Below are 71,772 nucleotides of genomic sequence, written 5' to 3'. Positions count from 1 at the left end.
AGATACCTCAGATGTTGGTTATTGGTGTCAACTCAGGCCCTGTGTTCAGACATCTTTAAAATATCCACCTTTTCTCTTGTCCCCGGAGCAGAATTTACTGAGCCAACTGCTGCAGATCCCCAGGGAAAGGTTAGCACAGAGTCAGCAAAATAGACTGTAAAGGTCAAGCACAAAACAGGCTGCAGATAAATAACGGTCCCCGGCTGTGTCTCGGGGTTACTTACAAAGCAGGCAGTGGGCTGGGTTTGGCCAACAGGCCTTAGTTTGCGAGCCCTTGGACCAGGAGAAGGTTTATTCTATACACTTGCTGCAGTGTTTTGAGGTCCTTTCTCATGGAGATTTGGCCTCTCCTTCAGCTACTAGATCTACTACTACAATCTGGTTCAGCTCCAGAAACCAGATAAGGAATTGTGACTTTTTTTTATCCTCACTTGAGGATATTTTTATTGATTAGAGAGAGAGAGAAACATCAATGTGCGACATTGATTGGTGGTCTCCCGTATGCATCCCAACCAGGGATCGAACCTGTGACCTAGGCATATGCCCTGACCGGGAACTGAGCCCGCAACCTTTTTGGTGCACGGGATGACTCTCAACCAACTGAGCCACCCAGCAGGGCAAGGAATTGTGACTTTTTATTGGTCAGCTGCTGTTAGTCATGTACTTACTCACCCTTGATTTCTTTGGACCTAATTAGATAACTATCATTGGCTGCCCCGGAACACTGCTCTGTAAGTCATCTCCACAGCTCTCTGAAGGTCAGGCCCGTGCACCTTTCCAACCTTGCTCACTGTGGTAATTCCACCCGCCTTAACCCGGGCAGTTCAGCACCTCTACCAGGCCTTTGCTATGTCTATCCGAGAGCTCAGTTCTGTAAAAGTAGCTCCTCTCCCGAGCCCTGCAAACAAGGATGGCTCCTCTGAGCTCCACCATGATGTCCTCTCACCGGGGCATTTCCTACTGCTTCTGAAAGTGGCCTCCCTTCTGGACTTTCCATGGGACATATTTGGCTGGTGGCTTTCCCAGCCTTACTCATGTCCACTCTAGTGTGTGCACATGTCTGGGGCTCCTGATCCCTTCTTCCCCTTCCTGCCCTGGTGGGTCTGGCATCTCCACTCCTCTGAGTGTGGGAATCACTCTGTCCCCACTTCTAAGAGACAGCCTACAGGAGGTCAGCTCCATGCCCCAGGGTCTTTTGCCAGGATGTTAGGTCTTGGAACTGAGGAGAGTATTCTTATATAATAAATTTTTTATCCAACTGTATAGTCTTTCTGAGCCAACACCCTCAGGATACACCTGCATATAGACCCTCCTGTTTCCTGACAGTGCATGTTGGTGAGAGCCGGGTTCCTGCAGCTCTCACCCTCTCCCTCCCCTGCAGCCCAGTACCTCCCCAGCCACTGCACAAGGTGACTGACACTGACCTTAGTCTGGTGGCCTGGGGGAAAGCAAGGGCAGGTCCTGGGAGGACAGATGCTGTCCTGCATGCCCCTCCTTGGCTGTTTCCATTCTACGTTGCCACTGGTAATTTTACCAGCTGGCAGATAGTCTATTTTCCAAAATATCAAAGCATCATTTTAAAGCCGTTGTCTTTATAGGCCTCCTCTTCATAGGAGCTCCTTAGAGTGGGTGGCATGGAAGAAAGATTCAGAATCAGAGATGTGTATAAAGGGATTTGCCAGGGAGGGGCCCCAATAACACATCTGTGAACCAGGCAGGAGACCGGAGTGGGCAGAGTGGGAGTTACCGCCACAGGGTTGCCAGCCCCTCTCAGGGCAGTTGGGATCAGTCACTGTCTATGGGATGCCCCACAGATGGACCCCAAGGAGGGGCACGGCCTTGAGCAAGAGTGCCTCCTCAGACACTGTAACCCCGGGAAGGTAGTGAAAGGACACCAGTCACCACTCCCGCAGCTGGAAGGGGAGTCTCCATCCTGAAAGGCAATGTCCAGTGGCAACTCCACCGTCCGCTCCAGGTAGTTCACTCCTCAGAGGGAGCCGCGGGGGGAGGGGTGTTTCTCCCCTGAAAACGCCCCGTCTGGACCTCGTGCCTGGACCTGGTGCCTAGAACCACTGTACCCACGCTGCTGTGAGGGGGCTGCTGAGGACGCTGGGGACACAGGCAGGGCAGGGCGCCTGTGCCTGTGATGTCCCTGAGCTGCCGCATCAGCCTGGCTGCACCTGGAGGGAGGCCTGTTCACATCCCTGGGACTGGTGTCCTGCTTCTGACAGAGGCTTGTGTTGCAACCACTATGCCCAGTTTCAAGAGTGAATTTATGAAAAGTTCAAGTGACGGGTGGAGGAAATAGAGGAAAGCAGTAAGATTGATTGAATTTTTTCTGACCATGTCTTGCTTTTCAAAAATAAAAAGACTATACTGAAATGGGAAGGAATATTGCAGTATTGTTGAAATATTTAGTGTTCTTTTCTATTTGCATGTTCGCCCCGACCTTGCCCTCACTCTGCCACAGACATTCATTTCCTTCAGGGATATTTAGGTTTACTACACAAAAAGAAGAGTGATTGAACAGTAGGTCTGACATCCAGAGAAAGATTTTCAAATCTGAGGCCAAGGATTTTCAATATTTTTTTCTTAAGTTTCCATTAAGAGCCAGACCTGGGCGATGTGATGTTCAAGGTTTGCATTAGTCAGGGGTGGAGAGCGAAGGACATGATCTAAAGCAAATGCTACCCTTCAGGTCTTTGTGACGAGAGATGTGAGAATGGGAGAGAGGGCAGAGAGCAGGGACGAACGTGTCCACCCTTTCCCCAGAGGCACTCAGGGACGTGAGGAAGGTTGGTAGGCAGCTGTAAGAGAAAACTGGAATCCAAGAGGCATTGCCCCTTGGTAATCCCAGGGCGCTGCTCATCTGGCCGGGCAACGTGCCCAGATGAAGTGGCACCATGTTGGGGGAGGGTCATGGCATATGAATGAGCCCTGAGGTAGTGTTTCTGCCTCCCTACATGTGTCCTCGAAGGGGCCTTAAGTTCCCACATGCTCTGAGAGCAGATACAGCTGGGCTCAGAGAAGTTGGGGCTGCAGCCCCCAAAGCTCAACCAGTCAAGGACACCCGTTCCTGGGACCAAGGACTCCAGTGGGACGTGTGGACACAACACCCCAGGAAGCCAGATGGGAGTTCAAGGACACCAGCTCTACCATCCTGTCTCCCCTTCCTCTAAGAGGCCTCAAAAATGTAGGTGCCTCGGTGTCATACCGGAGAGAGAAAGGGAGGAGAGAGAATAAGAAAGGTGATGCTCTTTCTCAAAAGACCCTCGACCATCAAAATGATCCAACTCAAATCTAAAGAGACAGTGATATTTTACATTCACATGGTAACATTTGAGTACTGTGGACAAGGCCAACACCTGCTCACACCCCTCAGGCCCTGTGAGCATCCTATGGGCAGGTCCTGGGGCCCTGTGAGCACCAGGGAGCAGGCAAGAAGCACTAGGAAACTCACAGCCCCAGGAGCAGCCCTCACAAGGGCAGTGGGTTGTCAGTGTGTTGTTGTTGTTCTTAATATACCTACTGGGGATCAAGCCCACAACCCAGGCATGTGTCCTGACCGGGAATCGAACCGCAATCTCCTGGATCCTAGGTGGATGCTCAACCGCTGAGCCACGCCGGCCGGGCAGGAGTCAGTGTGTTAATAGCCTGGCCCTCCTTCAGGTGGGTGCTTCTCAGCTGTATCCTACATAGGTGCCTGAGCTCCAGCACCCACTGCAGTTAAAGTGCTTGTAACACAAATTTAGCTCAGCTTCCCGGGCTCACCTCTCAAGTAACCACTTGCACTCATGTTTTTGTTTCTGAGTTTTCTTCTAGGGAGCCTGAACTAAGATCTTGCCTTTACCTAGTGAGATGGGAGCCTGTGAGGACATAAGATAGGCTATTAAAATCAGAAGCTATATTGGCTTTGCACACCCAAGGTAATGAGAGTGAGTTTTCGCAGCATTGTAATAGTGGCCCACTTAAAGCAACTTTTTATATTCTGGAAGCATCAATCATTTAGGCAACAAATATCAATTCAGTTAAAATTAGGTGCAAGGACTTCTACAGGCCAACTTGGGATGCTCGGTGGTACCATGAGGTTGGAATACACAAAAGTCTCAGGACCACTGAAACAGGAGCCCCGGTCTCCTTCCCCACCGCTGCCTTCTGAAATGATTGGTTCGAGCTCATCTCCTCTGACTTTTCCTCTTCAGCTCTGATAAAGGTGCCACCAAGGTGTCCAATCTCAAAACACCAACGCAAAGTAGAGAAGAAAAGTACAAGTATTGGAGGTCATCAGTTCATAATGGAATCTCGCAGTACGCAATCATCTATCAAAGATCCACCTTGTAACAAATTCTCTCAGCCTAAAATAGCCGCGAGCATTAACTGTAAACTGGATATGACCCAGCAGGCACTCTGCTGGGGACTCACAGCGGAGAGAGAGGCTGTCTCGCTGGGCCTTAGAGTCTAGGAAGAGGAGCCCTCAGTCACTATTTCCAGGGACAGACTCCGTGGCTGAGACAGGAAGCATTTCTCTTTCATGCTCGGGGTAAGTAGCTATGGTTTGCTAGCCTTGGCCGGAGGCCAGGGCTTGAGTCCAGGTCTGTTCTGTGTGTCACACATGCTCCTTGGGCCCGTGACTCAGTGAGGCGTTTTCACTGTGGGAAAATAGTGCAGCATCCAGAGGGCATGAAGAAACCAGCAGTGCCCAGGTGGCTCAGGACCCGCACACGGGCACTCTGCCCACAGTGTCTGGGAAGAAGCATGTGCATGCCAGTCCTAGAGTCCCTGAGATAGGCCCGTGAGCTCCACACCAAGGGTGCAGGAAAGAAAGGGTATCTGGGTGCAAGAGCCCCATCTACTCCGAGGAGCGAAGGGGGGAAAAACAGTCCAGACAGAGACAGCAGTGGCATGCAACTAGCCTCAAATGCTCAGTCAATTACTTAGTAAAAACAACACTCAGTCATCCTTCAACCTCCTGCAAACCCATGGCCACCACATCAGCAGATCCAAGAAGGCTTCTTAATATTAGCTTTGAAAGGCCACCTGGAATTCATAGAGGCAGAATTATGGGCGCATCCATCCTGCTAACTTAACTTAACAAGGGGCATTTGCATATCGGAGACCTTGATGGCCACTGGGGTACAACAAGAAATGTGTATTTGGGTTGTGGTCCCCAGTTCCTGGCACACTGCTCCTAGAACCCTTGGGGCTTCCTGAGTGCTAACAGTGTCTTTTCTTTGCTAATGAGATGGCTGGGGTTCAGGGCCCATAGGTAGTTTCCGCAGGGTGTCTGGTTGCCAGAAATACCAAGACATGATTAGGTTGGAGCTTTCAGCCCAACCCGACCTCCCATCGGGGAGGGGAGTGCGAGGGAGAGCGACTGAATCCAAGGGCCAGTTGCTTCATCTGCCATGCCCATGTAATAAAGCTTCCATAAGAAAGTAAATAAATAAAAAGGTTTTTAAAAAACTGCAGGCCAGGCTTTGGCGAGCCCCGGGTTGGTGAACACTGGAAGTGCTGGGCAGGCTCCGCGGGGCGCCCACCTGCCCGGCAGCTCCCTTCCCTCTGCCGCTCTGGGATTCGTATCCTTTACAATGAACCACTAATAGCAGGGAAAGCACTTTCCTGAGCCTATGAGCCATTCTAGCAAATTATCAAGCCTGAGGAGGGGCTATGGGAACCCCTATTTACGGCCAGTTGGTCAGTGCAGGTGACAGCCTGGGACAGGTGACTCGCATCTGAAGTGAGGCAGTCTGGTGGGGCTGAGCCTTTGGCCTGCGGGGTCTGTAACAGCTCTGCCAGTTAGTGTCAGAATGGAACGGAATCCCTGGGTGCCCAGCTGTGCCTGCGGACAGGGGGAGAATTGCGTGCGTGGTGCGAGGAAAACCCCCACGTTTGGCGTGAGAGCGCTGTGAGCAAGAGAGGCTCGGAGCTCCTTTATGAGGCCAGGCATGTGAACAGGGGCAGCGAGGCAGAGGGTCCCCAGGATGAGACAGCGCGTGGTGGCCGACCTTCTGTTTTCCGCCAAAGGGAACGCTGCAGCCAAGCAGCAGGCGGGACATGACCGCGGAGGCGTGAAGCCAGGGCTGGGCACCTGAACACGTACGTTCGGTGAAGGGGAGGCTTTGCTGGAATTACCTTAGGGCCTGAAATTTCAGCCTCCCTGAGGTGACTGTGCAGAATCCAGGAGCCCAGGCAGGGACGCGCTGTTGCTCCAGGGCCGGTGCCACTGGACCACGACCCTGCCAGCAGCTCTGACACACGGAGCGAGGGGGGCTGGGCGAGGCGCCCCCCGGCCCGGGGCCCTAGGGCTCTCCATGCATGTGATTTCTTAACCGGTCTCATGTCAAAAGGCCATGGTGCTGATTCCTACCTCTTGTTCTCAAATCCTGGGACTTTTAATCAGCATATAATATGATTAATAATTTTTTTAATTTCCCGAACTAGCAAGGGTTTTAAGAGGACAAGGATTGATCTTGCCTGTGACATATTACTAATCTTAGTTTACAACATAAAATGAGAATGTACGTAAAATATTCGTGATTACGGAGCAGGAAAACTGGAGCACGGTTCTCATTCTCAAGTGTGGAATTTCCCTCAATGTGCATAGGACCAAACAAAGTAAAATAGGGCACAAATGCAGGGCAGAGTGTGCCGAGGGTGCATCCCCTCCCCAGTTAAAGTGAGGGGAGAGGAATAGAAACAGTCATGAACTGAGGGGACATCGCTCCCCAGGGGTGTGAGCAGGATGCCGTCTAAGGCTGGAGCCCCACAGGCATGAACACCCTGCTGGGCTTGTATGACCTTCATGCTTCACTCTATGGCCAAGGGGAGACGTGAAGATTTGAACCATGGAGCATCCAAGTGAGGCTTCTAGCATCTGGGAGGAATGAATTTATAAGGAGGGATGATTGGCCGCTAGGATTCTCCAGGCCAGAAAGTGCCCTGCCCCATGGGCCCTCCACCCCAGCCTGGCCGGTGAACGCCGGCCCCAGGAGTCATGTTACCTGCCCTGGGTGTATCACATCCATTGACAAATGGTAGAACTGGAGACCCAGAAACCAGTGTGGGGTCAGCAAGGCCTGGCCCCTGAAGGGACCAGAGCACAAGTCCCCATGGACCATGAGGGAAGGACCGGCTGCTCTGTCAGCTCCAGTGCGATGTCAGTAGCAACTGGAAGGGAAGAAATAGCTCGGGCTTCACCCAGGCCCACCTGCAAGCAGGATGTGGGAGCCTTGTCTATACTGCTCCTCGTGAGTGCTCCCTACCCCCAAAAGGGACTTAAGGTAGCTCATCAACAGGAGGACAGCATTTCCATTTCCAGGGAGAATCAAGTATAATAAATGACATGAACACAGCCAGAGGTGAGCAAGCAGCAGTGTGAGACAGGAGGAGAGGCCGGGTGAAGCCTCAGAAGCCTTGGGACACAGTGACAACTCAGGATCCCAGGGCCTCGAACCCCAGGCCATCCCCCAAAATCTGAGTACAGCTTCACTCAGTAGGTGGGGCTGGAACCAGGAATTACTCAGCTGTGGGACCTTAATGTAGAATTTGAACTTCTGAAATGATTTAGAAGTGTGTTTACATGCACTTTTATTTTCTAATCAGAGAATTGGAAGCTCACTGATACATTATTAAACCTGCCACCCCGTAACGCCGTTGTTAATGTCCTGGGAAGATATGGGAAATGGAGCCACGGCCAGGTGATACCAGACCTGAAGCTGGTTATAGCTCCTACGTACTCACGAAGGCTCAGTGTCTGGGCTGAGGTGTCATGGATGCTCTCGTCTTAGTCCTGGAGGCAGCACTATGCCCCTGCACCTCACAGATGAGGGAGCAGAGCTTGGGAAGAGCTTTCCCAGGTAATGCAACTGTTCAGTAGCAACATCAATTCCCAGCCCCTGGGCTCTAAGGCAGCCAGTGTAACTACTGGACCACCCAGCTCGGCCGCTTCGCGGGAGGGACCTGCCCCGATGTGCACACAGGGGTCCCGGGAAGTCCACTGCTTCTTATGCTGAAATCGAAAGGCAAGACAGCTGCTGCCAAGGGGCCTTTCTTCCGTGTCCTGGCCTGTGCTGTACCTGCACAGTTCTGTGAGAGAATGGGCTTTATTTGGTAATTTTACAGCCGCTGGAATATCATTGACGTTTCTTAAAAACTTTCTTCAAGGAAAGCGCATTCCTGGAGCAGCTGTTCAGGAAACGTCCACTCCGCAGCTCCGAGCTCACGGGCAGTGGCTCTGGGCTTGCTGCTTGGGTCTTCTGCTTTTTCCTGTTCTTTGTGTTATTACTTCAATGCTGGGTGTATTTATTTCCCACTGTCATGAGTAAAGCATCTACTCACTTCATCTTATGAAACATGTAAAACTCAGAAACCAAACTAGTTTTTAAAAATGGAAAGATAAATATAAACACTTTTTAATAAAAAAAAAAACTTGTATGTAAAGCCCCACACCAAAAGAAGGCAGTCAAAGTACGCAGAGGCGTGTACCAGATGCGCACGATTAGAAAACCGCATTCTGCAATACCCCACTCCAGGAGGTACATGGCATATCCATGTCATGATAAATTCTGCAACACAATGAAATTCAGAATCCATCCCACCTTTCAAAAGAAGAGTAAATTATGTTTATAGGGATGTTCCCTTAGAATAACAACATAGATATGTTTTAAGCTTCAGGCACGGTCAAAGGCCCTCAGGATACACCCTTGGCAGAGCAGAGCCCTCTGCCCTGTAGAGGTTCCTGCCAGCTCTGGGGGAAGTTGAGGGGAACAGGTGATAAACAGTAAACACGAGGCATTTGTAAATTACATGGCATTTCCATTGATGTGTAAGAGCCACCCGAACCTGGTGGCTTAGAGAACCAATGTTACTATCACCCTGACTCCGTGGGTGGCCTGGACTCCGGCAGGTCCCCTCTCCCACCGCCTCCACCGGCACCAGGTGTCCGGCCTCGCGGGGATCGGCCGTCCGAGACGCCTCTCACGGCTGCGGTCCCGGGGCTCAGCCGTCGCTGGCCCGCCAGTTGCCTGTGGGGGAATTAAGAGTGACCCCACCTCACAGGCCCTCCTGCCTCACTGTCTACCCCACAGAATGTGGGAGATGCTGACAGTGTCCCGTGTTTCGGGTGGACCCCTGGAAGCCTTTGAGCTCCAAGTGCTGCGAGTGGCCCCTGGGAGGGGGAGGCGCTGTGGCCCCAGGTCAGTGCTCCTCAGTCCTGGGACTCAGCTACTTCCTCCCAGCCAGGCACTGAGTTTGGACTGATTCTAGTCTGATAAAAGCAGGCTCTTTGGGCCCTCGCCACGGCCTCCCCCGGCTGCCTGTGAAAAACCAGCTAAGCTGTCCCCTACGTGCCGTCCCCACACCAGGAGGTTCTTCGTGATCCTAAAGTCTCTCCCTGAGAGGAGTTTACACCCTAAAACTCATAGAATCATTATTTGTAGGCTGGGAGATTTCATATGAATTATGCACGTTCTTAATCACTTTCCTGTGTTTGCCTGGTTCCCTATGAGTCGGCGGCATTCTCAGGTTTGAAAGAGAAAAGCATGTTTTGACGTCACGCGAGTGCGTGAAGCCTGAGAGCAGGCAGGGAGCCTGGGCCACAGCGGCACCCGGGCTCCTGTGGGAGAACCTGGGCTCGGGGTGGGGAGAAAGTCGCCAGACGCCGCCTTGTCACTATTCGCACAGCCTCCCGGACGTAACTGTTGGGGAGCAGCCAGAGGAGGCTTTCCTGCCCCGAGCTTCTCCCAGAACAGAAGCCGGCCCGTATTTTTCTGGGGAGCACATTTGTACGGAACACTCACTGTTGGCGTTTGTAAGCTGACAGTCCCTGTTGCACAAGTCTAGCGGAAAACGCACGTTTCTGTTTGCCACTCGAACTCTGCCAAGTGGGAGTAAACACACGGGTCCTGGTGGAGCGCGGGGCCCTGGATTCGCGGCCCGCGCCTTCCGGAGGCCGCAGCCCACGCGCGGGCCTCACGCTGACGTCTGGCCTCCGGCTGAGGCGAGGGGCCAAATCCCCTTTGATCCTTCCCTTTGGCACGTGAGGCCACAGCGCAGGGAGACTCCCCGGTGCTCTTCGGGAGGATGCGGTTTCAAATGCCCCAGTCCCCGCACAGATGAGAAGCAGGCCTCTGAAAATGGAGCAGCTGGCCCCGTAAGCCCAGGTCCCGGGGCGGGGGCTACGGCACAGCACCTGTCGCCAGCGGGCAGGTGCCCGCCCCAGCTGCGGGGCCTCTTCTTGTGTCGCGGGGAGTATCAGTGGGACACGTGAGGACAGAGGGTAAATGGATTGTAGCAGCTCTGCCGCCGCGGCAGAAGGAAACCAGCGCAGTCTAACAGGATCAAGTCACGGGTGCTGAGAGATGTAAGAGGAAAACGTTCATTTTCCTGGGTCCGCCGGACTCTTGGTCGGCTCGTGACTGGGTTTCCATGGCAACAGTGTTCACTGTGAGTGCGGAGCAGTCTCCGGACCACATCCCCTTGGAGGCTGCGAGCCCACGCCTCCCACTGTCCTGTGTCCTGTGGCGTCTCTGACCACGGCCGAGGAATGTGCCCTGAAAGGAAATAGCTGGGCCTTTACGCACTGGGCAGCCGCGTCCCCCCGGCGAGGAGCCAGGGGCAGGCAGCCGGGGCGCCGGGCAGCGGGCAGGGCTGGCGCTGGGCAGTTCAGTGGGATACCCAGGTGCTCAGCCAGCCTTAGGATCTGGAGCGATACTGTTATCCTCTCCGCCACTGCTGGGGTTTCAGTCAGATTACCTTCCTAATGGAAAGGTTTTACTGAAGACTTGCTTTTAAAACAGAATCTTGGAGCCACTTCTGAGCGTGTTGCAGATAAGCCCACACAGTGCAGTGCAGAGAGGCTGGAGCCTCTGTGAGGGGCACCGGGGCGCCAGTCCGTGTCTGGTCTGCTGCCTGAAGGCAGAGTGGCCTGGGCTCGGGCTCAGCGAGAGCCAGGGGCACGGCCCTGCAGGAAACGATCCCACAGCAGCCTCCGCCGCAACGCTAACACAAAACACAGAAGACACCTCAGCGTCCCGAAGGGCAGGAGCTTTGAGCTGTGCCCGGGACCCTCCCCAGCGCCCACGCCTCCAGGGCCCCGTTGTCCGAGCAGTGTCTCCTGACCGTGCTCGGCAGCCCGGCCCTTCTTGCAGCCCTACTTCTGTTACTGCTGTTGTTTCGTTAATAGTAACAATATCAGGGTCCTATACTTTTAATTAAGTTGTTCCCTCCTCCTTGTGTATCTTTAGTTCCATATAGAAGAACCTGATCTTTTATTACATTTTTAAGCCTGGATTTTAGTTTACTTTGGCAAAGTCAAACTCAAGCCAAACTCCACAGGTCACTCCTCCAGAACACTGGGGTGCGGTAACCGCCGCAGGGGCGGAGTGACCGGGCCGCACCCCACCCCCTCTGACAGAACCCGCGGCCAGCCCGGGCTCTGGAGATAACGGAGCGGGGGCTGGAGGCGCAGGGAGTGTTCGGTCCACATCTGCTCTCTGAAGGTCAGGCTGTGCGCACCGGAGGCGAGGGCAGCTGTCGTTTCTGGGCTGTCCTCGCCGGTTTGCGCGAGCGTGTTCCAGGAAGCGGGTTCGTCCTTTGGCCCAGTGACTGTTTATCCTGTCACCTGGGGGTCAGGTTTTCTGTTGCAGGGAGTCCTAGCAGTTCCTGACATTTACATTAAATAGGCCTCCAATATTGACTAAAGGCGTAACGTGGGAAAGTGAATTTCAACCCAGCGGGGCTGAAAGACAGCAAATAATATTTACGGGACCAAAGGTAAGGGGACCGCAGTCTGTTGTCCACGGAAGTTCTTTGAGTCCGTGTATAAGAATTTGCTGTCTGCCTTTTTCTCCCATGCAAAATGCCTGCAGTTCCGAAAGCCGCATGGATGACAGCTGCTATTCTTAGAGGGCACCCGTAAATTCTAACACACTTTAACGGTTCTGGTACATCCTGAACCACAGATCAAGTAAGAAATTGCTTTTTCCTGCAAAAGAAAATTAAGAGCCATTATTTATTCTTCCTTGTTTTTACGTAGATTTTCATGTAAAGTGATAAAGTGATGTGGGCACAGCAACCAGGACAGCAGGGACCCAGGAGGCACTTCACAAACAGCTCCCAAAGCTGCGCTTAGGAACCAGACCAAGCCAAACAAAAACCTGGCCAAAGCGATGGTGAAATGGCAGAAAATTTTCACCTTCAGAATTGCACATGAAATAAACCAGCCAAAATAAAAAAAAATCAAAAAAGTGAACTTGTAAATATTGTGGCCGTATTAGAACAACAAAGATGTAACTCAGCTTTCAAACAAAGTCAAAACAACACAGCACGTGACTACCCTGTGCAAGAACCCTGGGAACTGGTGGCACAACTGACAGTCCTTTTTAAGAAACAAAACAAGCAGCAAGAGCTACAGTGGCTGAAAATAGACTGGATCCCCGGGGCCATCCAGGGCGAGGCACAGCTCTGCCCCCGCCTGTGCTAAGGGCCGGCCACACGGGGACGTGGGAGGGCAGCCAGGCCCCAGGCGGGGCCTCCTAAGAGCCCACGCTGCCCAGCTGCACCCCAAGTTCTCCCTCGGGGATCTAATGCGACCCCTGGATCTCTTCCTCACTTGGTCCCCCTGTGACTCCCAGCCTGTTCTCAATCATTTTCACGTTCTGGGCTGGAGAGCAGGACTTTCCTGGGCCTGCAAACACGCTGCCCCACCAGGCCTGGAAAGCTAAGCCCGTTCCTGAGAAGGGTGCTCCCACAGGAAGGAGCCTTCCTGGAAAGCGGCTGCAGACGTGGGTCCCAGACTCTGGGGTGCACCTTCTCAGGAGACCTGTGTGGGCTGAGGGGCCAGAAACCTCAACCACTGCAAGGAGCTGCTGGACAGCCCGGCCTGCTCCCCGCACACCCCAGAGTGAACACCCCCTCTCAGCCCCTGCCCGGATGCGAGGGCTCGCACCGCGGGAGAGGCACAGGGCAACTTGGAGCCAAGCCTCCCGAGAAGCCCATCGAGCTCTGCCCAGCAGCACAGGTTCCCTTTGAAAGGAGCACTGGGACCAGTTCTAGGCCGGAGAGTACCCTGCTGGCCTCTCAGGCCTTCAGTCAGGGGAGGCAGCTAGGCACAGGCCAGCAAGGCCCAGCCACAAAGCCCCTGGACAAACCGGTTTCCCCAGCAGGTCTCAAGAACAAAACCTTCTGCCAATGCAGATTAAAACGAGCTAGTGTGTATTTATAACACGTGTGAACATAAAAGCATATACACACATATATAAGGATAGATACATGTACACACATGCGTGAATACATACATTTATATATATGAACACATATTTAACTTTTTATTGTTAAATATACCACAGTACAGAAAGCTGCACAGAGCAAACACAAAGCTTCATGGAGTTTACAAGACAAACTTGCTTGTAGCCACCCCCAGGACCTTCCCAGACCCAGGGGCCACCCCAGGCCACCCTCCCTCCCAGGGGGCCACAGGCTCCCTTTCTGCTCATCACAGTTTAGTTTTCTCTGTGGTATTATTACCTGTGTATGTTCCTACACAGTGGAATTTAGTTTCGCCCCCTTTTTTTCTGTTATGCCTGAGAAGTCTGAAAGCTACCACACCAGATATAGATATACATATATAACATACATGTGTACACACAAGAGCACACTTACAAACGCCTTAACATGTTTAGGAAAAGTGCAGGTTTTCCCTCTTCCTGTCACATCAGGGCACTGCACCGTTTAATGCTGTTAATGGGAAAAACAGTGGATAAATATAAATTAACACTATAATAAAATAAAACTGCACTGGGAGGCTCACGTGTGAGCCCCTGAGAGCAATTCCTCAAACAAGCACCAGCCACTCCCAAAGTCCCTGGCCACCCACTGTGCTGCTCTGCTCCCACACTTTCCACCCAGGACCCAGGAAGGTCTCTGTCTCCCAGTAGCCACTCGTTTCCTCCAGGAGAAAGGCCACTGTGACACCGCAGGGCACAGCCAGCCAAGGACCCCAAGGCAGCTTGAGCTGGCTTGTATCCATTTGTTGGAGTCCACTGCCAAATGTTCATGAATTTGGGGACCAGCTATTAGGCATGGCCATTATTAAAAATTAAAATGTATATACCTACAATAAAATAAATTATATTAAAATCCAAGGTAATAGATACTCACATCTCATCACCCATCTCCCACGCTGTGCTCTGACCTACTGTCCTCTGTTACTGTGTCTGTCTGGCGTCTGTCTGGTAAAAGCCACATGCACCACTGCTTGGCCCCCCAACCCCTAAAGATTGAGAACTGGAGCCCAAGTATCTTTCAAGGCGGCCTTCCCAGCTTGAGACCTTGGGTGGCCTCCCACTTTAGTGTGCCTCACTCGCCACTGCAGAGGGGGAGGTGGTGGGCAGGCCCAGAGCTGGACACAAGACCAGTGGAGGCCAAGAAGCGGCCAGGCCTACTCGAGGGTGGTGGGGGGCCGAGGCGGCCTCTGAGAGGGCCCGAGGGGCAGCTGCTCACACCCAGGCTCTCTCGCACACTCTGCCCCTTGCAACATCTACTTCCTCTGGAATCGAGGGTGAGTCTGCCCAGCCGCCAAGGCTCTCACCCAGCCGTGTGTCTGCCGCGGCCACACTGTGGTCTAGGGATCATTCAGGCTCCAGGCTCCTGGTGACAGGGGTTCTGCCTGGTGCCGGGGTAAAGTCAGGGAACTTCCTCCTGCTTACTAGTCTTCGGGTCTCTTTTGGATGTAGCATTGTGGTGTAGTAAGAAGTGAGAATAAGAGGAGCTGGGTACCCACTTATTCGACAATGGCCGGTGGTTTAATCAATTGTGTCAATGTGACAGAACCTCCAGAAAATCCCCAAACTGCACGTTCAGCCAGCTTCTGGGTTGGTGAACGCCAACGAGCTGGGAGGGAGGGTGCGCCACTCACCCAGCCCCCAATCCCTTCCCTACGCATCCCTTCTTCCATCTGGCTGTTCCCAAGTTGTATCCTTTGTAATAAACCAGCAGTAGCAAGGAAAGCACTTGCCTGGATTCTGCGAGTCGTTCTTGTGAATTAAGGAGCCTGGGTACCGCCCTTGGGAGCCTCTGAATTTATAGCCGGTTGGTCAGAGGTATGCTGGGCCTGTGAGACGTGTCCAGCATCTGAAGGGAGCAGTTGGGGTCCTGAGCCCTGAGCCTGCACAGTGTGTGCTGACTCCAATTCCTGCCAGATTTGAGTCGAATCACTGGACACATAGCGGGTGTTGGAGAACTGAGAACTGTCGTCTAGAATGGCACCGAGAGAGCACAAAGACAGAGAGAGTGCACGGCCTCTAAGGATGCCAGCGTTCACTGTTATCTCTTAACCTGCAGTCATGGGGCCTGGCTCCTCTGCTGATTCTGGAAGGCAGGTCCCATTGCCTGGCACGCCCCAGAAATTTCCCCTCCCACCCATCATTGCAGAGGGGCTCAGGAGGTCCAGAGAGCTGCAGCCCCCTCTCTGTGCCCCTGCTCGGTGTCCCACCCGCCTCTCCAGGTCTCCAGGCCCCTGTCTGCATGGTACCCCAGACCCAGCCTTAGCACACTTTCTGCAGCTTCTCCCAGGCAACCCTCCCTTCCATCTTTGCCCAAGCAACTCCCACCAGATTTGTCCTGACCACAGGCATGGGCAGCCTGGAGGCGGGTCCAGGGCAGAAATGAAAGCCCAGGTCAGAAATGGGCCTGCTCGAGAGCCGGCGAGAGCTGACTGCACCGGCCCTGGCGAGGGAGGGAGGCTGCCAACCCCGCTCCCAGGAGAGCCGCTGCGCATCCTCGGAAGAATCTGAGACGGCGTCCAGGGCTTCTGCTTGCTACTGCGGACGCTTGTCCCCCAGGCTCCTGACACAACCCCAGCAGGGACCCCGCTCGGTTTGTGGAAGAGGCAGAAGAGTCACCCAGAGGACAGATGACATCGGAGGGGTTGAGGGGGAGGAGGGTGACAGAGAGACAAAGCCACAATCGATTCCCGCCCGCAGGACTGCTCAGAGGCTGGGCCCTCCTGCTGAGTGGCCGCGTAGCCAGGGGCAGATTCTCATTCAAACAGAGATCACACAAAATAATCCTTCTTGTGAGGAGAGAGTAAGGAGAACCCGAGAGAGACCTTCGTAGATGTAACGAGCACACATTACAGAGGAAGGCCAAGGCCGTCCCCTGATCCCTGCGGCCTGCCCCCGAGTGGGGACCTCAGAGCAGTTGAAGGTGCCCTCAAAAGCGGGGCTGCAGGGGTCTGGGAGAGGAAGTTGGAAATAAAACCAAACAATTAAGAGCAAGCGAATGGAGAGGAGGGAGGTAGGTAAGGAGGCTCTTGGCACGTGCTGAAGGGGGAGGCTCGGGGGTGCCGCGGCCCTGTGTGGGGAGCCATCTCTGGAGTGGGGACAAACATTTTAAATGTGTCTCCCCCAGCCGAGGGGGCATGAAGACATGTTTTCAATCCAGAAAAGGGAGACTTTTGCAGACAGAAATAGAGCAAAATAATCCCTGGAAGTCTCAGTCACCTAACGTTTGAACATTTCAGAAACAGCTTGTTTTTGTCTAAAGCAGCATAGCTGCCCCTACAGGTCTGTCCCCCTGTATGTTCTGTTCCTTTCACTTTGGGAACAAAACAAATGATGTGGTCACCTGTTGACTGTTTTGTGCTGAGAGTTCTGTTGCCGGGTCCAAGTCGAGTGGCTGTCACAGCTCGCAGGGTTCGTGGTAATTGATTCTGGACACTGATTACGTGTTCAAGGGCGTGCTGGTTTCATCAAGGCCTTCCCACCACCGGCAGCCTCGCGACACAAACATCCCCACACCGGACGCAGGGAAGGCTGAGAGGGCCCCGGGGGCCCGAGATGCTGCCGGCCCGAAGGGGCTGGGCAGGGTTCCTCAGGCCCTGCTCAAGCCACACGCTCCCACTGCGGCCACGGACAGAGGCACCGGTCAGCCAGCCCAGCCCTGGGTCCCTTCTCTGTCCATGTGAGGCCATCACCTCCACTCGCAGCTCCACAGGGACTACACGGGGTGCAAGGGTGGTTCCCAGGTGAATAAGAGGGTGTCGCTGCTAGAGGAAGGGGGCGAGGTGCTGAGACCACACATGTTCATACACACGCATTCACACACACTCATACTCACAATACACGCATTCATACACACGCTCACATATAATGCACACACTCATACACTCATACACACGCATTCTCACACACTTACATACAATACACATATTTATACACACACATTCACACACACAATATATATGCTCAGACACATGCATTCACACATGCACAGATAATGCTCACATTCATATTCATACACACACATTCACACACATACTCACTTGATTCATGTTTATACACACATTCACATATAGTACACACTTTCATGTATATGTATTCACACACTCCATATACTCATAATACACACATTCACACACACATATAGTACACACATTCACACATCCTACACACGCATTCACACTCACATACAACACACACATTCACACACACACTCATACACTCACATTCATGCACATGCACTCGCGCACACTCACATACAATATCCACACACATGCACTGGTACACTCACACACACTCACACACACGTACACTCACACGCCCCTATATACTCACTCACACATGTACCCCCTCACACACATGCACTCGCACACACGTGTACACTTGCATACACCTAGGCACTCGCACACATACTCTGACACCACTCTACGGCCAGTGCTCGTGACTGGAAGCCTGTCACCCTCACAGAGGGTGTGTCTGATGCTGGCGGCTCAGCCCCCAGAGGGGTACATGCCCACTTGCCGGTCTTGACAACAGAGCCACCGTTTGTTTCTGGGAGAGGAGAGACAGATGAGAGCAAGGGTGGGCCCTGCTCCGTCTCAGGGGACCAGAGGGGCCACGCAGGTGACTGGACCTGAGCCCGAGGTCCCGCTGGCCTGAGTATGGGTCAGGCAGCCATGAGTAGCCTGTTCTCTGAAAGTGAGTCCTTAGCTGAGGCCACCAGCCTGGGGCACAGGCCAGGGAAGAGGGCAGAGGCTGGGGGCAGAGGAAGTGGGAGCGGCTTGTTAAATTGTCGGGGTTTTTTGAGCTGGTTGTTAAGCCCAGCTCTTATTAACAATTAAATTTTACCCACATACAATTAAATAAATTATATGGAAACAGAGGCAGCTGGCTCCCGGGCTCCCGGCCTGGCCATTCCAGCCTCCAGCGCTCACCCCGCCCCTGGTGCTGGCAGAGCAGCGGCCCCTCGGGAGCCACCCGCCAGCAGGAACCCAGCCAAGTGGGCGCAGGCGCTGGCGCGTCTGGGGCCGGGTGGTCCGCACAGCCTGGTGGGAGGTATACTGCGGAGCAGGTTACCTGGGAGGGCACCTGGGCTGCAGTCCTGCTGGGGGACCTCCAGAGCACTTGCTCGGAGTCAGGGCATTTGTCCGTCAGCTCCCACCACTCACTGGCTGAAGCTGGTGTCCAGGGCAATGTGGGTGCCAGCTCCCTGGCACTCCCACCTTCTCTGCACACAGGCCAAACTGCCTCCATCGCCCGAGAAACTTGGGGAGGCTGAGGCTGCGGGCACTGGCAGCTCTGGCTAAAGCGCATCCCCTTGACCTCACATCATAAACGTGCACAGCTTGCTCATCACAGCATCACCACAGCGCACTCAGCCCTGCCATTCGCGGGCCACTGGCCTGGCCCCTCCTGGCTGACGGCACCACCTTCCCTGAGGGCACGTGTGTCCTGTGGCCCTGGAAAAGGTTTCCAGGGTGCAGGTGGGATGGGAAGAACTGAGCTCAGAATTCACCAAGTGGATTCAGATCGCAGTAGACTTGCACCCAAGAAGCCAACTCTCTCCGCCAACTTGTAACATATCCTCTCCTGTTCTTATGGCCTATGGCACAGCGCACTGCCCAGGCAGAAGATGGCAGACAGCACAGGGAGGGAAGACTGCGTGGGGCCAGGAGAAGGAGCCTCTCCCGGCAGCGCCTGGCCCTTCGTGTGTGCAGAGCGCCTCCTGCCACATCTCAGGACGCAGGACCCAGCCCCAGGCACTGCCCGAGTCTGAGCCTCACACTCAGTTTGTGGAGATGATGTGCTCTCTCCGAAAGCACTTCTTTTCATCTAAAAGCACATGTTTAAGACAATGCCTTGACTCATCCGTGATTTTCTTGCAACCCCCCAGTACATTGTGTTAGCAATCTTACTCCACTGACTAATTTCCTTTTTTGTGAAGAAATAGCCCTGGCCCTGGCTGGTCCTGCTCAGCGGTTAGAGCATCGGCCAGTGAACCAAAGGGCCTCGGGTTCTATTCCTGCTCAAGGGCACATACCTGGGTTACAGGTTCATTCCCCAGCCCTAGATGGGGTGCGTGAAGTAGGCAAACAATTGATGTGTCTCTCTCACATTGATGTTTCTCTCTCTCTCTCTCTCCCCCTTCCTCTCTAAAATCAATAAAAAGTCTTTAAAAAAGAAAGAAATCCAGTAGCTTGGGAAGAAATGAACGGGTGAGGCTGACTCAGGGGGATCCCACCTGGATTTTTTCAATGTAACTGTAGGTGGCGCTTAGAGAAAAGAAGGTCTTTGGAGAGGTTTGCCTGGAACAAAAAGTGGTTCAAGTTTCTTGTTTTCCAGACTTGGTTCTGGCTCTCTCGGGAGGTGGGTGAGTCAGAGGGCGCCAATCAGATGGTAAGCGCCCGGAACCCAGCTCCAAACCCAACAGCAGGCACTGGCCTGGAGCTGTCACTGCAGGCTGCAGCCCAAGCAGGCCCGAGCTCCCTGCCCTGCGCTCTGGCCGGGGACACGAGTGCCAGCGGACAGCGGAGCGCAGGGACCAGGCAGGCCTGTGCGAAGGCGATGCCAGGAGGTCACACCCCCGGACAGTCTGGGTTACAGTAGCCTGCCATGTGGCACCCCCTCCGCAAGCATGGCCTGAGTTACCCGGGACACGGACCGGCCGCGGGAGGGCAGGGCCGGGCCGGGGCCTGCGCGGCCGCTCTGCGGTGGGAAGGCAGGGCCGCGCTCCCTCTGTGGGAAGGGTGCAAGCTGGGACTGACTGCCAGACTCCACGGAGGCGCACAGTATGGGGGAGAAAAAGCCTTTCTTCATTTCCAGGGAGAGGCCAGGGCTGGGAGTCAGTCAGGACTGACAGACTCCCCTCCATCCTGACTGCAGTGTGCAAGAGGTCAGAGTTCATGCACCTGTCGCTTTTCGTATGGATGCGCTGTGGTGGCTTCTGTGGTCATTGCAGCCCATTGGTGGCGTCGCCGGCACAGGGGCGTTTCCCTCCGACCCTCGCTCGGTCACTGCCGCGGTCCGGGGTGGGTGAGGGCCCTGGCAGGGCGCCTCCCAGCCAGCGCCCACTCCCGCTTCCTCCCACAGGGAGGTCAGGTTCCTTCCATTTTAAACCTTTTTGTTTTGTTTTTCAAGTTTCTAAGCTTTTAGCCCTTTTAAGTGTATTTTGTCGATACAGCAGGTTTGATCATGGGATGCTGACGTGGAAACACGTGGGAATTCTGACGGAGGCCTCAGAGCCTCCTCCATGTGCTGTGCCTTCTCCGTTCGTGAATCCAGGAAAAGCACTGCCTGTCCCAGGACAGGCCCTTGTGCACCCCAGCAGGACAAAGGAAGAAACCCCTCTGAGGGCCAGCAGCTCCTTCCCCCAGCCTACCCCACCCCCAGGGAAGAACCCTGCTCCTCAAGGGTGCCAGCGTGGGGCTCTGCAGGAGGGGAGGGGAGAGCTCGAAGGCCTGGAGCTGCCTTGGGGAGAGGAATCCCCCGAATCTAGGGGGTCTGTGAGTCAGGGGCTCTCAGGGGTTGTGGAGGTCATGTCTAGAGCCCTTTGTCACCCAAGGGGACTGTCAGGAGGAGGCAGGCATGGCTGCCCAGGGCACCCATGGGGACTGGATTGGGCTGCAGAGCTGCACACCTGGCCCAAGGCCTCAGTGCTCACAGCAGGCCTGGAAGCTCTGGGGCCATCTACCTCCCCCTGGATGGGCATCTGAATGAACATCCTGATGAGCCAAATATGAGAAGCCTTCACCATATTTTCTGGGCAGAACAAGAAGCCCGGAGACGTGCATGAGAGCCCCCTGAACACTGCTGAAATCCTTTTTCTTACCAGTCAGACAGAGCCTAGTGGGACCTGAAATTCATTTTCATTGGTTTAGAAAAATAGCATGACATTCCTTGCGCTTGGATGTGGTGTCAGCTAGCATCAGATTCATGTGTCTCACAGCTTAAAGAAGACGGGGCTTGTTCTAGCTTGCACAAACAAATCCAGAGAAGAGCGTCACAGGCTCCTTCCAAAGTCCCCTTCCACTCTTCTCGGTGAGTGGCTTCCAGCGGTGAGGCTACCGACTGGCCCAACGTGACTGCCGGGGAGCAGCCGTCGAGCCTGCATCCCAGGCGGGGCGGTGACGGTGAAAGGGCAAAGGCGCGTGGCTGTTCTCTTCTCCTTCCTTCTCTCCGGTGCTTTCCTGCAAGTCCCAGAAACACCTGCTGCTTCAATCCCAGTGGCCAGGATCCAGGCACAGAGCACTGCAGGCTAAGAAATGTGGGTTCTGGAGCCAGACTCATTGTTAATTGCAACAAAACAGGGGTTTGTGGCTAAAGAAGAAAAAGACGTGCCCTGGATGGGCAAAGCATAGTCTCTGCATGGAAAGTAAAATTCTGAGTAACTGCGTACCCCCCCTAATTTCTGTGTGCAAGTCCTCAGACACTCAGGGGTCTGCCTGGTTCGGATGAAAGAAGTCTGCCTTCGTAACCGACAGTTCATTACCTTTCTTGTATTTTTATTTCAATGCACTGTGAGGGCCGTGTTATAAAAAGAACCCTAACATTGACTCGTCCGTTGCCCGGTGGGGCTGACAAACTAGTCTCCTAAAATACTCGCAGGAAATGAAGCTGCCACACAGCACAGAGCAGCCTGAGCACACTCAGGACACTCGTACCGAATGGAGACGATCCCTGGCATCCCTGTCATCCTCGGGACGTCGGGGCCTGCTGCTCTGACTCACCAGCGGGGCAGAGGAGGCCAAGAGGAGGGCTCCTGAAGCGTTCGGGGAGGCTGCACAGAAGGAACAGAGAGCAGGGGAGGGTGAGAGGGGGTGCCCGGGCGAGTGTAGGGGGCGAGGTTAACCTGAACAGGATGAAATGTCATCATGTTGGGGAGTGGAGCGGCCTTGGCGAGGATAACTTGGTGAAGCACGCGCCACAGGGAGAGACAGGGGCTGCTGTCTGTGTCCCCGAGGGGAGGAGAACGTGGGGGCTGCCTCCAGGCGGAGGGTGCCCACGGGCACCAGCGGTGGTGCTGACAGCCAGGCAGGCGCACTGCTCTCCCGGCGGGGGGGGCAGCCGTGGGGCAGGGGAGGGAAAGGGCACGGGCTCTTCCCATACGCAGAAAGCAAAAGTCCAGGTGGGTTTACATCCGACCAAATGACTTCTGTCCGCATACACTCTCTGCATTAACTTTCAGGAGTCTCACCTACCTCTGAAAATTCCCAGATAGATTCCCAGTGGTATGTTCCGTCCCACTGGGCCATCCTTTCTGCCACTCACACGAGAGTGGCAAGAGCTGCTTTGTCCCTGGGGCCTCATGGAGCATTTCCTACCGGCCCTGTCACATCAGGTCTCCAGGCGGCCCACGGCCCTGGGTGGGAAGGCTGCAGATTCACTCCCACACTGAGCACAGCTGGTCCCTATGGGGAGAGAGAAGCCTCCTGGAGAGAGACCATCAGGTCTCACCCATTCTCTACTTCACTTGAAACCACCCGCCTCAAGCCTTGTTGGAGACGTTTGTGACTTGAATGTGTGTTTTGGGACCCATCACCTTTGTCCCAGGATCCATCCCCAGTTTTTTTGTTGGGATGACCATATAGTCCCAGGAGATATTTCAATATCATCAGGACAAGATAGGAGAGCATATGGTGACATCATGACCAAACAGGAACATCTAAAACAAACCAAGGGTCAGGAAGGACCTGCTTCAGTTGCTCTCATCTAAAAAGAACAGGTGTCAACCTAGGATCTCAGGCAATCGGGGTTCGATTCCAGGTCAGGGCACATGCCCTGGTTGCAGGCTGCAGCCGATCAATGACTCTCTCATCATTGATGTTTCTATCTCTCTCTCTCCCTCTCCTTTCCTCTCTCTGAAATCAATAAAGATATATTTAAAAAAATAAATAAATAAAAAATAAAAAGAACAGGTTTGGAATCCACAAGTAGACACAGGGTTGCCTGGAGCAAGGTCACCCCCAACTTTTGCTGGGCTCAAAGCAAAAGTACAAACAGAGGTCCACACATAATAGGGTTAAATATCCTAAAGTTGTGACTCAGCTTACAAGCTGTTGAATGGAATATGTTCTGTTCCTCCCCCTTGAGGAACACATCTCCAGAATGGCTTGGAAAAGCAGACTGGAATCTAGAACCCTTCTTCTACTTGGAGGTGTTTCCATGAAAAGATCCAGCCCCCATCCCTGGAGTGTAGTCATGGCCTTCCCTTCCCAGTGGCATACTCTGTCCCTGTCCCACACCGTGAAGCCTCCCATGCACATCTGCGGCTGCAGAGCCTACACCCTGTGCTCCGTCTGCCCCTCCAGCACTCCTGACCACCGCCAGGCCTGCGGAGTCGCTGGTGCTGAGGTCTGCTCTCAGGAGCACAATGCCCGATGGGAGTCGGGAGCAGACTGAGTTCCAGTGGGGCAGGGAGAATAGTCTAGAAGGTGATACAGTCTCTTGACAGCTCCATTCCTTGGAATCCATGGACACGTCACCCCATGGGGACCTAGAGCAAAGTTTTCTTCCCCAGTCAGGAGTAGTACTACCTTGCAAGAGAGAATACAAGAAGGTCTGTGCTAGATGTGGGGCATTTGCCAAAAGTGAGGTCAATATGCTCATGAGGGTTGGAGGGGTCTAGGAAACCTCCACGAAGGCAGATGAGCTGGGTCTGAGCGCCTGCACGGACCTGAGGAGGCCGAGTCTCCGCAGGACAGCATTGAATAGGCTACTGGGGCAGGCACGCTGGGGACCAGGACTAGACTCTGGAATACAGATGCCAAAGGAAGGTTGAAAGGTGGTAAGCAGTCCTGACTGCTCAACTAGGAGAGTGTTATGGGATGAGTTGTGTCCCCCAAAAGAAAGATGTGTTGAAATTATAACCCCCGTACTACAGAATGGACCTTATTTGGAAATGAGATCTTTGCTAATATAGTCAGGCTAAGATGATGTCATCAGGGAGCCCTAATCCAATCTGACTGGTGTCCTTATAAAAAGGGGAAATTTGGACACAGAAACAGACACGCACAGAGCAGCCCATGTGATGCTGAAGGCAGAGGACAAGTGCCTCTTCTTTAAGCCCAAGACTTTCAGCAAACACCTGATGCTCGGGCGGAGCCCGGAACAAATCCAGCCTCAGAGGAACGGGCCCTGCTGACACCTTGATCTTGGCCTCCAGCCTCCAGACTGGGATGCAACAGACCTTTGTATTCTAAGCCCAAGCCTGCGGTACTTCGTGATGACCTGCAGTGAACTCACACAGGGGAACTTTGTGGCGGGGGTGAACGAGCAGGCTGTGTTCCGAGATCAGCGTGAGGTGTGGCAGGTGACGGACGGCGTGCGGTGGCGCTGGCGTTGGCAGTGGCGGGGCCGCTCTCTCGGCAGCCGGCTGCAGCAGGCCCTGAGCCTGGCAGTGGCCATGCGCCCCCAGCACTGGGGGTGAGGCCCCCTCTACTTGTCCCTGAGGACTGTGGGCACCCAGACAGGGCCGCGCTGGCATGGGAAGGCCACAGCCCCTACTGGAAAGTCAGTTTTGTTTTGTGTCCTCACATGAGCCTGGGCCCAGCAAAGGCTTCAGGAGAGGAAAGTGTGTCAGGGCAGGAGACAGCAAAAGAGGAGAGTTTGCGACACTCTCCAAACGACAGGGAAGCAAGAGCCCCTAAAACCCCAGACACAGCAGAGACCGGGCCCTGCCATGGCAACACACGGGAAAACCTCAGTGCTCGGCACAGCACGGCTTCGTTCCAGCCCACGGGACACGCAGCTCAGCAGCAAGGCCTGCCCGCTCTGCGGCGAGGGGCCAGGCCACGTGGATGGTCAGAGAGCTCTGCAGACCTCACGCTGAAAGTCCCATGTTTAGCATGGAGGTGACAGGGGGCACTCTGCTCCAAACCAGTGCAGCCAGACAAAGCTGGCCTCCTTCACCATGGAGGCCAGAGGGCAGCAGAACACGGTGGCAGCACTGGTGGCCATCACATCCCGTAACCCTGTGACTGCGTGGCACCCTCCCATGTCTCAGATGAGGCTCAGAGGAGCTGCGGGGCTGGCCCAGGTCACACTCTAGGACCTGAGCTCAGGCCATGGATTCCAACATTTGTCCTTTCACTCTCATTCGCCTGCTTGACGTGCCCCCCCCCCCCCCCCCATGCACATGCCTCTTCACCTCTACCTCCTTTCGCTCAATATAAAAAAAAAGTGCTGGGTAGAAACAGGATCCCCAGCTTTAGATGGACCCCATTCCCCTCGAGGCTGTCCGTGCACCTTTACAACTTGCACCTGCACCCAAAATACTGCAAGTTCAGTTCAGAGTGCCGCCAACAGGGGCACTTAGTCTTTCATTCTGAACTGAATGAAAGACTAAGTCTGCTCTGCATCTAGAATTGCCGTTACTTTTCAGAACATTGAGACATGTAAGGGTGAGCTCAGGCTCAGTGGCTCAACAGTCTTTACTCGGCAGACGGTGAGAATCCGTGGTGGTTTCCTGCTTTCGGAATTTGAAGGACAAAGCTCCCCTGCCCCACAGCACTGTCACATTCCAACAACGTGTCAAAGCTTGGACCCCAGGAGCCGCGAGGGGGCTTTAATTTCAAGTGTTTCAACTGTTTCAACACACAGTTGCAGATGGTAAAATGCTGACCAGTCTGAGATGTTAGGAGCACTTGTGCTTTAATGTGAAAATCTATTGTAGCTCTATTGTCAAGGCACCAAAGGCAGTGAGGGAGTGACTCATATGTTAATGTTCTGCGTAATCCAACATTAGAGACAGCGGACAGGAAAACGTCTCTGATTACCTGAAACACTCTGGGACAGTATCAGTTGTTGTGTACTCTCGACAGAATTGCAAATGACCTTGAAAAGACTAATTTTAGTGGAGTGGTTGGAAGAGAAAAAGCATTGTGGTGGGATGATGAGTCTCTGAGGAAGTGTTGCCATGAAATGACCAGGCAATGGAGAAGCACTGAGGGGACCCCGTGCCAAGGAGGGAGGCTTCTGAGTGGGTAACACTAGACGACTACTTTACACTTCAAGTGAAATGTAAAAACCTAACTTTCAATTCGGCCCTTCTACTTTTCCCATCTTTAAATATCTTTGTGTTGAAGATCAGATGGTGTTATAAAGTTTGCTTCCCTCACCAAATATGATTTTAAAAGCTCATGAGGAAAAGTAGAGTCTCGTTTGTGTGCCCATATTTCTGTTCTTTCCCTTGTTCCTTCCTCCTTCCTGATGCTCCAACATTGCTTCTTTTAGCTTTTCCCTTCTTTTTGAAGAACATTTAGCATTCTTTAGGGGTAGGTTTTCTAGAGGTAAATTTTATCAGTTCTTCTTTATAGGAAAAGGTCCTTATTTTCCCTTATTCCTGAAAGATAGTTTCACTGGGTTTAGACTCCACAGTTGAGAGTTCTTTCCTCTGAACCCTTGAAAAATGATATTCCACTTCCTTCTGATCTCCATGGTTTCTGATGAGAAGTCCACTGTCATGCGAATTGGTGTTACTGCCTTGAAATGTATCAATGTGTTCAGTGGTCATTCATCTCTGCTTTATGTGTGTGTGTGCATGTGTGTGTGTGTGTTTAGATTTCAGAAGCTTAATTGTGATGTCTGGGCATGGGTTCCTTTGAGTTTATCTTATATGTTATTTGTTCAGCTTCTTGAATCTATAGATTTGTGTCTTTTGCCAAATTTAGAGTTTTCAGCCATTATTTTCACACATACCTTTTCAATTCTGTGCTCTCCTCTCTTTCTGGAACCTGAAAATATAAATGTTGGACCTTTGTCGTGTAGTCCTACAGGTCCATGAAGCTCTGTTTATTTTTTCCAATCTATTTTCTTTCTGTTGTTCAGATGGGGTAAATTATATTGAGCTATCTTCAAGCTGGTTGCATGGCACACAGGCAAACTGCTGATGAATGAAACTAAAAACGGTTGATTCACAGGATTAGTGTCCATTTGAGGTTTGTGATCATGATTTACAATAAAACTAGTCAGCTCAATTGAGTGATAGTTTTATAGTCAAGTTCTGCTTGTATACAGACAGAAAGAAGAAAAATACTTTAGATGAAGCCAGTTAGAGTTTTGGAAGATAACTCTAATGGGGAACAGGGTGATAAGGGAGTTCATTGTAACCAGAGTCCATGGAGGGAGGTGGAGAGATCACTGAATAAAAGTTCTCAGTGGGGTTTAAACTGTTTAGCACCTGAAAGAGTGTAAGTCATTGTTGATGTTTTGGAGGCGCAGAGGTGATAGTTTGTATACTGGGAAGCACAGTAGGACATGAAGAAGTGACTGGCTACAGTAACAAAGAGAAGAAAGTGGATAAAGATGAACAGGTGACAGGAGACTGATGTATGGGCCATCCAGGAGGTGACAGATTTAATGTATTGTCCAAACTGGAACATTTTTGAGCATGAACTCCAGGGCAATAGTCTAAACTGAAGCTATTCCAGAGAAACCATGATATGACCAGTCCTGTTACCCATGAGGTTGGTGACACCACTGTGAATGTGACCAGGGGAGGGTAGGACACGAAACTGTGACTGCACAGATTCAATGCCTGAGGAGACAGCGGCAGCAAGCAATGGTAGGTGGCAGAGACAGATGCGGCATGTACTTAAGGATCAGGGAGGTTTGATTAGGAAACAGAGCGAGGGAAAGTTTGGAAGGAGCAATGAGAAGGAAGAGGCATCGACTCTGCTTCCTGGTCCCAAGGACAGCAGCACATGAGAAGAAACGAGCATCTTCCTGAGATGTCTGTAATGAAGACTGTGACCTGAAGGACAGGCAGGTGGCCAGAGGTGATAGCAAGGATCAAAGGAGAGCTTGAGGGAACAGGGCCAGCGGACAGTGTGGTGGGAGAGGAAGATGTGCCAGAGGTCACATCAGTACTTACAGGGGCCCGGGGGAGAAGGACCTTGGACATCTATCCGCCCGTGATGAACGTAAGCAGGGATGAGGCACGAGGGGTGAAAGACAGGATCAGCCCATTTGAAAGCTACGCTCAGTCAAAGGCTCCTCACTGCAACTCATCCCGCCGAAGAGGCAGCAGGGGTCCCGCCGCAGGAGCCTGTGGGCGCTGGGAAGGCTGCCGGGCCCTGTTCCCAGGCAACCCCTGCCGCCTTGGGGTCTCTACACCTGGCATTTTCCTTCACATTCTGAGGAAATGTCTCAGTTTCCACTTTGCCTTCTGGGCTTATTTTGTTCTACATTTAAATGAGCTACTTTGTAAACATATTCCCCTTTCTCTCAAGGTTTATTTTCCTGGAACTGGGGATTTAAAAATCAAAAGTTACAGCAATTTAACCAAAGCACATGATTTAAATAAGCTTACAGCATGACAGTTGTCCAGCTTAGTGACTGCGCAGCAAGTGTTCTAAGAAAACGTTGTTCCTCTCAGGCGTGGCACTGCCGCGGGGAAACTGGACGGAAGTGCTGGTTGTCGGGACTGACCCCTCGGGTTGCGTAATAAAAGGACCATCCGTAGCCACACCTTCATGCATTCTTCCTGGGGAAGTCAGGTTGAACCCTCCTCCTACTGGCTAGAGGAAAAATGCCCCGACTTCCCAAATCGAGTTACAGCGACAAGCAGCAGCAGGTGCGTTCTGCTGACTCCCGTCATGTGCACAGGACACAGAGAGTAGTCTGAAGGAAGGGGGCAGTTTCCAGGAGGTCAGTGTCAGCCCGGTCCCTGACGCTCAGCCTGCGTGCGGCACCCTCTCAGCAGCGATCGTGAACGAGCCCAGTTTATGACCCCACGTTGGCTTCAAAACAAATCATTTTGTACCTGCTGGCCCACTCTGGGTCACGGAGAACGGGTATTAATAGCTTCCAATACTTCAGCCACCTGTGTTTACTCATGACGCATCTGCCACCAAATGTGTGGGCGTTTTTACACCAACAGCAAGTTTCCCAACTCTCTCTGCAACTGGCGTCGGACACGTCTATCCAGTTCTCACTAACACCCGCAGTTAGCACAGACCTCAGGGGTTTAAGGACTCAGTCTCCTAAGACCGTCCTGACTTCAGGTTCCAGTCACAAGTATTGGGTGCCCAGGGTACCCACACTTCTGTCCAACTGGGCTACAGTCTCAGGGGCTCCCACAGCTGCCTTCTTTTCAGCTTTGGTAATTGGCCAGAGCGGCTCACAGAACACGGAGAAAAGTTCACTTGCTCAATTACAGTTTATTAAAATGACGCAAGTGCAGAGACGCAGAGGACAAGGCGGGGGAGGTGCGGAGCTTCCTGGCCTCCTCCGGGAGCACCGCCCTCCCAGGGCAGCGCTGCGCCAACCCGGGCCCCCGAACCCGTCGCCGAGGGGCTTTCACGGAGGGCTCACTGCGTAGGCGCGGTTAAGCCGCTGGCCTTTGGTCATTAGCTCAGTCTCCACCGCGGCCCCTCCCTGGAGGGGTCAGGCAGATGGACTGAAAGTTCCAACCCTATGACCAAGGACTGGCCTTTCTGGACCAGCCCCGTTTAAAGCCTCTACCCCTCATCTCACTGGCAAACAAGGCATCGTCACTCGGGCCACCCCGGGCTTTAGGCACTGTGCTAAGAACCAGGACACAGGCCAAGCAGATATTTGTTATGCCACAAGCTCCTAAACCCTGACAACTGCTTTAACTGTTTTTCGTTTGTTGTTTGTTTTTCCAGAAAAACTAGAAAATGTGAATATTTAAGTTTAATAAGTTATTTTAGCTAACTTTTCTTCCTATGTTTATTCAACTCCAGGAAGCCCGAGATTTGTCTAGCCCACCACTGAGGACCTGGGCGGCATTTTGAAAATGTGTTACGACAGTGGATTTCAACCCGCGTGCCGCAAGAATGTCTAAAACATGCGATACCTGACTATCGAGCCAGGGCACTGACCTCTTCCCCTAGACTGTCGAATATAAAAGCGACAACAGTCAACACAACAGGAGTCATCTGGTGTTAGTGAGTCAAAGTTATTCCTGTTTTTGTCAGATTGGCAAAAAATATAGTATATTTTGGGTGTGCTGCAGAATTTTAGTAATTAGTTTATGTGCAGCATGAGATGAAAAAGGTTAAAAACTGCTGCATTACAAAATTAGTTGTTAACATTTAAAAGCCAGAGAGCATCACATATGAAATACCCAAGCATCTGCCTCCTCTTGGAAAGCTGTATAGTTTGGTAACGGTGGGCTCCCGTCTCACACCCAGCATGGCCCTAGTCACCAGAGGCCTTCTCGGACCTCAGAGCTCCCACCCTGGTCATCCCCACCTGTTTGCTGAACAGGCTGTCTTCTAGACAGCTGAGTTAACCACTGCAGCCTACGGGTAACACTCTTCCTTCCAGATGGTTCCCAGACTCTAAATGCACGTCCCATTTTCATTCCGCAGTGCGCAGACGAGACTGCACTTTCTAAAGGTGACTATTACTTAGAGTGTCCACATCAACAGCCACCTGTCCTACTGTGCCAGGGTGGTCCCAGGCACCGAGAACACAGCGATGCACATACACCCCCAACTTGCGGTGCGACGGGGAATTTACTCGCCCACCTCGAGGTCTGACTCTCGGCGTCTGCCTGGGAGGCAATTTTAATGAGCACATGCTATCCCATAGTTTGTATATCTAACTTTCAATGTTCTTCTCCTCATCATGTAGCTTAGCTACACTTTGCTTTACTCTACTTTTTATCTATTTATGCGGCTCCATCTTCATTGTATTTTATCTAATCAATGCCTTTTATGAGAAGGCAGGATATGAATAAATAGAATGTAAACAGAGACTCCAACACGGCTCCCCGCTGCCATGATAAATGCATGCACAGAGTGATTTCAGAATAGTGAGGACTTGCATGGGACTCATAGAAGATTTGATTTAAAAGAAAATTATGTGCAAAGGCCCAATCCTGACCAAAGTCTGCTGTTTTATAGCTATAGGCACTGCGGTGTGGGTTATAAATGGCGTCGTGATAGATAAATGGCAGAACTGGAGTCTGGAGAGCTGGGCAGAGGCCTGACCACAACAGGCACTAAGTGCCATTGCTAGAGAATTTAGATGCTGTCCAAGCCGAGGGGAGCCATGGAAAGATGGTAAGTAGAAGGAAAACACCATCAGGTCTGGTCCTTGAAAAGTTACCTGGTGTGAAAGGCAAAAGGAACAGTCATTTGGAAAGAGAGAGGAATTAATCAGCTACTGCAGAAATCACTGCGAAATTTATGTGCTAGCTCCACTCCAGGTGGTGATGGGCTCGGTGGTTGGGACCAGCACCCACCTCACCCTAAGGAATGCACCTGGGACTCTCAGGCTTGCACACTAAGGGATCCGTCCACACAGTATGTCTGCAGTGGGGCTCTGTGACCAGCTCCACACCAAGGTCCATCAGGTCTCCACCAAGGGAGCGGTGGGAAAGGTGCACTGTACATGCCGCGGGACACTACGCAGCACTGAGTGTGCCCGGCGGCAGGAAGAATCCCAGGTTCACATGGAAAATCAAAGAGGAAGTGAATGAAAATGAAGGAACAGAAGACTACACCCTGCTCACGCAACAGGCAAGTCGCAGCTCCCTTGCCTAGAGGCGCAGGCATCGGGGGCAAAACTAAGGAGAAAAGCAAGGAGCGACGCCCCTAAAACCAGTCTACCGGTTTTAGAAGAGGAAGAGGTGTTACCCAAGAGAGACAACTCAGGCCCTCTGGAATGCTAGAATGCGCTTTCCTTTGACCTGCGTCCTGGTTACATGGCTACTGTTTTATATACTATATATTAGCATTTTATGCTATTTTCTCATGTGCTGTATTTCACAATTATGATGAATGATTTTTAAATGTGGGTGGAAGACATGGTGGGGGCCTGAACTAAGGCAGTGATAACGAGAGGTGCACATGGTCGAGCCTGAGGGCTGGACGGCTAATGGGGTTGGGAAACCCGAACAGGGAGCAGCTGGGTCACGCGCAGGCGTGGTGTTGAGCAGAGGGCGGGGTCCAGTGCCACTCGGCAAGCTGGGCTCCAGAAGGAACGGCCTAGAGGGCTTGGAAAAGCAAAGTTCAGTTCTAGCCTGTTTAGACGGCTATGCCCAAGTGCACCAAGGGTAGAATACTGGCAAGGCTCAGAAGAAAGGTGCGGTGTGGAGCCTCAGATTTCAGAAGCATCGGCATCAGCAATTAACTTAGGGTGTCAAGTAATGTATAAAATTGTGTGTGTGTGTTTGTAGTGATACAGAAAAAAATTTTTAAAGAGCCTTTGGAGAATACCTAGAGCCTAATAGGAGCTTTATAACAGAGCTAGAGCTATGAAGGAGAGACGGGAGCAGAAAGCAAACCGAGTGAGCTGCTTGGAAGGTTCACAGAGGCAGAAGGGACTGCGCGGGTGCCGCGGGTGCCGCATGCAGGGGGCTTCCGCCCTTTTCCTCTCTGTTGCCAGGTAGATGCTGCTTCTATTAGGCAGAGAAGATACTGATGCAGCAATATCTGCAGGAAAAAAGGAGGATCTTGAATAAGAAGAGAAACACTTCCCACTGCAGAGGGGGGACGACCACCTGAAACAGTCTGTGCACAAGCAGGGGACAGAATTCTTCACTTTCTGATTTTTTTTTTTTAAATTAAAAAATATATATATATATCTTTATTCATTTCAGAGAGAGGAAAGGAGAGGCAGAGAGATAGAAACATCAATGATGAGAGAGTCATTGATCGCGCCCACAACCCAGGCATGTGCCCTGATGGGGAATCGAACCCCAATCGCCTGGATCCTAGGTCGATGCTCAACCACCGAGCCACGCCCTGCCGGGCTCTGATTTATTTGAGACTGCTGTAAAAGCACAAAGTTTAGAAGTTCTGGGAGGTAAAGTAAGTGACTTAAATGTCTTTTAATGACTTTATGCCCTTTCAATCTCAGGTCTATGAGCTTCCAGCATTATAATTTATGCAGATTTACACTTTGTAAGAAAACTGAGTATTGGGGGGAAACAGTACAATATCCATTGAGCACTTTTTTTAGTATTTCTGCAATTCAAAGAGTTTAAGCTTTGCAAAATACCACAGTTTGGTCAAAGAGCAAATATACATTGAAAAAAGCAGCAGGGTTCATGTTGAAAGATGAAACACTACAGAGGAACAGCATTGGGCCACCTTTTCTCTTTTTAAGAAAGCAGACATTGTTCCAAAGTTTCCCTTGAGCTTGATCCTCAGGGTTGTAGTTGGCACATAAAGTAAAATAGATAACCTTAGGAGGTGATGGGGAAAATATAGATGTTTGACCCTGTCTCATAAACATTGCTGCCCCCAAATCATTACACTAGAATAGTGGTAGTCGAAAAGTTTATCAACCTTTCAATTGTGACTGTGGCAATAATAAAATTCCCTTGTATCAACATAGCTATAAGCAGGCACCAGGCCCTGCTGAAGCGAATTTTGCTTCAGGTAGTCAGCACCTGCACAGCAGCTCATATACTATGGTTGAGGTTGATCCTCAGTCAACAGATGATCAAGGGAACTGCACGACTGGGTTCCACAGGACAACTACTACATACAGTCACCCTACCAAGCCTGGGTGTCATAGCAGATCTACCTAATACATAAAAATAAACGCAAAGTGCCCTGGTTGGTGTGGCTTAGTTGGTTGAGCATCATTCTGTGCACCAAAAGGTTGCTGATTTGATTCCTGGTCAGGGCACATACCCAGGTTACAGTCTAATCCCTGGTCAGGGTACATACCAGAGGCAGCCAATCGATGTTTCTCTCTCACATCAATGTTTTTCTCTCTCCCTCCCTTCCTCTCTCTCTAAAAAAAAAAATCAATAAAAACATATTTTAAAAAATAAATCAATAAACATAAAGAAGGTGCCAAAACTTGGGGACAAAGAAACATGCCCCAAATGAAAGAACATAAGAAATCTTCAGAAAAGGAGCAAAATGTAAAGAAGACAAGCAATTTACTAGACACAGAATTCAAAACAATGGTTGTAAGGATGCTCAAGAAACTTAGTGAGAACTTCAAGAAACTTAGTGAGAACTACAACAGTATGAAAAGGGACATAGAAACCATAAAAAAGAACCAGTCTGAAATGAAGAGTACAATATCTGAAATGGAGAATAAATAAACAGTAGGTTGAAGGAAGCAGAGGATTGCATCAGCAACTTGGATGACAAGGTAGCAGAACACACCCATTTAGAGCAGCAAAAAGAATTTTAAAAAATAAGGATGGCTTAATAGGCCTTTGGTTAACATTAAGCATACCAACATCCACATCATATGGTACAGAAGAAGAAAGAGAACAAGGGATCTAAAACCTATTTGAAGAAATAATGACTGAAAACTTCCCTAACCTGGTGAAGGAAAATGACACACAAATCCAGAGAGAATGGAGAGTCCCAAACAAGATGAACCCAAAGAGGCCCACACAAAGGCACCTCATAATTAAAATGGCAAAGGTTAAAGGCAAAGAGAGAAATCTAAAAGCAGCAAGAGAAAGACAGTTGCCTAGAAGGGAGCTCCCATAAGACTGTCAGTTGATGTCTCAAACAGAAACATTTTAGGCCAGAAGGGACTGACATGAAATATTCAAAGAGATGAAAAGTAAGTAACTACGAGACTCCTTCACCAGCAAAGATAACATTGAAAAATCGAAGGAGAAATAAATAACTTCCAAGACAAGAAAAATCTAAAGAAGTTTGTTACCACCAAACCAGTATTACAAGAAATATTAAAGGGTCTTCTTGATGATGAGGAGGAGGAGGAGGAGGAGGAAGAAGAAGAAGAAGAAGAAGAAGAGGAAGAAGAGGAAGAGGAAGAGGAAGAAGAAGAAGAAGAAGAAGGAGAAGGAGAAGGAGAAGGAGAAAAAGGAGAAGGGGAAGAGGAAGAGGAAGAGGAAGAGGAGGAAGAGGAAGAGGAAGAGGAAGAGGAAGAAGAAGAAGAAGAAGAAGAAGAAGAAGAAGAAGAAGAAGAAGAAGAAGGAGGAGAAGAAGAAGAAGGAGAAGAAGAAGAAGGAGAAGAAGAAGAAGGAGAAGAAGAAGAAGGAGGGAGAAGAAAATGGGCAAAAGACAAAAACAAGAAATTTGTCAAATAAGAAACTTTAATGCTCAATAAAATACATGAAAAGATGTTAAACAGACGTCCCCCCCAGCACACCCTGGAGGAAACGCTGTGGGCCAGTGTCCGGGGTAGGGAGCACACACTGAAGGTGTAGCACTATCCCGCTGGCCCTGTGGAGTGGAGTGGAGTGGAGTGGAGTGGAGTGGAGTGGAGTGGAGTGGAGTGGAGTGGAGTGGAGTGGGAGAGCCCGTTCCCCAGAAGACACTCTCCATGCCCCCGTTTTAAAGAGAGTTCTCCAAGTATTACTGGTAAATGTAATTTTGGAAACACCTCAACTATCCCTCAAGTGAGGAATCAATGGATAGTTTTCACAATTATATAATAGAATATTTGCATCAACCAAAGTTAAAAAATGTGCACCAACGTGGATAAATAAATCTCTGATGCATTGTGCTTAATGGGAAGGAAATGGAAGGACACTTACAGTTAAATGCCATTTGTGTTGAAAGGACAGAGACATTGGCAGAGGTCCTGGTACCTGGGAGAAGAGGTGGGGTCCTGCGTCAGGACTCACAGAGGCAGCTTCCATTCAGTTGGCTGTTTTCATTTCTCAGAAAGAAAACACCTGAAAGCAAAACTGGCAAAATAGGAATTCACGTGAAGCCAGATGGTGGACGCACAGTGTTGGTTATATTCTCCCTACACTTTCATAATGATTTTTTCAAGGGTTGGTGGCATCTGGCACCAAGAGACATTTGCAAACTTCAGTCTGGGAACAGGTGTGACCTTCCAGGTCCGTGGCAGTAGGGCCACCTGACCCCAGGGCCCATCCTGCCTCCTGCTGTCTGTGCACAACCTTTACCCCCGGCTCCCCTCCAGGGATCCTGCCACCCGCATCAGCCTGCCTCCTGAGCATTTGGTTTAATTAGGAATTAGAATAAACTCAGAACTACCTCCCCCCCACACACTTTCTGCTCCAGCATCTGAACTCGGACTCCCTGCATCCCATCCTAACCTGTGGCTTTGACTTAGGGACACCCCATCTCCCTCTTTTCCACCTCCCTTTCCATCAGAGCCCCTCTCCAGTTAACCTTAATTTGTAAAAACGGTGAGAGTCAAACCAGGTATCACCTCGTCTAGAAAGCCAGCATGGCTCCAAGCTGGGTGCGTTGTGAGTGGGTACGCCATCGAGGGTAGTGGCCTGAGAATGCACATGTCACTATGGCCCCCAGCCCCCACAGGAGGGCCTGGTGTAGGGGACGCATTCAGTGTATGTTTGCAAAATGAATGGGCTCTTCCACTCTTTACTTCCTGCCCCAACCTCTATAACCTGGGTATGTGTCCCTCTGTCACACAGTTCAAATACACCCATGCTCTCTTCTGAGCGCTGACACCACCCCTCAATTTCTGCAGCACCCCTTCCCATCCAGGGAACAGGCTCAGGAGCAGCTTTTTGCTAGGACCTTACAGAGCCCTCTTACCACAGGCAGCCTCACATTACAATCCCATTCGGCCTGGGGCACTGCGGCCCACCATTCTTCCTTGCCACCGAGGACCCTGCTCGGCAAAAGCACGCACCCTCAATGCCTGCACTCTGGCGCTGGCCTCAGAGCTCATCCGCACATCTGCTGGCCTCTAGGTGGTTTCTGCCCCAGGTCCACGGATGCCCGGGCCCTGTGCGTCCCTGCAGACACGTCTGTCTCCACAGTGGCATCAGTCCGGTGGCGTCAGTTCCCGGGCGGTGCACAGACAGCTGTTACTGTGCTACCTGCCCAGCTCTGCCCTGCTGTGAGGCTCGAGCTCCCCAGAGCTCCCCGAGATCGGACATGGTTTCAGGTCGCATAAAATCATCCACATGGGAGCTCCTGAGCAGCACAGCATTAGATGTGAAAACAACTGGCCTCCTGCGGGCTCCTCGCACACTCACCCTTCAGGCCTGTGCTCTCAGCTTCATCACTCCACTGTCAGAAAGACCACGGGGGGCCAACGCCAATGTCAGCGGGTGCCAGGCGGTGCACGCGCTGTCTGCCTGCTTTGGAAGAAAATTTGCAATTTCCTAAGAAGTTAGACATACAACTGCCACGTGACCCAGTCGCTCTGTCCCGAAGATGTGCAGGATGACCGAAGCGCGCGCCCACCCAGGCCTCTGCGCGGACTCTCGGGGCAGCTCGGTTCGAAACAGCCGCACTGCGCAGCCCCACGGGAAAGGCACGCCATGCGACGCGCTACTGCTCGGCATCAGGAAGGAGTGGGCGCTGACACACAGGGCAGAGTGGGAAAATCCCAGCGTAGTTCTGTTGAGTGAAAGAAACCAGGTAAAAAGGGTATGTACTATAGGACTTTATTTATATAAAATTCTAGAAAGGCAACTTGATCCCGGTGACAGGAGGGGACCCGTGGTTGGCTGGGGAAGGAGCCTGGGCCGGTGGATGTCTCATCTCCTTGACTGTGGCGATGGTTTCACAGATTTATACGTATATCAGAAACTCACCAAAATTGTATACTTTAAATATGTGTGATTATTTGTATGTCAATTATGTCTTTATAAAGCTGAAAATAAAGTGCCAGCAAAAGCAGCGTGCGGCCGCTGGGTGAGGAGGAAGGGGAGCAGAGTTAAACACAGCCGCTGCGCGGTCCCTCCTGACAGTTGCCACACAGGAGTGGGCACAGTGTCGCCAAAGCTTCCCATTGTGCAAGAAAACCTGGAAGTAAAAAGTATATATGGGGCTGGCAAAGCAGGTTTACAGTTGGAAATATGCAAAACAGTTTGTTCTTGTCTTATTTTTTATTAACTATTTTATTATTTATTTGCATTACAGTTGTAAACCTACTTTTGCCAACCCCTGTATGCCTCTTTAAAAAATTGCTTTATTTCCCCAAAACACATTAGGCCACCTGGTGTGGCTTCTGATACGCACATGAAAGCACCTAAAATGCGCTAACGTGATAAATACTGCTCGCTCTCCAGAGGCCCCGGTCGGCAGGCGACACACACTGCAGAGCGGTCGTCGCCGAGGTCTGAGCTGGGGACCGACCCAGCAGCGGGGCCGACGCGCGAGCCCCGAGCAGACAGGCTCCCCCGGCCGTCAGCGTGAGCGTGGCCCTCAGCCAGCTCAGTCTCCGTCTCTGAAACGGAGATAACGGGCTTGGTGTGCTTCATAGCTGCTACCTGATTTTTTAATATTATTGTTGTTTCTTCCAGCAGCCTTGCTCCTCTGTTTCTCTTCAAGAGATGGGCTTGCTCTGGCTCTGAGGACCTGCCTTGCTCTTCAGGGACACTCTGTCCTCCAATAGGGTGGACAGCATGCTCCCCAAAATTGGATCAGACATTGGCGAGGATACATTCCCTGGCAGTCATGCATCTGTCTCCGATGTGTCTGAGTTTTCGGAGGTCCCTCCCCATCTGTGACCATATGCTAGAGATGGCTGAGTGCCATCCCCAGTGTCCCCCTAGTGCCCTGACTCAGGTGCTTGCCCAGGTGCTGCTTTCTGCAAGGATGGGAATGCCCTCTGTGGGTGACCGTCAGTGTAGTAGCCACTGGCCACACGTGGCTGTTGCGCAGGGGGAACTCGATCTTCAGGTTAATCTCACCTCATCAAATTTAAATCTACATGTAAGTGCCCACGGGTGGCTACAACTATGGGCTGGACAGTGTTGGTCTAGGAGGGGGTGTTCCAACAGCTCCTCGGTTGGGGCCACAGGCTCCCGAGTATAAAGTCCTACCCAGCACATGACAACAGCTAGTGACACCCAAGTGCCCACTGTGTCTGTCTAAGCCTTTTACATAACTCCACAGTCTCCTAACAGTCCTATGAGGAATTACCTCCTTCTATGGGAGAGGAAACTGAGGCAGAGTGGGCTAAGGCTTATGAAGGCAGAGGGGGATTCCTGCCCAGCCAGCCGGCCCAGCCTGGCCCTGCTACTCTGTCCCATCTCTGGGATGAAGCTGGCCAGCTCCCCATTTTCTCTTACAGGCTCATGCCCACTACACAGAGCTGTCACTCCACTGAGCAGGCCTCCCCTGGGCATGGCCAGGGCTTATCTGGATCCTTCTTCTGTGGGCAGCACTGTCCCCTTGGGAACCCTGGCTTTCCCCCGAGAGTCCCAGAGGAGCTTTCTGCAGGCACCTTCGGCCCCCACCTTGGATTCGGGGTGTTCAGGACCTCAGAGGGAGACAGCAGGGCTCTGGTGGCCGGGAGTGCCTGGAGTCACCTGTTCGCCTATTGTCCAAGATACGAGGGGCACAGGCCCACAGGGCTGTGGGCATGACCCAGAGGACTTCTCGAAAGAGCAGATGTCCCATCTGGGATTCCCAATCAGCCTTCTTGGCTAGGCACCTGCCCCCACACCAGGGGCCTGACTGTGTGGGGTGCCCCGGAGCAGATGGGCATGACTAAGGCAGGCAGCAGCTGCGGGTGTGACAGAGCCCATCACTGTGGGCGCGCTCCCATGGGCAGGGCTGCACAGCTGGGGGTCTGTAGCTGGCTCTCCACCGGCTTAGGATTGTGGTAAGGACAGACCCTGGCTGGGATGGATTGGCTCAGAAACCACTTTTGAAACCATGTGTTTTTTTTCTCTGAAAGGTTTGGATGGTTTGTATGTATTTATATTTGCCTGCTTCCGTCTCGTTGTCGACACGTCTGAACTGTGAGGGCTTTCCAGGCTGACGTGACCAAAAGAGTGACTTCCCAGAGAGCCTACATTCTCCTTTCTTCCTGACACACACCTGAGCGGTGTTTACCAGCATCACCTTGGAGTCATAGGAGCCAGATGACTGAGCTCTGGACCACAGAGGAGGAGCAGAAGTGACATACTGGGCCTTCCAGACCTGCCCATAACCTCTACATGTGATTACTGCTCTTTTCTCCCATCTGCCAGGTGAGTGGAGACTCCAAGAATCAAGGAAAAGGAGCCCATGGAGCCCTAAGGGATCGTGTGGAGTAGAGACTTTTCGATCCACACTGGAGTGACTTGCTGGGAGGGACAAGTGCCCTGTATGGCATCGAGCCCCTGCAACTTGGGGTTGTCTGTGGCAGCAGGTAGCCTTCTAACTAAGAGAGCTCATTACACACGGAGGATGCCAGTGTCAGATCAAGGTGGCTCATTTCATTTTTCTTAGATGTGTACTTACACAGGATCTTAAGGGCAGCCGGACATTAAAGGACCTCAAGTGCCAGGCGGGAACAGCAGGGAAGTGAGTCCTTGCCGGGTTGGGAGTTCAATTTGAAGGGAGGGAAGACTTGTGCCTCCCACTCTCCATCCCACTGCCCACGTCACCTGTGGCAAAGCCGCAGCCCATCCCTGTTAACGTGGTTTTGGGGGAACATGCAGGGAGATGGCATAAAAGGATTTGTGTGTCCTTTCTTTCCCAAGGGTGTCAGTTATAACATCCATATCAACAGCATGAGGCAGCATTTTGGAGGAGCAAATACATGCAGGACCTCAAGCAGAGAGGGGTCTTCCAGCCATCAGGGCGGGGTCCAGAGGCTGGAATGGAGTAGAGGCTAAGAGGGGGCTGGCGTGGGGGAAGGGAGGCAGATGGAGCAGGTCACATGCGCCTTCAGGGTCAGTCATCGAGTTCAGACTATTTACCCCAAGGGCAAGGAGGAGCCATGGGAAGGTCGTGACCATGACTGGCTTATGGCAGCACACGCACAGAATATAAGTGAGTACGGCAGCAAAGCGGCCCGCACAGGAGGCCTGAGGCCTGGCGTGAGCTGCAGAAGCCGCAGGTCGGGAGGCTGTTCTGTTTAGGGGTAGGGGATACTAAAGTGCTTCTTGGGGGTTGAGAGTGATCCCGCAGACAGATCTGAAATGGCAGCGAAGGTAAGAAAGATGGGACCCAGTGTGTCAGACAGAGGGAAAGGGCGTTGCCCCAGGAAAGGAAAAAGGGAAGCTGTGTGCCCAAGAATTAGGTGTGAGGAACTGGTGCTGGAGCTGAGGGGAAGGGGTGACAGCTGGGAGTTCAGGGGGGCGAGGGTGGGGAGGCAGGCTGAGGGAAGGGAGCGCACTAAAGCATCACAAGCCCAGGAAGTCTGGCTTGGTCGGATTACTGCTCGGGCTGGCCCGCAGGGCTGCTGCAACAGACGGTGTCCCCTTCTCTCCTGTGCCAGCCAAGCTCCTGGAGTGGCCCCAGCACCCACGGGAGTCTTGCTGGGGAGCTGCCAGCAGGCTGCCTGCCAAAGCCCACTCTGCTTGAGGACTGGTGTCTCCCTGCCAGCCCTCACCCCACCAAGGTGCAAGCGTATGTGAGTGTGACCCTTTACAGGAACATCAGCGCACTACGTCTACGCTGCTCTTGGCTTTCAATGTTTTAGAAGGAATGTATGAGTCGCCAGCCAGTGTACAGGAAAAATACTCAGGGTGGAGATGATTTATACAGTCTGTGAAATTCTGAGTTAGGCTTTATTCTAGAGCCCTCATAGGGAAAAGAAACCCACCTTAGCAGACGATTTCGCAAGATTGCTAAAGGCTCACTCTCAGACATGCCGAGAAACCTGGCATGCACTACACGGTTGGCCTCCCTGCACGAGTCAGGCTGCAGAAACGGGGACTCATTTTCTTGAAGCTTCTCTTGCATTTACAGCACGGAGTCCTCATGCTAGGACAGAGAGGACCACCAGTCAAGCAGATCATCGCCAGGAGTCAGCAGTCAGAGCTTCCCAGAACTAGGGGTAGCCTAGCTCCAAGTACTTAAAATGGTGCTTTAAAAAAGTGTTTTAAACAACTCTCTTCTATGTGTTAACTGCGTCCTGCATTCAGGGAACACAGGGGTCTGTACACCCCCTTTACAGATGTGCAGGCATGACTGTGTGACAGGCGTCACTGGGGGACAGGTGTCCCTGGGGACAGACATCACTGTGTGACAGGCATCACTCTCGGTAGCACACATCCTCTATTTCCCACTCCTGGGGGACCCAGGCCCTGGCACAAGTGACAGCCAGCAGAGACCTCAGCAGGGAGTGGCAGAGGCCCACCCAGTGGAGGGGGTGGACCTTCTACTCTGGAAACAGGAGAAGTGGCCAAAACGTGGCTGTCCCTGACGGAGGCTGGGAAACAGGGTGCCGCCATGCCCCAAAGGTTCAGGGTGCTGGTTCAATCTCACCTACATTTTAATGTCATTTCTGAACACACTTAATTTATCCAGAAGAAAGAACTGAAAGCATAAAATGAATCATTTTGTCCAACATCGTTTAAAAAAATATAATAAATCAAATGCATTTATAGTATTTCATTCTTTTCATGTTCAGAAGGTTTAAGTCCTGATTAAAAATGCTCTAAAAACATGAGTATCAACTGGTGTCTGAAGCCAAATATGAAATAAAAGTAAAAACTTATAAAATTAAATTAAAAAGTTTAAAACCTTTTGCTGAACTTGCAACTGTCACACCCAAAACCTCATCTGCTCTGCTCTGGGAAAGTGGAACCGGAACAGGGTGTTCTTAGTGGCCTTGGGGGGAAGGCGAGAGGCAAGCACAGACACTCAACCCAGGATGGGCCTGATGGGCCTGTGTGTGGCCCAGGAGACATGGAGCCCTGAACCGCACCATAGGGACCCTCCCCCCGCCCCCCACAGGTGAGGAAACGGAGATCAGAGAGGGGAAACTCCCAACCGCCACCAAAGATCACAGTCATGAGCAGCTGATGCTGAAAGAAAAAGTGTCACCACACAGTCTGACCCCAGAGGTGCGAACGACCCCAGTCGCCCCTCCTCCTCACATCCTTCTTTATGTAGCAAATCCCTGAAAACTGATAGGGAAAGTCATACATTCAGTGTTCTGAGAAAAGACGGCGCCAACCATTCCGTGTGCCTCCCCACACTTGATGGCAGAGACGGCACGGAGACATTACAGAAAACCAGGTGCTTCTCTATTCACCTGTTTGTTAATCCAATATTTATGGGCCGCCTACTATGTGCCAAGCACCTTGAGAGGGACCACGGCACAACACTGATAAAAAACCCACCTCGCCCTCACCCTTCTGGAGTTTACGGCACAAAGGGGGAGCATCAAACCAGCAAGTAATTTATGCAAATAAAGGTAAAGCTGCAAGAGGACAAGTGCCAGGAACTGGAGAAACGGTCTTCCTTCCTAACTTGGAGCGGGGGTTGCGGGGTGACCCCAGCAGAGAGTGGAGCACCATCAGAGCTGTGCTTCTGAAAGGTCACTTGGGGACTGAAAATGAGTCCCAGGGACCATGACATCATAGGTGTAGAGTGAGGCTGGTCTCCCAGATGATTCCAACACGCAACCCAGTTTGCTCAGCACTGTGCTGGCTGAAGGAAAGGAATGGTCACCAGGGTGGGTGGAGGGAGCAGGATGCAGGATCTTGGGGACCAAGAACTGAGACCACCTGTTTTCACTCAAGACAGGGAAAAGGGACATGATTATAAGCATTTTCCAAAGATCCAAGGAGTCTTCTGGGGTCAGGACTGCAGTTGGGAGACTACAGCAAGAGTTCCTGGGAGTCTGCTCTCTCATAACCATGCGAGCAGCCAAGGAGTTGGAGCTGAGTCCAGATAGAAATCCCCAAAGGAGGGTCCCCTGTGGGTTTGTACCCCTCTCTCCCTTTCTCCTTCCAGATCTAGTGCATTCAGGACAGTGCAGGATATACAAGAAAATCTTGGCATTCTTTAAGGGGTGTTTTGTTTTGCAAAGGAAGGTAGCCTGATTCAGGAAGTCTTTGGGGTGGATGCTATTTTAAGTCTAGCAGGCATTAAAACCAGGTAACGGCAGGAGCATTTATAGAGCCCTCCAGGCAGCTGCTGTCTGGTTAGTCGTCCATTATTCTCACCAGCTTGTTCTAAATGCTCCTAAAATGTCCCTCAGCTCCTTTAGACACACACACTGAAGTCTATTGCCACACAGTCACACCACAGGCTCCTCCTAGAACATCTGGTTTTTTTCAACCCACTGCTTAGAAATATCTGCATCCTTGTCGTCAAAGAAGATCCTGCCCCGTGACCTGCAGGACATTCTGCAAAACAGTCCAGCTGCTGAGCCTGGGGGAGGCTGGGCCTGCCTTCCAAACCCGCCTCCTTGACATCCATTTCCCAGCGGCCAGCTCCACCCCTCTACTCCCAAAGGGCCTGCCCCATCCTGCTGGTCTCTGCCGCTTCCCACCAGCATGCCTCCCTCCCCCATGGCATCACTCACTCCTGGGTATCGGGGTACCATTTGCTGTCATGCCCTCCAAGGACCAGGAGGATTCCTTCACCCCGCGTAGCCTGCTTTGTGCCGTTAACTCTTCAGTCCTTCCCACATCTGTTTCCAGCTTTCTTGGGGCCAAATACCTCTATTTTTCTTTTATTTTGAAGTGTCTGGCTTCTGACCCTTGGTTTGCTAGAAAGCTGACTTCCAGACGACCAGGGTAACGTTAATATCTGCACTGTATCTGGTTTCTTTCTCTTAGGAGCTCTTATGCATTCCATACGTGTGATCTCATTAACCTCCCGGCATCTCTGCAACCAAGGGAGTGACAGGTGTTTACAGGGAGGGCACTGGCCTTGAGTAATCTCTGTCCCACCACAGGGTGAGTCACAGGGACTTAAATAGAAACTGCCTGAGTTGCAATTCAGTTCTTCTTCTGCTCCATCCATTGGCAAAGAGTTACTGCTCTGTTTCACCGACCAGTGAGGTTTCCACCCTCAGGCAGGCATGTTTCAAAATCTCGGTGCTTGCTCACTGGCACCAGGATAAAATCAGCACTGTTTTGCTGAGTATAATAGGTTCCCCAGACCTCCCCACTTTCATCGGCCCTTCATCCCTCCTTTCAACTCTACTCTTGCTGAACTGCTTGGAATTCTGGGGCTGCTGCTGCACCTGGCTGCGCCGCCCATGGCAGGAAGCAGGGAGCTTCACCCTTCTTCCAACTTCAGCTCAAATGCTAAGTAGAGTCTTTCTCTCCAGGCCCACCCTCCTTTACTTATTAGATCTTTGTACATGATCCCCAGGAAGTCACTATCATTTGTAATTTGACTATAATTCTTTCTTTCCATGGTTTCAGTCATTAGGCTGAGGGCAAAGAGCATGCTTTTTAATCTGTACTCCAGCCTGAGTAGTGCTCAACTGTAGCTGTGCTACAAAGCGCCCCAAACTTGGTTGCTTAGAACCACCATTTATTTTACTCATGATTTGTAAGTCAGGGATTTGGGAAGAAAGGCCCTCTTATAAGATCAGAGTAAGCTGTCCCCCAGGAGCTGGCTGGGCTGGCCCTTTATGATGGCTCACTCATTTGGCCAGCAGGTGACTCTGGCCCTTAAGTGACAGCTGAGCGGGGACTGTCAATGAAAGTGTGTACTCATGGCCCCTGGCATGATGGTCTCTAAATCATCAAACTCCCCCCATCAAGACTGGCTTCCCTAAAAGCTAGGATCCCAAAGGACTGGCAACAGGCATGGTTTTGCTGGCCTCACCACAGAAGTGACCCAGGCTTGCTTCCACCCCACTCCGCTGGTCACAGGGAGTCAGGAGACCAGATTCAAGGGTGGAATCAGACTGGACCTCTGCATGCAGGAGTGTCAGGTTTACCTAGCAGAAGAGTGTGTGGGACAGGAGACATTGTTGCAAATATCATTGGAAGACACAACAGGTGGCACAGTGCTTTCACTTAGGAATTACTCCAGAGATAAACTGAAGGACCGCAAATGAAGCCGGTCTCTCCCTTGGCAGTGTGACTATGACTTCTCCTGTGGTCACAGAGGTCACAGCTGTGTTTGTGCAGCATTTCTCAATGCTTGCTCCTTGAACAGAATATTTGTTTAACAGAGAGATTTCAGTGCTCCATTCTAGACTCAGCAATTGGAGTCAGACAGTAGCATCAAATGTGTATATTTTAAACAAGCCCCCACCCTGGGACAATTGTAATGTGCTTACAGGAGAGTGGGAGAGAAATTCAGTAAAGGGCGATATTAGTTATGCTGTAGAAAAGTTCCTGCAGAACTTACTGGCTTAAAACCACCATGCCTGATTACCTCGTGATGTCGTGTCAGGAATCAGAGGTGGCTTGGCTGCTGTCTCGGACTCAGTGCCTGTCACAGGCTGCAGCTGAGGTACTGACCAGGGCTGCTGGCTTCTCAAGGCTTGCGTTGGGAAGGATCCACTCCCCTGATCACTCATGTGGCTGCTGGCAGATCCTCAGGGCCTTTCTGGCAGGTGACAAGAGATGTCAGCTCCTTACCACAAGGGCTGCTCCAGGGCAGCAAGCAGGCTGTGAAGCCTGAGAGAGTGAGCAAGTGGGATTCACTGTCTCTGCAGCCTCATCTGGGAAGTAGCTCCCATCACTGTTGCCGCAGTCCATCTGCTAGAGGCAAGCCCCATTCCCACCCACACTTAAGGGGATGGCCCAGGAGTGTGAACACCAGGAGGTGACAATTTCTAGGCAAACTATTTGAGAAATAACACTGTCGCTTGTCGTCCTGTGTCCAGATGCACACTCCATGTGTCTGCACAGAATTCCTCTTCCAAGTCTCTGTTGGCCACTGCAGAAGGGCATTCCTCTGGATTCCCACTGCCCGTTTGTGTCTCCACCATATAGAACTCAGTCTCCTCACCCATCTGTGCCCCATTTGCTTGTGATGGCAAGGCCTACAAGGCGTTTCCCTCTGCGTGCCCAGAGTGCCTAAGGAAGGGCGGCTAAGAGCAGTAAAGGAAGGAGGTAACAAGGACGGTGGCTGGGTCTTTATCTGCGTAACTCACTGGGCACAGACACTACTCACTGAATTAGAGGGTGGAGAATTCCAGGTGTCAGGGGACCACTGTAACTTGGCCTTTCAGCATATCGAGTTGGAGGAGACTTTGAGGTAACTATGTAGTGATCCCAAGTCGGCCCTCACGTTTGCAAATTTGAAACTCTGAGGACTAGGCCAGCCTGGTGATACTGCTGTGTGTATAGCTGGTAAATCAATGCTCACTGAAGCCAAGAGAGCACACAAATACCTTCAAGTAACCAAAACCTCAACTTAAAATGATGTTGACAGTCAAAACAGCTATGACCTCACATAACAAGGGAGAGAAATGCCCAGATTCAATGATAGGACCAGGAGGATGGGCCTGCGAAGGTATGAAAGTGCAGCTGAAGAGAGGGAAGGAACAGCAGGAGGTGTGACTGAAGCTGAGGTAGACCAGGTTTCAGAGAGGCAGCTGTGCATCTGTGCAGAATGCTGCTGAAGGATCAGGCACAGATGGGAGGCCTCTAGTTAGTTACCTGAGGCAGAGGTGCTGGGACACCATGGGGAGGGCAGAGCTGATTAGAAAGGTTGAGAAGTGACAGGAGGTAAAAAAGTGGAGACAAAGTATCAGTAACTTTTTTTTATTAAATGTCTTTATTGATTTCAGAGAGAGGAAGGGAGAGGGAGAGAGAGAGAAACATCAATAATGAGAGTTATTGATCGGCTGCTGCCTGCACGCCCCCTGCTGGGGATCGAGCCTGAAACCTAGGAATGAACCCTGACCGGGAATTGAACCAAGACCTCCTGGATCCTAGGCCGATGCTCAACCGCTGAGCCACGCCGGCTAGGCTGTCAGCAACTCTTGTAAGAAATTCCTATAAATGCAAAGTAAGAAACAGTAGCTGTAGAGTTTTATATATGTCCCCATTTTTTGTTTTGTAAGAGAAATTTGAAAGTAAGCTTTTCGTCAACATGGCACAGTAAACGCTATGCTTGCCTCCTCTCACAACTACATCGAAATTACAACTAAATTATAGAACAATCACCTTGGAGAACTGCCTAAAGAGTAGCTGAGTGAAACTCCTGTAGCTAAGGATATAAAGAAGCAGCTACGTCAAGACTGGGAGGAGGGTAGATACACGAAACAGGCTGGTCCCACACCCACTGTGTGCTAATTAAGAATTGGGAGGGATATCTCTACTGCAGAGATCACCCCCAGATACACACCAGGTCCCCAGCCCAGAGCACCAGAGCCAGGAAAAGGAGTCCCCACACCATCTGGCTGTGGACATCAGTCAGAATTCAGTCCAGATGACACACAGGCTGCTGGAAACCCAGGTGTCCTCTGAAGGGCCGCACACAGACCCACTCACTCACAAACACTCGCCCTACACCCAGAGGAGATCAAAAGCAAAGGGGACCCACTGAGAGGACTAAGCTGTATGGCTGCAGGGCAAAAGATGGAGGGGAAGCCACCAGTTACTGTGAGCCCTCCTCCCACAGTCCACAGGCACCGGCAGGCACCAAATCTGAATCTGCACTAAACTGGCAAACACTGCATTCCCTATGCCGGTGACTCTCTGAGACCCTGCCACACCCAACTCACGCACTGCCCGAACCTCTTTCAGCAACTGTTCCTTAAAGGAAGCCAGCATCGGTCTGTGCTACAAACTTTCCTAAAAATTTTCCAAAGGTCCGCAGGACCCTGGCAGGCAGTGACTGGACTTGGTGTGCCCTGTACACCTCTTTCTGAGGGGGCCCCAGGCCCAGCACAGGTGGCGACCAGCATCAATTCGCAGCATGGCCTCTACCATGCACCTCCAGGCCCAGCACAGCCAGCCACTAACCATGGATCACTTTGTAGCTCCTACCAGGTGGCCACAGCCAGCACAGACAACAGCTGACCTTGGTCATCACTAGAGCTTGTCCTAAGAGGCCCCAGAACCCACACACCCCGTGCCAGCTTTGGAACACACCAGAGCCCTACCTGACTACCTCCACAAATCACACACTGAAAGGTGTTCATCACCACACCAGTAATGTAAGAAATTTTAGAGGGACTTCCTTAAGAAGGGGGGAAAAAAATGGAACACAAATATGAATAAAATGACAATAACTACATACCCATCAATAATTACTTTAAATGTAAATGGATTAAATGCTAGGGTGGCTGAACGGATAAGAAAACAAGACCTGTACATATGCTACCTACAAGAGACCAACTTCAGATCAAAAGACACACACAAACTGAAAATAAGGGGATGAAAAAATATATTTCTTGCAAATAGAATGAAAAAAAAAAGAAAAAACTAGCGTAGCAATACTTATATCAGAAACAATAAACTTTAAAACAAAGGCTACACCAACATACAAACAAGAACCCAGCAATTCTACCTCTGGGTATTTATCCAAAGAAACTCAAACCACTAATTTGAAAAGACACACTTATGTTCATTGCAGCATTATTTGCAATAATCAAGATATGGAAGAAACCTAAGTGTCCATCAATAGACAAATGGATAAAGAAGCTGTGGTGGAATATTAATATTACTCAGCCAAAAACAAAAAGAATAAAATCCTGCCATTTGTGACAAATGAATGGACCTAGAGGGCATTACACTAAGTCAAATAAATCAGACAGAGAAAAACAAATACCTTATGATTTCACTTATATGTGGAATCTAAAAACCAAAATAAACAAATAAGAGAAACAAACTCACAGATACAGAGAACATTTTGATGGTTGCCAGATTTAGGAGGGAGGGGGGAGATGGGTGAAAAAGGGGAAGGGATTAAGAAGTTGAAATTGCCATTACAGAAACAGTCACAGGAATGTAAAGTCCTGTGGAATAGGAATAAGGAATATGAAATATATTCCTTAAGGAATATGGAATATAGTCAATAATATTGTAAGGACTGCATATGGTGTCAGAATATATAAATGTCTACTCACCATGGTGTACACCTGAAACTAATATAACACTATGTCAACTGTAACTGAAAAGAATTTAAATTATCTAGATAAAAAAAAGAACAGAGGATTCCTTCTGTCCATGGAGACTTGGGGGAATGCAGGGTATGACATACACTCTAAAAAGAGATTGGCCCCAGAACAACCAGCTCCATCCAACCTCAGCCATTCCAGCAATTTCCATTCATTTTACCTGATGAGATATATATATATATATTTTTTTTTAATCCTCACCTGAGGATATTTTTCCATTGCTTTCCAAAGTGGGAGAGAAGGAGGAAGGGGGAAGAGGAAGAGAGAGAAATATCAATGTGAGAGAGATACATAGACTGGTTGCCTCCCTCATGCACCCCAACAGGGGGCAGGCAGTGAATTTGCAACCCAGGTATGTGTCCTTGACCAGGAATCAAACCTGCAACCCCTTGGTGCACTGATCAATGCTCTAACCACTCAGCCACACTGGACAAGGCCACCTGGTGAGATATTTTCAATGCTGATTCAATACTGAGATATTCCCGTTCCTCCCCACTAAAACTCGGTGTCTGTGACTTCCCTTTTCAAAAGCAAACCAAGCAAATAAAAAAAATAAGCCCAAAACAACTTTACCTTGTATACACTTTATACTGCATTTTTATTTAAAAAATAAAACATTTTAAAATATAAAAGCAGACCCAGCTCCATTCTGCCAACACCACACACTACAATCAGTACAACACACTGTCATTTTATTGGGGACAGCTCGTGAAGGGTACAGTGAGAGCCACTAGGACTCCACTTGTAGTGAGACAAGCAGTTATTTGGGCACTCAAGCAAGGGAGGTTGGCACATTCTGTTGTCAGGAGGATTCACCATGAGAGAGAAAGGCCAGAAGGAGACTTGCCATAAGGAAGGCAGGCCCAGAAATTCTGGGGTGGAATTAAGGGAGCCAGGAGGCAGCTGTGGGGTCAGCTGGTGGCTACGTTGATCACATGGTTCCCTCTGGTGGGTTTGAAGCTATACATGGAATAGAGAAAAAAGGGTTAGGCCATACTACCAGCAAAACAGGAAGCGGAAATGAGCCTAATCTCACTGTTAGAAGCATCCCCAGCCTTAGGAAAAGAAAGGAGAGCATGGCTAAAGGGTTTGGAAATGTCAGAGACAAGTATCTCCTCAGAGTAACACCCCCAGTCCTCCACAGGCCCAAAGCCTCCCCACCTCCATCCCTGTCACCTCACTGACCCCTAAAGTCCTTCCTATACCTAAGGATTGAAGTTTCCATGGAGATAGGTGGGTTGGGAACTACTGATAGACCTAGTTGAGATACCACCCTGGGGTAGATGGACCCAGGGACACAAGGCTCTGCAGACGTTCACCACCTCAACGCCATGTGAAGGGAGTCCTTGCCAACCAGTCGTACCCCAGAAGGGCCACAATACCTGTAGCTGCCCAGCTGATTCTCAGAGAGTTTGCCTTGGGGAACACTTGGCCAACTGACTTCCTGTCCAGGAAGCCCAAGACTTCCTGACTGCTGCCTGTCACACCAGCAACACACCTGTGAAGGTTCTGCTCTACAGGGCTATCTGTCTACCAGGCCCACCCATCTCGGGTCCCTGATGCCAGGACCGTACAAATGCTAAAGAAGTGTCCATCTGCCTAAGGAAAAGACACCCCTGCGCTCATCTGCATGAAGAGGGGCCAGAAATCACCAACATTTGAGGCAATTCTTTGGCCCTAAAAATGTGAACCGACCTGATTAAGAGCAATGCAATGATTTACAATGACCAGGGTCCATGCACACATACAAGGGCCCACAGCCCCAGATGCCTCGCTCACAATTCACACAGAGCCTCCCATACAGATGCCCGCCGATGCCTGGGAATTCTTTCACTAGTGGTGTGCTGGTGAATGCTCACTAACCCTGCCAGGGGGCCGCAGGGAACACTCTGTGTGGTGTGTACCTGGTATAAATATCCCCAGCATGACTCATTTCAAGCTACTCACCTGAAGTCACTGAACACCTAGCCCAGGAGAGAGGTGTGCCATCGACTATCCCAGGCTAGGATGAGCCACTTCCAGTGCACCCATCCCTTTTCATATGATATGTGCACACCATACACTTACACACTGGGTAGGACCTTCAACTCCCACCCCAGGCAGAGAACCTAAAAGGAACATATATATGAACATACACAAACATTTCCACCCTCACCTTCACTGAATATACACACAGACCACCTCTTACTACCTACTCCCAAACACCTCTAGAAACACCCTAGTATTCTCCAAAGAAATATGCTTTAAATATGCCTAACAACCCTATGAACAAACTGACAATCCACGCACCTGGTGATGGATATACACACAAACCAGTATGCATGCGCAACACACAGAAATATCTCCAGCAAACCACCTATGAAACAACTTCCGAATACCAGATTACCCCTAGCTAACGACTCAGCTCTCACATCCACAAACACTGACAACCATATCACACACACCACCGCCTACGAACAGATGCAAGTCTCCCACTCCCCTACATAAGCAAAGGAACCCGTCTCTCCATTATAGACACATGTGAGAAGGAAATCATCTTTTCTGTCAAAGGGATTAGGACAGGCCAAACTGAATAGATGCCCCCCTTACACCCCCCATTTCACCGTGGCAGCCCCCACTTGTACTCAGAGTATGTGCAGGCAATTGTCCAACCCAAGGGCCCGCTCCCCACGCGCGGTTTCCCAGTCAGGCTGTGGGCTTAGACTGGGAGGCCTCCCCCTGACCACAGGGCTGGCGCAGGGCGCTCGGGGCGGGCTCAGAGCCCAGGCGAGCCCCGGGGGTGCGCTCGCCGCCTGGCCCGGGAGCGCCGGCCCTTCTGCAGGAGCGAAGTGGCCTCGCCCATTACTTTCCATTCCTTGGTCTTTATTTGCCGCACGGTCGAAACCTATTCCCAACACACAAAATACTCAATTCCCGAAATATGTGAGCCTTAGAGGCCCCTACGGAAAACTACAAACACGTAGCTCCAGCAAATATCCCTCCAAACAGCGATGGCCCTCAAATACACACGGAACTCAACACGCACACAACTCTCCACAGGCCCCAAACACACGCACAAATACCCAGCACACGACAAATATGCAAATATCACCCTATACCCATGTCCCAATACACGTGCAATGCCACACGACCTGCACATGCACGACCCCACGCTCCCCACTCTCACCCACAACTCACTCCTCCGTCTCGCAGAACACAGTCAGTCCCACAGCCACTCACACACGCGCCCCCACATCAAGTCCCACAAACACGACCTGACACCAGCACCCAGCACCCACCTGTCCTGCACAACAGGCACCGACGTGCCCTCGGGAGAGTGAAACAGGCCCAGACAGCTGCTCAAAACCACCAAGGCAAATAGAGTCTGAACGCAGGGACACCGGACGGCCCGCAGGTGCCCGGCTCGCAGGCCCCGTCAGCCCCGCGGCGCCCCGCAGGCCCCGCCCCGCCCCCCGCACAGCCAGGTGCCCGCGGGGCCAGTTCCCGGGGTCACCTGAACACACACCCGGCACAGACAGCCCACAGGGCGAACAACAGCGAAGGGGGGACGCCTGAGGGGTGAAGAGCCCGCGCGCCCCTCACCTCCATGGTCACCTAACGGACTCTGCAGGCCGCCATGCCAGGCCCGGCGCCCGGCGCCCCGCGGGGCCAGGACAGCCGTTGGGACCCTAGGTGCGCGCAAGCGCATGCGCACCAACCACAGCCAACCGCCGCAACGGACGCTGGGAGCCGTTGCAGGACGGAGCCCCGCCCCCAGGGGGCGTGCCCCTGCGTCCTGGCGCGAGGCGCCCTGGGAAGGCCCAGGCGCCCCTGCAGGGGAGGAGAGAGGCGCAGGGCGGGGGCTCCTGGGAAGCTTCTAGGGCAGGTCCTGGCCCTCGGGAGCCTCCCTGACTCTCCGTCCTGCAAACCAGCGAGCGTGCAGCGAGCTCCTGCGATTTCAAAATTGCAAACGCGCAACCCGCGCGCTCAGCTGCCGCCCTCCTGGGTCTGGGAGGGGCGCGCCCAGAGCCCATGCCCTGCGCCGGGCGAGCGCCCCGGGCCCTCCGCGCTGCCTGTCCCTGGTGTCTAAGGAGGGGGCCTTCCTCCCGGCGAGTCTGGGGGTTCCACCCCACAGTTCTGGCCAAGAACTTTAGACCCGGGAAACGCTCGAGAGAGACTGCGCCTCACTCCGTCCCTGGAGGTTTTCCAGACGCACTCGCTGTGCGGGAGTGTTTGCCTGGGTGCATTTATTTAGGATGGGAGGCTTTTCAGTAAATGCTGATTCACAGGTGTTTCCATTGCAGAGCTGTGCTTATGACACCGATCCAGCCTTGACAGCCTGGCCAGTTTCCAGTGACACAGCAGGTAGCACGGGAACAATTTCTCCCTCCCCTCCCTCCTTTTTCATATTATATTGCAGAATTGCAGATGGCAATGGAACATGTATATGTAGTAGCAGAATCAGCTCCCTGACCTGAGTTTGTCATACGTTCCAAGGAAACAGAAATCATCTGACCCTCTTCCTGGTCATTTGCAGGAGCAGAGCGTTTCCACTCCACAGGATGATTCTGAAGACCGCTCACATCTAGCAACACTTACCTTCCCCAAGTGTACAGACTGAAACTGCACAAGACGCAAGCATGGCATCTCACCATCCCTCCGGTGCTGCGTGACTGGGAGTAAGATCAGCTGCCTTCTGATGCCGGTGTTCCATACCCAGAGGTGTCTTTTCTCAGATTTGATGTAGTGCAAAAATTATTGCAGTACTGGAACAAGATAATTTTTCCCCAATGCAATTTTTATATCACTGACCCTGAAAAGAGTCATTCAAATCCTGTCAGAGCCATGAGTGAGACACTTGTAAATAACTGGTGAACTGACTGGATAAGGGGAGGAAGCAGCAGGAGGCCTGCCTTTCCTGAGCGAGTGACTGAGCACAGTATTTTGCCTCACCATCCGTAATATGAAGCTATTGGTTGAAAATCATTTAAGGTTACCTCCATGATAAAAGCTTGAGTCTTGAGAAATATCTTCAAGCTGTTTATTTTTTTCAATCCCCACAGTAGTTTTTTGAAATAAAGTCTGCCATGATTTTGCTTGAATTGCTCTCACTTCATCTTCTTTTGAGTCAATTTTTCCTTGCAGGTGGCAAGAAACTTATTAAGCACCAACAGGAGGGTTTTTTAAGTGAATGTTCACATTGTGGAACTACCTTGTAAACCTCTCTTCTCTTCTCTAGCACCTGATCATCAGTAGGAATTCTGCTCCCACAGCACAGAGTGAAGATTGACTCCAAAGAGATTTGGTTGAAATTCTCCAAAGTTGTCACCCCTCATCTCCCTTGATCAGTTTCCTAACAATCCTTGCCTTTCACAAAACACAAATGCTTGTTCATTTTATTTTGACAGTGATAAACTGACATTTATACACAATGTGATATAGAAGTTTTTAAAGGAGTACTACCACCTGATTCATGTAAGGATAGGACCACATGCAATGATGAGCCTAGATTCCAGAGAGCAAGGGCATATGATGCAGCCAGGAAATTTGGAAACCAATGAGCAGGGCTTCTGGGCTCAGACTGGCAAGCTAGGACTTAGGTGGGTGCAGGTTTTTGTAAATAGGGATTAGACATGGTGGATAGAATCCTGGCTTTGTCTCAACGTGCACATCCACCTCATGTGTGGTGGAATTTTAACACCTAGGAAAACCAGGACCTTAAGCTCTTAAGCCCCGTTAACATGTGGGAGCAGAAGATTTTTTTGCCTTCTTGTCTCTTACTTCTCTCTTTAACTCCACTGAGCCTAGATGGTCAGTGCTGTATGATGCTCTCACAAATTCCATATCCTCCAAAGAACGTGCACATTTCACGTGTATATGCAATTGTGTTTTGTGATGAAGTCAAGTTGCACGCTTGAATCTCTTTACTGGAAGTTCTCCTTCTTTTAGAGGTGAGTAACTAATAATAGCAATAAGTTACTTGCTTGGTAGAGTTGCCACATAAAATACAGGATGCTTTAAATGAAAATTTCAGAAAACAGTGAACAAATTTACAGTAGAGGAATGTCCCAAATATTGCATCAAACATAATTATCCTAAAACTACTTCATTGTGTATCTTAAAATCGAATTCAATTGTGCGTTCATTATTTGCTAAACCTGGCCACCATTCTTTCACATACTTTGAATTTTAAGGGACTGTAGAACTTCTTGTTCTAAGAATCTAGCCTCCAGAAATAGAGAGGAGCCTCATTACCAGTACAAAGACAATCATTGTAGTATATATAAGTAATATTACGTATAAAATAAATATCTTGGAGCATATATTAATTTTTAACTGAAGGAAAAAGCTGAGAGTATTTTATAAATATGAAAATAGCATGCATTTGCTTTTAGTTGCATAATACACCTCTGGAAAGACTTAAAGGAAACAGATAACAGCATTGGAGTCCTGTGGGAAAGAAAACTGTGCTGCCAGGGGATGGAGGCAGGAGAAAGACTCATCACTGCATTTTCCATTTCACACAATTTGACTATGAACTATGCAAAGTCATTACTTGTTTAAAACATTACATTAAAATCATTCAAAAGGTACAAAATTAAACACTGAACAGCATAATACTGAGAAGCAGAAAGCAGTGATTCTGGTCTTGCCGTGCAGGCTACTGGCGCTGCCCTGATGGACCGGAGCAAAGGGCATCGTTGGTGAGGCTGGGCCGGCTGCAGCCTGCAGAGCCCCAGCGCTGGAGGGCACCTGGGGCACAGACCTGATTCCTTAAGAAGGACGTGCACACAGCACCCAACATGCTGGGTCTGCGGAGTGGGTCCTAATTTCAAACACTGGGTCCCCTGCGGCCATCAGTTCCCATTATTTCCTCAGGAGTATATTCTGAATTTTGTCCAGAAAGTGGAGCCTGTGCTGAGGTGAGCAGAGAGCCACGCGGGAAGCAGGTGGAGGGGCCCAAATCTAGGTGAATGGATCAAGAACTGAAATAAAGTCACATTGAGTAAAGCCTTTGTGCTGTGAATCTAAAACCGCCGGTGTGTAAATGGCCTAAAGAGACACACGCCAATCGTGTTGCCACGTAAAATCTGAAAGGAACTGCTGGTTCTTGCCTACCTGCCAGACCCTCCATGGAATGTCTCCCCTCCCTCCCCCACCCAGGCCCACCTGCCCCTGCCCCTCCCCCGCTGTAGAATGTCTGGGGTCCTACATTCTGCTGTTTAAATTCAAACCCTTCCTTCCACTGGATGCTGAGCATCTGTTGGAGCAGGTCACTCTCTGGATCCTGGACTTGACTTTTCTCTTTGTGGAGGCTGCTAGGCAGTGGTGGTCAGCACCCAAGCCTGTGGGGATGGCTTCAGTAGGAGGTAAGCCAATAGATTGAGGGGGGGTGTTTTAGACACTGAACTGTCCCTCAAAACTTGGAATTAAAATGTGACACTGCTGCTGGGGGAACACAGTTGGAACTGAAGTAGGGCAAAGAGAGAGCACTGGACCTCCAAGGACCTGTCACCCAGGGAGGCTGAGAGCCTGTGGAAACCTGTGACAGCCCTGGACAGGAGGGCTCCTCAGAGGTGGATAGGGGTGACTCCGGGGAAATGCCTGGGTGTGGAGAAGGGGCGGCAGCAGGCACATGGATTTTTCTAGAGGGGAGACAAGCCACTTGGACATGTGTGTGTGGAGGGAGTGGTGGGCTATGTCGTGGTGGTGGCACAGGGAGGGTCACGGGAAAGCCTAGTCCTCTGTGCTGTTCTTCAGGCTCCTGGAGCTTGCCCCACCATCTCTCTCTAAGGGATGCGAGCTGAGTGTGCTAGAGCCAATGGGGGCAGTGAGAAGAGGGGTCTTAGCCAGAAAGTTGTCCAGTGGGGCGGTCTGTGGCCAAGTCTACAATGAAATGACCTCCCCGAGGGCTGGGCTGGAAGGCCCTCCACCGGCTGCAGCCCAGGGCTCCTCCACTGCCTCCAGCCCAGAGCTCACTTCTCAGCTCAGGGAGCTGCTGCTTCTCTCGGATTCCGCAGGGGCAGGACAACGGGTAACTTCCACCAACATGGGGCTCGGTGCCCCCGAGTTGTCCCCAACTGTTCCCGCATTGTGGCAGCTCAGTTCTTCAGACCCACTTCCCCTTGTCGTGTATCTCAGGGCGCACCCCCTGCCGGGCCTTTTACCTTTGAGACGAGGGCTCTGCCCATAGTCCAGGTCCTGCTTCAGGGACACAAAACGGATGTGGAGCGTGGTTGGTTTCCCTTGGAAGGTCGGTGAAGGCGGGTCCCTTTTGAAAGGGGGCGAGGGGAGTAGCACAGAGGCAGGAAGGTGCTCCCCTGTGTCCTTAGTGAATGTCCAAGGACGCCTGTCCTGAGCAACTAGGGGCACGTGGTGTGTAGCTTGTTCCCCTGGACATGGGTCTGCTTGAGTGCCTCTGAGCGGGGATGTGTCCAGGCAATGTTGTCCCACTGTCACCGGGCTCACACCTGGTTCTTACTGCGCCTTCACTTTCCATTGTTGGGAGCTGGGAGGGGAAGGACCACAGACAGTCTGCAGTCCCTTGACCACTCTAACATGAAAGCAGCTGTGGAAGTTTCTGGAAACCTCTACCAACAGCCCCCCCTGCTCTTCATTCCCTGGCCCTTCTCCAACTCTCTGCAGCCATTGCTGGCTGTGAAATGACAGAATCTCAGGGACACAGGCCTACCTCACAGAAACCTCTCCTGGGAACAGGGCTCCTGAGGGCGGCCCTGAGTCTGAGCGCTGGGGCCGGAGTGGAAGAACCTGGCCCATGTTAAGTGGTCACTGCTCTTGGCTCTGACACACAGGTGCCTGCTGGGCTGGGGTGTTCAAGGCTTAGGTCAGGGTGCCCGGGGCCTTCCTGTGCAGGGACAGCTATTACTCAAGCATTTCTGTGCTGTTGTGTAAGACCGGGGGGAAGAGAGTGATGTACATCGAGGAAAGGGAAGACTGGGGAGGTGGGGCCCGAATATTCCAGACACCACCTGTCCTCAAAGGCCCTTTGGGGGCCTAGAACTTACCTTGGACTGACCCTACTGCCAGTGTAGGGTCATTTCCCACAGGGTGGATTTCTGCCCAGTGCCATGTCTTAGGGGACAGTCTCTGAGGCTGGCAGGGCCGGGTGCCCGGGAGTCCTTAGGTAGGCTCTCAGTCAGCGCTGGCTGGGCTGATCCTTCTCACAGACAGTGGTCAGGGAGCAGGCTCTCCAGGGGCACAATTCTCACCTGGAGGTCAGAGCATGACAGTGACTTGAGGACACTTGCAAACTCCACAGTTTGCCCCATCCAAATGGCCCTCGTGTTGAGACTCACTGCTCTGATTCCCGGTGGCTAAAGGGGACCCAGAGCGCTTCAGTCCCGTTGGCTGGCTCTCCTGCTCCATTCACCCATCTCCTTTGTCTCAACAGCATCTGCAGTGCGGGGAGCGGATGTGCCCCTGAACCCTGGCGCCTCCACCACTCCTTTCACAGCACAGGCCTTTCCTGTGCCCAGTACTGGCCCTGCACACAGGCCATCTTGGGAGCAACATCTGCAGTCACTCACGACCCTGTCGTTCCCTCCTGGCCGCCCCTCGGTGCTGCCGGCTTTGCCCAGGGCACCTCTGGTGGCAGGAGACGCTGGCCAACGCCCAGTTGGGACTGGGACTTACAACATTGTGGGCCAGGTCAGGTCAGAAGGGGGCCGACCACAGCCTCCCCAGACTCAGACCATTGTCCTGACTCAGGCCCCCCCCAACTGGAATGTGCCAGGGGCAATCTGTGGGGGTGCTGTGTGTCCTGCACCCCTCTTCTTGGAAGCCTCTGCAGTGGAGACAATTATGCCCACCTCTGCTTTTGGGGGCACCCAGGCCAGGGAGGGAGGCTGGCGTCCCAGCCTTCCAGCTCAAGCTCCACCACCAGCTGCCCAGCTGGCCCCCATCGTGACCTCGGTGAACCCTGGGGCACGGCCACATGGGGTTTCCAGGGAGGGTGGCCTGGCCACCTCCCGGCCCAAGGCCTCGCAGGATGACTCCTGTAACCCCAATAGTGTGTATAAAAATTTCCGACGTTGGCAGCGCTTCAAGGCCCTGGCCCGGAGGCACCTTCCCCAGAGTCCTGATGCGGAAGCTCTTTCCTGCTTTCTCATGTGAGTGCCCTGGGCAGGGCGCAGGGCTCACCTGGAGCTCTCACCTCAGAGGAACGTGGGAGGGGCATGCAGGCTGGCTGACCCCGGGATACTGGCAGGAGGGTCTGAGGGTGGTGTCCATGCTCTGAGAAGGCACATTCTTTGTAACACGCATCACACATTCTCCCATTTATGACACCTTCACATACTTTATTGCAACTGACCTCACCACCCTGAGTCCAGATTCTCCTATCACTACAGTTATGACCATGGGAGGCATTTCCTTTGGCACCCTCAGGTCCCTCATAAAAAGGTGACAATTCTACCTAATTCAGAGAACTATAGAGAAGACTCCTTGGTCTAGCCTATGTTAATCTGTGAAGTGCTAGCAGATTGCTTGGCACATGCCATGTCTCACTGATGGCAGTGATCATGTTATGGATGGGCAACCTTGAAGAGCGAGAGAGCTCCCAAAGCCAAAGTGTCCCAGCTATAGGGTGGGAGTGGACGGTCAGCCTCGAGTCCAGGTTCATGGCTGGCGCAAATGTGAGGCAGTAACCACAGTAGCCGGGAAAGCCTGTCTTTCACACACAGACGCCTCCCCCTCCCCGGCCAGCGCTCAGTCATGCTGGGAGGGCTGGGGACATGTGCTCCTCAGAGCTGGGGTGGTCAGGCGGGTGGAGGGCAGGCTGTAGCCCCGGACTGACCCTGAGGTATTACAGCCCAGTGCTCCGGTCCTTGTCCCGCCTGAAGCCCACCATGACGCTGGAGGAGGGAATGTGGCGGGCCATGCATGAGTGGCAGTGCAAAAGCAACTTTGACCGGATGATCTATTACGAGATGGCAGACAAGTGAGTCAGGGGCCTTGTTCCCAACAGCTGTGGGCAGGGGAGCTGACTGCAGTGGGTGGTGGGCCCACTGCAGGGCAGGGTCCAGCTGTGATGATGCTCCTCAGAGAGGGTGCTGGGCGGAGGGCTGGCGGCCAGCACACGGTCCTCCCAGCCCAGAGGCCCTTCTCCTCTGGAAGGCTCTCCCTCACCTTCAGAGCGTGGGTGCTTCTGTCCTACCTCCCCCGCGAGCTCCACCCTCCTCTGATCTTGACCCTCCCTTGGCTGGACATGAAGGCCCAAGACAGGCTGGGGCGAAGGTGCCCAGCCCAGTGGGGTCAGACTCTACCCAGAGGGGCTGTGCAGGGCATGTGCCCCGCCAGCCCGCCTCCTGCGTCCTCGGTGGCCTGGCCCTGACAGCCCCAAGGCCCTGGCTCTCCCCTCCCTCCATCAGCTGTTGCCTGTGATGGGCCCCGGCGGCCTCCTTCTCAGCTCAGCCCGTGCCCCTCACCCCCCAGGTTCATGGAGTTCGAGGCGCAGGAGGAAATGCAGTTTCAGAAGTTGCAGTTAAAGAAGGGGGTGCAGGGCCAGCCTCCTCCAGCCCCACCAAGGCCTGATCCTCAAGTGCCCCCAGCCTCAGTGGTGGGCCCACAGCCAGGTACGCCAGCAGGATCCCACAGGACCCCTGGCCAAAGCAACAGAGCCTAGGGCAGGCCCCTTCCCCACCCACATCTGTCCTTTTCCTTCAAGGGGGCTCCGGTCTTTCAACTGAAACAGCCCTGAGAGCCAGAGCCTTAGCCGCCCTTTGTCACCATGGGGTCTGGACCTGGTCAACTTTCTTAACCCCTCTCCCACCTCCCTGTCAGAGGACCCAACAGAAAGTCTGCTGAGAGGCGGGCTGGGTGGCGGGCCCCTTGGAGAATCGGTGGCTCCACATGTCTTCAGACAGGACTCTCTTGGATGCTCCCTTCTGCTCTCTCCCCTCACACGGTCACATGGCTTCAGGTGGTCCTGACCCAGACACACCTGTGTGAATGCCCCCAAACACTGCCCTCACCATCAAGTGCTCAGAAGGTGGAAGCCTTATCCCCTCACCCCCCTCCTCTTCCCTCTCTGCCCAGCTCCCACTCCCAGGAAGGCTGCACCCATGGCCCAGCGAGCCCACACACACAAGAGGCCCCAGGAGACGGAGTCACCCAATGGGATCCCCCCCGCGGCCGTGCAGGAGTACATGGACCTCATGGACGAGCTGCTGGGGCTGGGCCACTCAGCCGCAGGGGAGCCAGGTGGAGAATGGGAGGATGGAGGAAAGGACCTGCTGCCGGACAAGGGTCTCCTGAGCTACCTGGACCAGCTGTGCTCCCAGCAAGACTTCGTCGCCAAGGTGGGCTGGCTCTGAGCTCTGGGGTCTATAGGATTCTGGAGGGTGGACTCCAGCACCCAGGGCCTGAGGTCTCTTCTTTGTTCCTGAGCTTGGTGCGTGAGTGTGTGTGTCTGTGTGTCTGTGTGTGTGCTCTGTGTGGTGTGTGCTATCTGTGTGTATGTGGTTGTGCCCTTGTCTTTGCATGTAAGCGGGTGTGTGTGTCTGCCTGTGTGTCTGTATGTGTGTCTGTGTGTGGCTGATGACTGTGATGGAGTAAAACACCCACTGTGTGCAGGAGGATGGGGTCGGTCTTTGCTTTCTCGATTGTCCTCCAGGTCCTGCTGATTCACAGGTTACTCCCTGCCAAGGGTGCTCACTGCTTCTTCCTTCTGTCTCAGGTGGAGGCAGTCATTCACCCTGGATTCGTAAAACAGTTGCTTTCCCCGGACACACGGCAGGATCCGTTGGCCCTAACTGAGGAGCTGGAGCAGGAGGAAGGACTGACTCCTTCCCAGGTGAGCCAGGGGAGGGCGGGACCCCAGGTGAGTTGGAGGAAAGGACAGGCCCTAGGTGATGGAGGGACCCCAAGTGAGTCAGAGGAGGACAGGCCCTAGGGGAGTTAGGGACTCCAGGTAGTTCAGGAGTGGGGGGACCCCAGGTGAGCCATGGGGAGGAGCACCCAGGTAAAGCAGAGCTGGGAACAACCCAGAACAGGGGCACACAGGACTCTGTCCACCCCGTTTCTGCCTGTAGGCACGGCCTGCCACGGGACCAGCCCTGGGGTGGGTGCAATGCAGGACCACAAGAGGAGGGGACTATGGAGAGAAGAGGGTGACAGGAAGGAGAGGGTGGAAGGGAAAGGGAGGGAAGGACACATAGCTGGGAATATGGCCCGGGGGACAGCAGGAGAGCCACATGTCTGTTTTGGATTTGAGTCACAGTGTCACTCTGGTCCCCTTCCCCCCAATCCCACTGTCCCATCACCCACGCTCCTCCTCCTCACACACGCATGTGAGGAGCCAGTCACTGTCCCTCTCTTCCCCCAGCTGGTAGAGAAGCGACTCCTGGCATCGGGGGAGCAGGAGGGTGGGCAGGCACCCCCGAGTCACGGTGCTCCCCTGTTGGACTCAAGTCCTTCTGAGTCTGCAGCCGGCCAAGATGCCCAGAGGCTTGACCACAGCCCCCAGCTCGGGGTCAGTGACAAAGCCTGCCCACCAGATACTGACTTCAAGGACCGTCAAAGTCACTGCCGAGCAGAGGCCCACCCATCCAGGCCCAAGGCGTTTGCTGTCTCTTCAGGACGTCAGGAGTACCCACCACTCTTTGCTCGAGGCACCCCCTCTCCTCCCCAGGGTCACGGGCAGGCTTACTCTGGACTGGGACCCAGGGACGCCTCCATTCCCAGAGAGACCTCTCTTGTTACCGAGACTCTGGGGCCAGTGGGCAGGTCCAGTGAGGATGAGGAGGACCTCCCTAGCCTGGCCTTCCTCTTGGGCTCTCCTAATAGCCTGCTGCCCTGTGGGCTCTCTCTGAGCCCTGTCCCTGCCTCAGGCCTTGCCTGCCCTGGAGGTCGGGGGCCCCGGGGAGCTGCCCAGTCCCAGTTCTTTCAGACACTAGGGCTCACGCGAGCTTCACCTCCAGTTTCCAAGTCTCGGAAGCGAGCTCTGGGTGGAGGCTCAGCCCGTGCTGAGAAGACCCCCCTGCCAGGGGCCAGCCTTGGGGTCTGCGGGAGGCCAACATTGGCTCTGGAGCTGGTTTGCTCCTCACAGCCTCAAAAGAGAAAGTGTGATCAATCTGTCACAGGGAGTTGGAAGAAACGGCACTGCAGCCAGTAGGGAGCAGTGGGGTGTCCCTTCAGCTGCCATCCCCCCAAGGAGCCCAGACTAAATATGACCTGGCTGTTCTCCAGAGGAGCCAAGGGCTCCTTCTCATCCCAGAGCTGATCCTGGCTGTTCTACTGACATGGGAGGGTGGGAGGCAGGGAGGGTGGGCAGGACCATTAAGGTGGGGGTGGGCCTGGAGGTGGGGGTAGGACCAGCACCTTTAGGATATTGTGTGTCAGTTATGAATAAAGATGGTTTTGTTGAGAAATACTCTGGTGGCCAGTGTCTCCATACTTGGGTCTGTGCTGCTCCCTACTCCAAGAAGAAAGGTAGTGGGAGGTCACAAGTGCTATGGATCCATAGGTGAACCTCCAGTTCCTCTGTCCAGATTGACAGGAATCCCTTCCAATTGCTCATGGGAGAACACAGCTCTCTAATCCCCAGGGAACCCTCCCATCACACCTATTCCCAAAGCCAAATTGGGTGAGGGGCCTCCTGGGGCCTCCTAGTGTCATCTGTACTCTGAATCCTCTAGAGATGGGGAGCTCCTTTTGAGACTTTCAGCCCTTTGGTCCATTAACCAGTTTTATAGAAAGCTTTTCTCTGTGTCCCTGAAGCTGTCAGATAACAATGCTTGGAAATCCTCAGTTCTACCAAGACTACTCTACCTAGGAAGGTTAACATTTAGAATCAAAGGAGAGATAAAGAACTGGTTTAAATGCTCCAATCAAAAGACACAGGGTGGCCCTGCCTGGTGTGGCTCAGTTGGTTGGGAGTTGTCCTGGATACTGAAAGGTTGCTTGTTCAATCCCTGGTAAGGGCCATGCAGGAAGCAGCCTATCAATGTCTCACATCGATGTTTCTCTCTCTCTCCCTCTCCCTTCCTCTCTCTCTCTTAAAAAAAAAAAAAAGACATAGGGTAGCTGAATGGAAAAGAAAACAAGACCCATACATATGCTGTCTACAACAGACACACTTCAGATTGAAAGACACACACACAGACTGAAAGTAAAGGGGTGGGAAAGGATATTTCATGAAAATAAAAACAAACAACAACAGAAAAGTTGGCATATCAATATTTATATCATACAAAATAGACTTTGAAAAGGCTATAAGAAGAGACAAAGAAGGACGTTTCATAATAATAAAAGGATCAATCCAACGAGAGGATATAGCCCTTGTAAACATTTACGCACTCCATGTAGGAGCACCTAAAAATATAAAGCAAACATTGACTGACATAAAGGGAAAGATCAACAGATTGTAGGGGACTTTAATATCCCATTGACATCAGTGGATAGATCTTACAAACAGAAAATCAACAAGGAAACAGTGGCCTTAAATGACACATTAAACCAGATGGATTTAATTGATATTTTAGAGCATTTAACCCCAAAGCAGCAGAATATGCATTCTTTTCAAGTGTATATGGGACAGTTTTCCAGGTTAGATCACATATTAGGCCATAAAACAAGTTTTGATAAATTGAAGATTGAAATCCTACTTAGGATCTTCTCTGATCACAATGATACAAAACTATAAGTCCATTACAAGAAAAAAACTGAAAAACACACAAACACATGGAAGCTAAATAACATGCTACTAAACAATAAATAGATTAACAACCAGATCAAAGAAAAAAATCAAATGATACCTTGAGACAAATAAAAATGAAAACACAGAATCCAAAAATCTGTAAGACATAGCCAAAGAAATCCTAAGCGGATAATTCATAGCAATACAGTCCTACTGCAAGAAACAATAAAAATCTCAATAAACTATCTAATTTTATACCTAAAGGAACTAAAAAAGAACAAAAATAGCTCCAAATCAGTAGAAGGAATGAAGTGAAAATATTAGTGAAAATAAATGAAATACAGTCTAAAAAAAAAAGAAAAAGAAAATATCAATAAAACTTTGAAAAGACAAACAAAATTGATAAACCTTTAACCAGATTCCTCAAGGAAAAAAGAGAGAGGACTTCAATAAATAAAATCAGAAATTAAGAAAAGTGACAACTGACACCTCAGAAATGTAAGGATTATAAGAAAATGCTACAAACAATTATGTGCCAACACATTGGACAATGTAGAAGAAATGGGTAAGTTTCTAGGAACATATACTCTTCCAGGACTGAGTCAAAAAGAAACAAAAAATCTGAAAAGACCCATAACTACCGAAGAAATTGAAGTAGTAATAAAAATAACTCTGAAGAAAACAAAAGTCCTGGACTGAATGTTCCAAAAAATTCAGGAGGAGGGAAGGCTCCCAAGCTCATTTTATGAGACCAGCATTACACTGATTCTGAAACCAAACACAGACATTACCAAAAAAATATTTATAAGCCAATATCCCTGATGAATATAAATGCAAAATGCTCTACAAAGTTTAACAAACCAAATTCAGCAACACATTAAAAAGATCATATGCATATGACATGATCAAGTGGGATTTATTCCTAGGAAGCAAGATTGGTTCAATATTCACACATCAACTAACATGATGCACCACATACACAAAATGAAGAATACAAAGTATATGATCATATCACAGATACAGAAAGAGCATTTGACAAAATCCAGCATCCATTTATGATAAAAAAAAAAAAAAAAAAAACTCTAAGTAAAGTGGGAATAGAAAGAACATACCTCAACATAATAAAGGACATATATGAAAAACCCACAACTCTTATCTACTCAACAATGAAAAGCTAAAAGCATTTTCCTTAAGATCGGGAGCAAGACAGGATGTCTGCTTTCACCATTTTTATTCAACATAGTATTGGAAGTCCTAGCCACAGCAATCAGACAAGGAAAAGTAATAAAAAGCATCCAAATTGGAAAGAAAGAAGTAAAACTCATTATTTGCTGATAACATAATACTGTATATGGAGAACCCTAAAGATTCCACACAAAAAAAGATTAGAACTGATAAATAGATTTAGTAAATTAGCAGGATATAAAATTAATATTCAGCAATCAATTGCATTTTTTATATACCAATAATAACATATCAGAAAGAGAAGTTTAAGAAAACAATCCCATTTACAATTGCATCAAAAAAATAAAGTGCCTAGGAATAAATTTAACCAAGGAGGAAAAAGACCTGTACTCGAAAATTACAAGACACTGAAGAAATTGAAAAATATACCAGGAAATTGAAGCACATGCTGCGCTCATGTGTAGGGAGAATTAAGGTTGTTAAAATGTCCATACTGCCGGGCCGGGCGTGGCTCAGTGGCTGAGCATTGACCTAGGATCCAGGAGATAGCGGTTCGAATCCCGGTCAGGGCACATGCCCGGGTTGCAGGCTCGATCCCCAGTCGGGGGCGTGCAGGAGGCAGCCGATCAATGACTCTCTCATCATTGATGTTTCTATCTCTCTCTCTCCCTCTCCTTTCCTCTCTCTGAAATCAATAAAGATATATTTTTTAAAAATGTCCATACTACTCAAAGCAATCTACAGATTCAATGCAAAATACCATTGACATTTTTCACAGAACTAGAACAAATAATCCTAAAATACATATGGAATGACAAAAGACCAAAAATAGCGACAGCAATCTTGAGAAAGAAGAACAAAGTTGGTGGTATCATCCTCCCTGATATCAAACTATACTATAAGACTATAGTAATCAAAACAGGATGGTCTGGTATAAAAACAGATACATAGATCAATGGAACAGAATAGAGAAACCAAAAATAAACCCACACTTATATGGTCAATTAATCTATGACAAAGTAGGCAAGAACATACAATGGGTTACAGACAGTCTCTCCAATAAAGAGTGTTGGAAAAACTAGACAGATACATGCAAAATATGAAACCAGACCACTTTCCTATATCATACACAAGAATTAATAAATTCAAAATAAATGAAAGACTTTAATGTAAGACCTGAAGATATAAATCTCCTAGAAGAAAACATGAGCAGTAAACTCTTTTTTATAAATTTTTTTTAAATATATTTTTTATTTTTTTCAGTTGCAGTTCACATACAATATTATATTAGTTTCAGGTAAAAATAATTAGACATTTATATAACTTGTGAAGTGATCACCCCCACAAGCCTCATATCGTTCTGACACTGTAGGTAGTTATTACAATATTATTGACAACATACCCTATGGGGTGGTCTGCCTCCCGTGACTGTTTTTATAACTGACAATTTGTACACATGATCTTTTCTCCTTTTTCACCGTCTCCCCAACAACCCTCCCACCTGGCAACCATCAAAATGTTCTCTGTATCTATGAGTTTGTTTCTGTTTTGCTTGTTTATTTATTTTGTTGTTTAGATTCAGCAGTAAAATCTTTGGCAATGCTCTCAGTAATTTTTTTTTATGTATTTCCTCAAACTCGGAGAAAAATAAACAAATGGGGCTACTTTGAACTAAAAAGTTTTTGCATAGCAGAAAACACCATCAACCAAACAAAAAGACAACCTAAGGAGTCGGAGAACCTATTCACCAATAGAACATCCAAGAAGGGTTAATATCCAACATATATAAAGAACTCACACAACTTAACCCTCAACACAAACAATTTAATTTAAAAGTGGGTGGAGAATCTGAATAGACATTATTCCAAAAAGGACATCAGGTGGCCAATAGACATATGGAAAGATGCTCAACATCACTAATCATTGGATAAATGCAAATTAAAACCACAATGAGATATCGCCTCAGGCTTTAAAAAATGGCACCATCAACAAGTCAACAAACAAGTGTCTGCAAGGTTGTGGAGAAAAGGGAACCCTCATGCACTGTTGGTGGGACTGAAAATTGATGCAGACAGTATGGACATTCCCCCCCAAATAAAAACTACCTGTGACCCAGCAATTCTAAAAAAAATACAAAACACTAATTCAAAAAGATATATGCACCCCTATGTTTGTTGCAGCATTGTTGACAAAAGCCAAGATGTGGGAGCAACCTAAGTGTTTGCCAATAAACAGTTGGATAAAGAAGGTGTGGCACATATGCACAATGGAATATTACTTGGCCACACAAAAAATGAAATCTTACCATTTTTTATAGCATAGATGGACCTGGAGGACATTATGCTAAGTGAAGTAAGTAGACAAAGACAAATACCATATGATTTTACTTATATGTGGAATTTAAGAAACAAAATAAACAAACAAAACCGAAACAGACTCATAGATACAGAAAACAGACTAATAGTTGCCAGAAGGGAAAGGGGCTGGGGGCTGGGTGAAAAGGTGAAGGGATTAAGATGTACGAATTGTCAGTTGAAAAACAGTCAAGGGGATGTAAAGCTCAGCATAGGGAATATAGCCAGTAATATTGTAATAACTATGCACGGTGTCAGGCTTTCCAGGTGATCACCTAGCAATATATAAATGTCTAAACACCATGCTATACACCTGAAACGAATATAATATTGAATGTCAACTGTAATCAAAAAATGTTTTAAAAGTGGGAAAAGTGAGACAGTTTCACATTTTACTGTAAGAATCCGGCTGAGAGGGTGAAAAGAGAAGGAACCAAAAGTATTTGCTGATACTGGGGGTGGGGCTGTGGTTGGCTTTCCACAGGAGCGGCAGCCCTTCGTCGGCTAAGGGCGGAAGGAGGGCAGCCTGTGTGAGAGCAGGCGCAGCAGTGTGTGCTGATGTTTAGGGGGTGAAGGGTTTCCTGTCTGGTGGCTTCTAATTTTTTCTGTGAAGGGAGATGTGAGATGATCTGAACACTGAGCCTGAATACAGCTGGGCTCTTTGCTGGGGCTTCCAGTAAAGGCCATCCACATTTCCCACAGTGAGTTCTGAGCCATCAGAGAAATAAGTCAGGGGAATCGGCTTTTGGAAGCCAAAACATCTCGTGTATAGCTGATAAAGCCGACTTTGAGAAGGTGCTGCATATCGCAGTCAAGTGGGCTGGCTGATTCCCAGCCCAGTGTTAGCTGACGTATGGACGGCAGTGAAGGGCTGGCTGGCGCAAGCCCACACCAAGACAGGCAGCGCCAGCGCGAGGGCCTGTAGTCATTAAAATGGACAGAACGTCCTCAGGCAGTAACAGACACAAGAAAAGTTTGATCCCAAGAAGCTCTGAAATGATTCAGAATATATTGATTAAATTAACTCCAGGACCACTCTGTACCAAAGGCAGAACATTTCTTTTATATTTATCTTTATTGTTGAAAGTATTACAGGTGTCCCCCTTTTTTACCCATTGACCCTCTCCACCCCTCACCAGTGGATTAAAAAGCTGTGGGACATTCACACCGTGGAATACTATGCAGCTATAAAGAAGAAGGACCTCTTACCCTTTGCGACAGCATGGAGGGACCTGGAGAGTATTATGCTAAGCAAAATAAGCCAGGCAGAGAAAGACAGAAATCACATGATCTCACTCATATGTGGAATCTAATGAACAAAGACAGAACATTTCTTGACGCATTTCCCTTACACCAACAATATCCACCTCTGTCATTCACTGTAATTCACCAAGAGTCCTCAATAAGATTGAATGGAACATTAAAATGCCTCCAAATAATTTGCAGAAATCTAGAAATATCCCAAATGTAAGGAAACATTTTCTCCCACTGTAAAGTTCCCAGGCAAAAATTAAAGTCTCTGGTAACTTTAAATCCAAAGACCAAAGGACATGACCACCAAAATCAAAATATCTCACCCTTTGAAGTTCTAAGTCAAAAGAAATCAAAGCCCTCCTGGGTGATTATTGTGCTTCAGATCAACACCCTGGCATTTGGATGGTGGATGGCGTTCATGTCTGTGCAACCTGGGCCGTCTCCCACAGGGATTAATATCGAACCTTGAAGACCTCAGATTTTGAATTCCCTAGTACCAAGCTTGTGACAGAGCTGTCTTGTTAAAGGGACCAAGAGTGTCTGGGACACACAGATGGACAAGGACCTGGCTTCACACGCACCAGATTCAGTTAGCCAGCTAATTACCAGAAAATATCCTGGGCAAAAACATGTCTCAGAAACCTGTTTAGTTTTGTCAGAAAAACATAACTGAGACTTGGTACCACATGAAGAAGTGAGTCACCCAGGTCAAGCTTGGTTCTCACCCAACCAGGAAGACAGTCAATAGATTCCAGGTGCCCAGAATGTACACCCTATGAACTTGGATTCAACTGAGAGAAGTCTCACAACAAATAGTTAATTTTTGCACAGTGCATTTACCATATCTGGGAGAAAAATCTATCTGTGTGAACTTCGTAGCCGGCCTTGACAATGATGTCTAGTGATCCTTACTCTCGGCTCTTCATTCCTATGTATATAGTTCTCTTCACAATGAATCAGGGCTGAACTATGTGCCCAGCAGAGGGTTGTAGAAGTGATGGTGTGTGAAAGTGATGGTGAGTGACTTCTGGGGTCGTAAAGGCCATGGCAACTTCTGCCTTGACCTCTTGGATCAATTGCCCTGGGGGAAGCCAACTGTCATATATGTTGAAATGGCTAAAATCCAAAAAACTGAAAATATGATGTGCTGACAAGGATGTAGCAGAGACCTTCCTTCACTGCTGGTAGAAGATAACTACAGGAATATGGTATGGCGATGCAGGACTTCTTTTTATTGAGATGTCATTTACATGGAATGAAATGTGCAAAATGTAATAGTCCAGTTAGTTTCATGAATTTCGACAATTGCTTTTGTCCGTGCAGCTACCACCCAGATTAAGCTGTAGGACATTCCCATCTCCCCAGGCAGTCATGGTAACCCCTCCCCAGCCAACACTCGCCACCCCTGGCGGCAGGAACCATTCCG

At 50.7% G+C, this 71,772-nt stretch overlaps 1 protein-coding gene across 1 annotated transcript; it reads left to right on the top strand.

The window, feature by feature from the left end:
* Positions 1–23,474: 23,474 nt before the first annotated feature.
* Positions 23,475–64,029, top strand: LOC308563601 (NUT family member 2G-like; the record flags this gene model as incomplete). Its single annotated transcript, XM_081150802.1, has 9 exons — positions 23,475–23,627; positions 24,439–24,698; positions 25,161–25,240; positions 59,308–60,025; positions 60,727–60,855; positions 61,350–61,489; positions 61,953–62,215; positions 62,593–62,709; positions 63,241–64,029. 9 exons carry the CDS (start codon positions 23,475–23,477, stop codon positions 64,027–64,029), a joined length of 2,649 nt encoding a protein of 882 aa, XP_081006928.1.
* Positions 64,030–71,772: the final 7,743 nt, after the last annotated feature.

Source organism: Miniopterus schreibersii (assembly GCF_964146895.1).
Source record: "Miniopterus schreibersii genome assembly, chromosome: 11".
NCBI classification, from domain to species: Eukaryota; Metazoa; Chordata; class Mammalia; order Chiroptera; family Miniopteridae; genus Miniopterus; species Miniopterus schreibersii.
Note: the sequence above shows the minus strand (reverse complement) of the source record. Positions and strands in the feature narration are given on the sequence as shown.